This window comes from Phoca vitulina, unplaced genomic scaffold, assembly GCF_004348235.1.
Source record: "Phoca vitulina isolate PV1807 unplaced genomic scaffold, GSC_HSeal_1.0 scaffold52, whole genome shotgun sequence".
NCBI lineage: Eukaryota > Metazoa > Chordata > Mammalia > Carnivora > Phocidae > Phoca > Phoca vitulina.
The window spans coordinates 7,279,074-7,347,414 of record NW_022589755.1 but is presented as its reverse complement, the minus strand read 5'-3'; the positions used below and the strand labels follow the sequence as shown (position 1 = coordinate 7,347,414).

General features: G+C 56.4%; 4 protein-coding genes across 5 annotated transcripts in view; 3 read left to right on the top strand and 1 right to left on the bottom strand.

The window, feature by feature from the left end:
- GRWD1 (glutamate rich WD repeat containing 1) overlaps positions 1-4,551 on the top strand; it is a 6,375-nt gene extending 1,824 nt beyond the window's left edge. Inside the window, exons 4-7 of the mRNA XM_032388645.1 lie at positions 1,292-1,505; positions 1,626-1,768; positions 1,936-2,133; positions 3,533-4,551. Of these exons, the coding sequence (XP_032244536.1) occupies positions 1,292-1,505; positions 1,626-1,768; positions 1,936-2,133; positions 3,533-3,853 (876 nt within the window). The 3' untranslated portion in view covers positions 3,854-4,551. The remainder of the gene's footprint in view (positions 1-1,291; positions 1,506-1,625; positions 1,769-1,935; positions 2,134-3,532) is intronic.
- A 5,118-nt stretch (positions 4,552-9,669) lies between these two features.
- On the top strand, positions 9,670-14,652 carry KCNJ14 (potassium inwardly rectifying channel subfamily J member 14). The gene is made up of 2 exons (XM_032388277.1): positions 9,670-10,952; positions 12,723-14,652. Exons 1-2 carry the CDS (start codon positions 10,251-10,253, stop codon positions 13,317-13,319), a joined length of 1,299 nt encoding a protein of 432 aa, XP_032244168.1. The 5' UTR covers positions 9,670-10,250; the 3' UTR covers positions 13,320-14,652.
- Positions 14,653-16,793: 2,141 nt separating this feature from the next.
- Positions 16,794-25,055, top strand: CYTH2 (cytohesin 2). 2 transcript variants are annotated; one of them, XM_032388686.1, is made up of 12 exons: positions 16,794-16,996; positions 17,834-17,981; positions 18,071-18,137; positions 19,174-19,292; positions 20,306-20,386; positions 20,882-20,994; positions 21,080-21,228; positions 21,713-21,824; positions 23,707-23,783; positions 24,369-24,440; positions 24,540-24,694; positions 24,783-25,055. In XM_032388686.1, the coding sequence occupies exons 1-12, from the start codon at positions 16,978-16,980 to the stop codon at positions 24,868-24,870; spliced, it is 1,200 nt and encodes a 399-aa protein (XP_032244577.1). In that variant the 5' UTR covers positions 16,794-16,977; the 3' UTR covers positions 24,871-25,055. The 2 variants fall into 2 exon arrangements, with proteins under 2 accessions (XP_032244577.1, XP_032244576.1); XM_032388685.1 differs by lacking the exon at positions 16,794-16,996 and adding an exon at positions 17,372-17,533.
- A 4,059-nt stretch (positions 25,056-29,114) lies between these two features.
- On the bottom strand, positions 29,115-48,037 carry LMTK3 (lemur tyrosine kinase 3). The gene is given in 16 exon segments (XM_032388399.1): positions 29,115-29,616; positions 32,389-32,526; positions 32,875-32,980; positions 32,982-33,011; positions 34,223-34,638; positions 37,225-39,684; positions 39,855-40,081; positions 40,250-40,371; positions 40,449-40,533; positions 41,060-41,208; positions 41,549-41,636; positions 45,151-45,269; positions 45,747-45,823; positions 46,345-46,495; positions 46,752-46,885; positions 47,782-48,037. Coding segments are annotated over 16 exon segments (4,395 nt in total). The 5' UTR covers positions 47,858-48,037; the 3' UTR covers positions 29,115-29,599.
- Positions 48,038-68,341: the final 20,304 nt, after the last annotated feature.

The window sequence follows — 68,341 nt, the reverse complement described above, 5'->3', positions numbered from 1 at the left end:
GAAGGGAGCAAGCAGAAACTAAATGCATCCAGAGGTGCCAAATGTTGTGGAGAAGAGGGAAGGGAAGGGAATTAGGATGTTCCTAGAGTGAATTTGCTATTTTAAATAGTGCTGACAGGGAAGTATTTATGATAAGATGCCATTTGAACAGAGACGCACAGGAAGTAAGGGAATAAGCCAAAGATCTCTGTCAGGAAAGGGTTTATAGACAGAGGAAACACAAGTGTAAAGGCCTTGGGACAAATGTGGCATGTTTGAGGAAGTTCAGGGGAAGGCAGGGAGACCAGTGCATCTACTAGAGCAAATGGACGAAGGGGAGAGTGACAGCATTTGGGGGAGGGGGGTGATGGGTTGTGTGGGACTTGTAGGCCCATTTAAGGACTTGGCTTTTACTTGGGGAGTAATTGTGAGCCATTGGAGGGTTTAGAGCAGAGGACAAATGGGATCTGACTTACGGGGTTTGTTTTTTTGTTGTTTTTTTGTTTTTGAGGGAGGCAAAGAGAGAATCTTGAGCAGGCTCCATGCCTAGCTCAGAGCCCAGTGTGGGGCTTGATCCCAACACCCTGAGATCGTGACCTGACTTGTGTTTTAAAGAGATTCCCTCTGACTGCTGTATTGAGAATAGACTGCAGGGAGGCAAGGGGGAAGGACAGTCCTGTGGGGAGGCCATAATTCAAGGGAAAGGATGACAGGGGTAGCAGGAATGGTGACAGAGGTTGTGAGGAGTTGGAAGTGGTGCATTTTGAGTGTAGCTAGCACGCGGTGAGTGTAAGGAGGAAAAGACAAGTCATTGAGTCGCCAGGCGGGGAGCCCCAGAAAGGAGGTGGTTGCTGATGGCAGTTAGGAGCTTGGCTTCGGTTGTGTTTGAACAGTCGGTGTGATAGGAGTCTGGAGTTGAGGAGAGAGGTCAGGTCTAGGGGCTACTGGAAGCTCTTGAGGTCGAATGGGATCTCCTAGCAAGCAGACGTTAGAGGCTTACAGAGACTGGTAGTCTGAACCCCCTTCCGAGGGTTGGTGGAGTTAACAGCCTCCATTCCTGGGGGTGTGGAAGGCATTTTCCAACTCACATCGCTGCCCTACACAATGTGGGAAGTTGTCCCAGGTACCATGCTGGTCTTACAGGCTGTGATTCCGTCCCCACAAAGGCTTCTGGGAGCCGGTGTCCCAGCCCTGGGGCGATGGGAGTTCTGAGGAGCTGCAGTTCTGGTTCTCACGGACGCTGGGAGCTGTGGTCACCACCCTGAGCCTCCTGTCCCTCCCACCTCCCTTTCCCTTCTCCCTGCCCCTGCAGGTATCATGGCTGGGCGAGGAGCCGGTGGCCGGGATATGGTCAGAGAAGGGCCAGGTGGAGGTGTTTGCACTGCGGCGGCTTCTGCAGGTGGTGGATGACCCCCAGGCCTTGGCGACCTTCCTCCGGGACGAGCAGGCCCGTGTGAAGCCCATCTTCGCTTTTGCGGGCCACATGGGCGAGGGCTTTGCACTGGACTGGTCCCCCCGGGTGTCTGGTGAGTCCCTGGGGGGTGAGAGGGAGCAGGGTCTGTAGGAAGAGTGGGGCCTAAGAGTACAGGGAGGAGAGGGAGCTGTGGCCAGCCACGCCCAGGCGGTTTCCTGACTCCTGGTTCTAGGGCGCCTGCTGACTGGTGACTGTCAGAAGAACATCCACCTCTGGACGCCCACGGACGGCGGCTCCTGGCACGTGGACCAGCGGCCATTTGTGGGCCACACACGCTCTGTGGAGGACCTGCAGTGGTCACCAACTGAGGACACAGTGAGGGAGGGCTGGGGGTCTGGACTCCTGGGTCTTGGGAGAGGAGGGGCCCGGGGCTAGGTCCCAGTGAGGGGGACACTGAAAAAGAGGGTAGCCCACCACTCGTCCCTGGTCTCCAGGGTGAGGTGGCAGGCACCCCGGGGTCACTCCGACTCTGCCTGGTCCAGGTGTTCGCCTCGTGCTCCGCTGACGCCTCCATTCGCATCTGGGACATCCGGGCCGCGCCCAGCAAGGCCTGCATGCTCACCGCCGCCGCCGCCCACGGCGGGGATGTCAACGTGATCAGCTGGAGCCGCCGGGAACCCTTCCTGCTCAGCGGCGGGGACGACGGGGCCCTCAAGATCTGGGACCTGCGGCAGTTCAAGGTATTTCCCCAGCTGGACACTTCCCCAGCCCGGGGAACGCCTGCTCCCAGCAGCCGCTAGGATTCGCAGGTTTCCCTCCTTAGGTGCTTGTCTGTACCAGAGCTGGGAAGGCCTGTCGAGTTGGGGTCCAGCCCTTTTGGGGGGCAGATGAGGAATTGGGCTCAGTGGAAGGAAGGCTGTGACTGGTGTAGGGTTGCTCGCTCCCCCAGCTGGAGAGGTGACAGGAGACAGGAAGCTGAGTGGCAGCCTCGATTCCCAACTCCCATCTACCCGCTGGTGAGCCGGGCAGCTGACTTTGCAGCCCGAGGCTTCAGGCGCCTCAGAGTTGTAGACTCTTTGTTAGCGAACTTTGTAGAATCAGCTGAGAATCGGAGGCCACGCCGTTCGTTGCAGGAGAGGAAACAGGTACAGAAGGGACAGGAGCAGAGTGCCATCACCACCAGCCAAGAATTGACTTCATAGAGCCGAGAGGGCTCTGGGCAGGAGGAATTGCAACTCTGGCATCCCTCTGGCCAAAGCCACCATTAGATACGGCTCTGTGCCTTCGCGGGCCCCCCACGATGTAATCTTTTCTCCCCTCTGGTATGATGAGTTCTATAGCGTCAGCCTGAGGAAGCTTCTAGAAACGGGTTCCAGCCCCCAAGGCAGGTGTATGGGCAGCATCCATGACCAAGTTGATTGGCCACTGGAACTTTGGACCCACGTCTCCAATTCAGAGAGACTCCGGTCCCCAGCAGCACCTTTGCTTTAGTAAAAGTGCTGTTTTTCTTTTCCTCGGCTGCCCCTGGAACCTGGGAGCTGTGCTTCTGCCCTCTTTAAGGCCTTCATAGAATCAGCAGGTTTGAGAACTACCCCCCTTCTTTTTTTTTAAGGTTTATTTATTTAGAGAGAGTGCACGCACGAGCGGGGAGAGGGGCAGAAGAAGAGGGAGGGAGAGCAGACTCTCAGCTAAGCGTGGAGAGCAGACTCTCAGCTAAGCGGCGAGCCCAATGTGGCCTCGATCTCAGGACCCTGAGATTATGACCTGAGCTGAAACCAAGAGTCAGCGCTTAACCAACTGAGTCACCCTGGGGCCCCGAGAACCACCCCTTTTTATAGGAAGGGAAACTGAGGCATGCCCAGGGACGACCAGCGGTGGGGATTTTGTGACCTGGAGCTGGAAGGGGCTTCTTTGCAGGTGAAACCACGGTTCCCAGCAGCCCCTAGGATGTTAGGCCCCATATCACCAGTTGTACTTGGCCCTCTGTCCCCTTCAGAGAACCTGGGCCTGGGGGGGGGGGGTCTCAGGGGTGGCGCCCTGGTGGAACCCGACGGCCGGAGAGTGGCAAGGGCTCGGCTTGGGTCACCCGAGGGACTCAGGCTGAGGTGCTCAGAGCCCCGGACTCCCTTCTTCCCGTAGTCTGGCTCCCCGGTGGCCACCTTCAAGCAGCACGTGGCCCCCGTGACCTCGGTCGAGTGGCATCCCCAGGATAGCGGGGTCTTCGCGGCCTCGGGTGCAGACAACCAGATCACACAGTGGGACCTGGCCGTGGAGCGCGACCCCGAGGCAGGCGACGCGGAGACCGCCGACCCCGGGCTGGCGGACCTCCCCCAGCAGCTCCTGTTTGTGCACCAGGGCGAGACAGACCTGAAGGAGCTGCACTGGCACCCACAATGCCCCGGGCTCCTCGTCAGCACCGCGCTGTCGGGCTTCACCGTCTTCCGCACCATCAGCGTCTGACCAGCCCCCCTGGCCTTTCCCCCGGCCACCGAGGTTGGCGTTGGTTCCGCCGGGAGGGGCTCCTTCAGGTCAGCTGGCCAGCCCTCCTCCGATAGAAGGACTTGGCCTGCCAGCCGCCATGACGGATTGTTTGACATTTTGTTCTTTGAAGGGACTTGATTTGGTCCCACGACCCCTCTTGCCAAACGATCTGGTCTGACCCGTGACCGTAGAACTACTGGGTTCGGTCCAGGGAGCCTTCCAACCGCAGGGCTCGGTTTGGCACTGGGGACCCCTCCTGCAGAAAGACTTGGTTTGGCCCAGGCTGCCCCCCCGCCCCCCCACCTGTTTGAGGACCTGCTGGCCTGTTTCCCACGTGGGCCTGGGGTGGCCAGTGTCACTGTGGATGTTTTGTGCGCTCTGGCACCTGGCTTGACCCTTTGACCTCTCCATCCCAGGACCCAGTTGTGGCCTCTGGTCCTCCCCCCCCGCCCCGGGAACTCGAGCACTTTACAGTGGGTGGGCTGAAGTTGAGGGGTGGGCTCCTCCAGCAGAATCTGGTTTTGCCCTTTGTCTTGCTGCCAAACAGGGTTTGGCCCGGACTTCCCAGTGAGGGGCTGTGGGGGTCTTCCTCCCTCCGTCCTGCATCCCAGGCAGGCGCTGTGCAGGGAGGAAGGTCCGGCGCTCCTGAGGCAGTAAAGGACCAGAAGGAGGCCTGATGTGTGTGGGACTCATCTGCTGGCTGCTTCCTTGTGAAGAAACGGGAGGAGGAGGCGGGAACCGGGCCCCCACCCCAGCTGTTCAGGGGCCACCGAGCTGGGAGAGGCCAGTGGGAATCCCTGCTTCATGTGGTCTCTCAGCCCCCATCAGGTGCTGTTCAGATCCACCTGCCCCAAATTTTATTCCATGTGCAACTCAGTCCAGGTCTCTGGAGGGATAGCTCACCTGTGTCCCCCTGACTTTTTAAGGCTTCATCTCAGAAGGAACCAGGGAGGCTCCCCCCATTTCTCTGTCTTTTCACCTCTGTCCCCTTTATCTCTTTGTTCCCTCATCTGTGTCCCCACCTCCCCATGTCTCCCTGCCCCCTCCCCCTTCTGTGTCTGCCACCGCATCTCCTCCAGCCTGCTTGGGCTGCGGCCCAGCCGCCCTGCCTGGCCATCCTCCTTGGCTCCCCCTCTGCGGCTCTGAGCTGGCCCCACCCCCTGCCCCCCCTCGGCCAGGCCTCTGATCCGCCTGTGGACACAGAGGTCGGGCGCCCGGCACAAGGCCCCCGGGGCCCAGGACGCATCACTGCCCCTCAGCACCCACAGAGGCCTCCCCGCGGCCCTAGCAGAGGATCCCCCGGCGGAGGGCATGGGGGTGGGCTGCCCCACCAGGTATGTGCCTCCATACAGAGACCCCGGGGTGGGGGGGCTCCCGCACCTCCCCCCACGCCCCTACCCTGCACCCTCCTTGCTTGGGCTCCTCTGCTCCACATTCCCCATCCTCACTGTTCCCCCCAGGAAGGTCCTTCCTCACCCTCGGTGACCAAGTCCAGCCCCCGAACAACCTCTCCCCCTGGTTGGGTGCCTCCGTCTCTGACCCTCTCTCCATCTGCCTTCTGCTCCCTTGTCCCTGTCATCGTGAGCCTCTCTCGCCCTTCTCTGTCCACAACTCCAGCTCCCTGTCGTCCCATTTCCTGACACATCATCTCCCCTTCCCAACTTTTCCTAGTCAGCCTGGCTCTCCTGTCCCCTCCCGCCCTCTATCCACTCCCACTGTGTCTCTGTCCCCTCTCTCTAGGTCTCTGACACCCCCCCCCCAGGTCTCTATGCATCCCACCACCACCCGGTCTCTGTCCCCCTCCCTCTGGATCCCGGTACCCCGTGCGGGGTCCTTCCCTCTCTCTAGGTTCCCCATCTCAGAACCCTTCCTGTCCACTCTGAGCCTCTGTCCCCTCACACCCTAGCCCCCCACTCTGTCGATCTCTGCCCTTCAACCTGCTGTTCAGACCCTGTTGGTAGATGGGGGAAAAGCAGGGGCAGGGGTGACACCCAGGGTCTCCGGAAGTGTGAAAGTGCTCCTTTTTGAGGGGGAGGGAGGTTGGAGCCTGGGGGTGGAGCTTCTTGGCCTCAGATTAGACAGTGACTTTGACACCAAGTTGATACACCTTAAGCCCCGTGTCTCCTTTATATGGAAACATTAAGCTGCTCTGGCAGGTCAGGGGGAGGACTTGAGACTCTGGATCCTTTTCCCTCCTGTCCTGCCTTCACAGGGGCGGGGCGGGGGGAGGAGGCCTTGAACCCGTGTCCCATCCACCCTCTGTGAGCCGGGCCATGTTGGATGCAGACAGGGCCCTCTGGAGGTGGAGGACCCCATCAACTTTGTGAAATGGACACAGCCATTTCCACCTCACAGGGCTGAGGTGGGGGGATTGATGAGGCAGAAGCCTGCATTGGAAAGGCTCAGGACCCAAACTGGCACCCCAACCTCAGCACTGCGTGGGTCTGGCCAGGTCTCCTACCCTGTTCCCCAACCTGTGAAGTGGGGCAGTGATCTTGACCTCCCAGCGTCCTGGACAGTCGAGGTGAGCAGCGGGGTCTGGCAGAGTCCAGTGGGCGGGCTGCAGGCATCCCCTGAGCCCATACAAGGCCCAGGACTTAGTAGGTGTTCAGGAACCTGATCAGGAACCCTGATAAGGTTGTCCGTGGGTCATCGCCCGGGCTCTGGCACCTGAGAAGCCCGGATGGGTGCCTGAGACAAAGACCTCAGTGCCTCAGTTCACTTTTCTGTGAAAAACAGCCCCCCGCCCCACGCATCCAAGGGTTGTGGTTAGAGATGGGTGAGCGGGTATGGAAGGACCCAGCCTGCAGACCACCTCCCCTCCCCTGTTGGTGGCTCCTGATGGGACCAGCACATAGTGGGGACTTCTGGGGAGGAGAGGGCTGCAAATGCAAATACAGAGCTTGGATTCAAACCTGGGCCCTTCAACCATTAGCCTCAGTTAACCCCTTTCTGGAAGAATGATCTCCCAACTCCCAGGGTTGTTGAGGGTGAGAAGAGTCAGGGTTGGGGCACGGCGTCGATGCTCAGCACGGTCAGGCCCAGTCCACTCTGATCTGAGCTGCAACTTTGCGTCCTTAGAATGCAACATGGCAAAGCTGTCCAGGTGCAGAGCTTAGTGAGGGGGGGAGGGTAATGTGGGGACCCACTGATGTTGAACTTAACGACTAACAGCCCTCTCAGTTTGAGCACCCCTGGCCCTGCCAAGCAGCCCGTGGGGATCCCAGAGCTTGGTGCAGGGGTCACACAGTACAGGGGTGCTTGGTAAATACTGACGGGACTGCCTGCCACGTATCTAAACTCTAGCTGCCTCTGCAGCTGCTGGGGTAGGGGGTTATGGAGTCCCCGGGGCCATGCATGGTGCTTTCCTTCCTCTCTTCTCCACCCTGTTGAGCAGCCGAGATTCTACTTCCCAGAGAAGGGAGCTGAGGTTCAACCAGGGATGGGACTTGCCACCAGTCCTACAGTTAGGAAGTGACAGAGCTCGGGTTCAACCCAGAACTGCCTGATCAAAAACCCAGGCTCTTTCCACAGACGAGGCTCCAGAAAAGGAAGCCAGTGGTCCCAGGGCACATAGTGGGTCAGCCACTGAGCCAGGATTGGGCCCTTGATCTAAATGGGAGACTGCCTGACCTTGAAGAAGTCCAATTTCCCCCCTTTTACAGTTGCAGAAACTACTTAGATTTGCCTAAGATCTGAGGGTCAGGGCTGAGCTTGGGTTTTGTTTTGTTTTGTTTTGTTTTTGGTGGTGGTGGTTGTAACTATTCGTTAAAATAGGAGTTTAAAAAAGGGCGCCTGGCTGGCTCAGTCAGTGGAGCATGCGACTCTTGATCTCGAGGTCATGAGTTCGAGCCCCACGTTGGGTGTAGAGATAACTTAAAATTTGGGGGGAAAAAAATATATATATACACATATATATATTTCAGATAAAATACAACCCACACACTAAAGTATACAATTCAGTGTTTTTTAGTATTTTCATGGAGTTGTGCCACCATCACCACAATCAGTTTTCAAACACTTTCATCACCCCAACAGGAAGACCTGTGTCCTCTGGCTATCACTCCCCAATCCCCCCACCTCCCCAGCCCTAGGTACAACTAGTCTCCTTTCTCAATGTACAGATTTGCCCATCTGGACATATAAATGAAAGTATACAATATGTGGTCCTTTTTTTTTAAAGATTTTTTTTTAAGATTTTATTTATTTATTTGACAGAGAGAGATACAGCGAGAGAGGTAACACAAGCAGGGGGAGAGGGAGAAGCAGGCTTCCTGCCAAGCAGGGAGCCCAATGCGGGGCTCGATCCCAGGACCCTGGGATCATTACCTGAGCCGAAGGCAGACGCTTAATGACTGAGCCACCCAGGTGCCCCAACATTTATTTATTTATTTGAGAGAGGTGGGGGAGAGGGAAAGTCTTAAGTAGATGCCGTCCTCAGTGAGCCCGACCTGGGGCTCACTCTCACGACCCTGAGATCAGACCTGAGCCAAAACCAAGAGTCAGATTCTTAACCAGCTGAGTCACCCAGGTGCCCCAATATGTGGTCTTCTGTATCTGGCTTCCTTCACTTAGCATGATGTTTTCAAAGTTCGTCCATGTTGTAGCGTGTCAGCGCTTTGTTTTCTTGCTGGGTAGCACGTCACTGTGTGGATATATCACATTTAGTTATTCGTTCGTCAACTGATGGCTATTTGGGTTGTTTCCATCTGTTGGCTATCTCTAATAACATGGTCATGAACATTTGTGTACCAGTGGTTTGTGTGGACGTTTGTTTTGTCCTGGGGGGATACCTAGAAGTGGAATTGCTGGGTCATAGGGTAGCTATGTTTAACCATTTAAGGAACTGCCAGACTATTTTTCCCAGCATCTGCACCATTTTACATTCCACCAGTAAGTAGTGTACGATGGTGCCAACTTCTCCACATCCTTGTCAACACAGGGTATCTTTCCGAGTGGATGGAAAACAGCGTCTCGTGGTTTTGATTTGCATTTCCCTGATGGCTAATGACATTGAGCATCTTTTTAGGTGCTTTATGAGCTTATCTTATTGCCTACTTGTATATTTTTCTTAGAGAAGTGTCTCCTCAGATCCTTTGTGTATTTTTTTTTAAGATTGGTTGATTTGAGAGGGAGAGCACAGGAGGGAGGGACAGAGGGAGAGAGAGAGTCTTAAGCAGACTCCACACTGAGTGCGGAGCCTGACGCAAGGCTCAATCTCAAGACCCAAGATCACAACCTGAGCTGAAACCAAGAGTTGGATGCTTAACCAACTGAGCCACCCAGGTGCCCCTCCTTTGCCTATTTTTAAATTGTGGTGTCTTTATTATTGAGTTGTAAGGGGTATTTAGATATTTTATTTTTTTAAGATTTAAAAAAATTTGAGAGAGAGCGAGCGAGCACGAGTGGGGGGCAGAGGCAGAGGGAGAAGCAGACTCCCCACTGAGCAGGGACTCTGATGTGGGCCTCCATCCCGGGACGCCAAGATCATGACCTGAGCTGAAGGCAGACGCTTAACCAACTGAGCCATCCAGGCACCCGTTTTGATATTTTAGATAAAAAACTTCTTACATATATGATTTGCAAACAATTTCTCCCACTGGTGGGTTGTTTTTTCACTTTCTTGATAGTGTCCTTTGAAGCCCAAAAGTTTTTTTCTTTTAAAGATTTTATTTTTAAGCAATCTCTATACCCCATATGCGGCTTGAACTCACAACCCCAAGATGGAGAGTCCCACGCTCCAGGGACTGAGCCAGCCAGGTGCCCTTCAAAAGTCTTTAATTTTGATGAAGTTCAATTCATCCACCATTTTTCCTTTGTTGCTTCTGCTTTCTGAGCCTGTTTTCGAGCCATAGATGGCCTGGGTTCATCTCTCCATGCGGATTCCAAGTTGAGAAACAGTCACCACTCTATGGACTCTGGATTGGTGACACTCAAATCCTAGTTTACTCAACTCTGACCTTGGGCAAGTTAAACGTTTTGTGCCTCCGTTTTCTCATCTATAAGATGGGGATATAATAACGGTGTTGGGCTCCAATATGTAAATCCCTGTAAAGTGCTCAGAACGGTGTCTGGCGCTGGGCAGATGTCTGCTCTAATTACTGCGCTGCTTGCTATAATATTATCACGGCCATGACTTCGTTGCTACCCAAGCATCTCCTATAATGTCATGGTCCTCGATGCTGTACTGTTCCCACTTCCAGGGTGAGTGATATGCCGCCCATTGGCCAGATGAGGCCACCGCGGCCCAGGGAACACGCCTGGCTGAGGAGCCCACCATTCCTGGCACCCCTGACGTTGCTGCCCGTCTCTCGTCTCCGCAGGTTCGGGGCGCCCGCCCCCCCACTAGGCCAAGTGGAGGGGGTGCCCCCGCCCAATGGGCCTGGCCTGGGCCCTGCGCCGCCTTAGCGGCGCCCTGGAGCCAGGGGAGGGCCGCGCCGGCGATGAGGAGGAGGCCGGGCCGGGGCTGTGCCGCAACGGGTGGGCGCCGTCGCCGGCGGGGCGGCGCCGCGGGCGCTTCGTCAAGAAGGACGGGCACTGCAACGTGCGCTTCGTGAACCTGGGCGGCCAGGGCGCGCGCTACCTGAGCGACCTGTTCACCACGTGCGTGGACGTGCGCTGGCGCTGGATGTGCCTGCTCTTCTCCTGCTCCTTCCTCGCCTCCTGGCTGGTCTTCGGCCTGGCCTTCTGGCTCATCGCCTCGCTGCACGGCGACCTGGCCGCCCCGCCGCCGCCCGCGCCCTGCTTCTCGCACGTGGCCAGCTTCCTGGCCGCCTTCCTCTTCGCGCTGGAGACGCAGACGTCCATCGGCTACGGCGTGCGCAGCGTCACCGAGGAGTGCCCGGCCGCCGTGGCCGCCGTGGTGCTGCAGTGCATCGCCGGCTGCGTGCTCGACGCCTTCGTCGTGGGCGCCGTCATGGCCAAGATGGCCAAGCCCAAGAAGCGCAACGAGACGCTCGTGTTCAGCGAGAACGCCGTCGTGGCGCTGCGCGACCGCCGCCTCTGCCTCATGTGGCGCGTCGGGAACCTGCGCCGCAGCCACCTGGTCGAGGCCCACGTGCGGGCCCAGCTGCTGCAGGTGCGGGCCGCCGGGCTGCAAGGGCCAGGCCGGGGCGGGAGGGAGGGACCTGTCGCGGGGGGAATGGTGGGAGATGTAGGCCTGAGGTTGGGGTGTGTGGTTGGCCTGGCAGGTGCGTGGACTACAATTCCCAGCAGTCTCGCGGGCAGGAATCCTGTCGCCCCCCCCCCCCCTTTTGTGGACTGAGGCTCCTTCCTGGATCAGTTGTAGGAGATGGAAACCCGAGAGAGAGGTCTGTGACCAGTGCTAACTGGAGACCTTGGCTTGAAACAGATCTTGAGACATAAAGAGGTTCCTGTGGCTTGAGGATGGGCCCCCAGTGGGGTTGTGGGATATCTAGACCTGAGAAGGCCGCGTCTGTCGTGTAAAGGCTCTAAACTACAATTCCCAGAAGCCTCTGTGGGCAGGGAAAGTATTCCGAAGGGATGGTCTGAGCCGATGATGGAGTTTGTGGGTGGTGTAAACCGTGGCTCGGGTTTTCAGTTACCAGCCCACACAGCGGTACCGAGAGTGGCCTGTGACTTGAGGCCAGGCCCCTATGAGGTTGTGGGAGATGTAGGCCCAAGGATGGGGTGCAGGTCACATCTGCAGAAGAGCTGTGGAACGCAATTCTCCGTGGCCTCTGGGCACGGGGCCCCGCAGCATTTGCGGGAGACTTCATTCCCCGTGTCAGTGGCCCAGTTGGCCCCACCAGCCTCCTGCTCAGGGGAGTACAGGGCTGGAAAACACCCTTGAATTGTGCCTTACCGCCCAAACAAACAAACAAAAACCAAACCAGCTACGACCCCCATTGGCGCCCGGGGTAGCAGCTCCCTCTGGTGCCCTGAGGGAGGCGCCCTAGTATTTCTCTAGAATTGTGCTCAAACTGCCCAAATTCTAGGGCAGTAGTTGTCCTGGCCCAAGTAAAGACACTTAAGAACCCTGGGGTGAGGTTGGACTTTGGTGAGAGGGAGGACGGAATGGTGGTGAGAACTACAACTCCCAGCAGCATCTGGGGGCTCCTGGATTCATGAGTGGGAGAGATACTCTCTCTCCCAGAAGTCTGTGGGGCGCTGACATGGTTGGGAGGTTGGGCATGGAACCAATGGGGGAAGGTGGGGGGAAACTACCAATACCTGGCCTGGGGACTGCATTGTCCCCTCCCACACACACATACACACATACACTCACACATACAGACAAGCTCACACACACACACACACACACACACACACACACACACACACAATGGGACAGAGGGGCTTCTAGTTGGGTTGGGGGATAGATAAGCCAGGGGCTAGCCTGAGGCTGTGGTAGAATACGGAGTGTGGGACCTAGGTTGTCATCCTTATTTATAGCTCAATGGCCATATATTGAAAATTATTTTTCTGTCCCTCTCCTCCTTCTCCAATTGCTGCTTGGACATTACTCCTACCTCTGTTGTCTCTTTAACTTCGTCTCTGCTTTGCTGATTTCTGTGACTCGATACCAATATCATTCTGCCCCTCTGTCCCCTCTCTTTTTCTCTCTTGCGTTTCTATCCCCAAACTCTTTGAGTCTCTGTCCCTCACTCTTTATCTCTGGTTCTGTCCCCCCCTTTCTCTGGACCTCCATGCTCCTCTCTCTGGGCCTCATTCCCCTCTCTCTGGGTCCATATTCTCACCCCACCACCCCTGCCTGTTTCTGCTCTCCCCTTCCTTGGCATCTCCGTTCCTTTATCTCGTCATCTCTGTCTCCATTCATCTCTATGCTCCCTGCCGGCTGTCTTTGGCCCCTCTCCTCTTGCTGCAGCCTCGTGTGACCCCGGAGGGTGAGTACATACCACTGGATCATCAGGATGTGGACGTGGGCTTTGATGGTGGCACCGATCGAATCTTCCTTGTGTCTCCCATCACCATCGTGCACGAGATCGACTCTGCCAGTCCTCTGTATGAACTAGGACGTGCCGAGCTGGCCCGGGCTGACTTTGAGCTGGTGGTCATTCTCGAAGGCATGGTGGAGGCCACGGCCATGACCACACAGTGTCGCTCCTCCTACCTCCCTGGTGAGCTGCTCTGGGGCCATCGTTTTGAGCCGGTCCTCTTCCAGCGTGGCTCCCAGTACGAGGTTGACTATCGCCACTTCCACCGCACTTACGAGGTCCCAGGGACACCGGTCTGCAGCGCCAAGGAGTTGGATGAACAGGCAGAGCGGGCTTCCCACAGCCCCAAATCTAGTTTCCCTGGCTCTCTGGCTGCATTTTGTTATGAGAATGAACTTGCACTGAGCTGCTGCCAGGAGGAAGAGGAGGAAGAGGAGGCCAAGGAGGGGGATGGGGTGGAGGCAGAAGATGGGATTGCCAGCCCCCAAGTACTCACACCAACCCTGGCACTGACCCTGCCCCCGTGATGCCCAGCTGGTGTCTCCCTATTTGTACCCCCTTCCCAGAGATAGCAAGATGGAGAGTTAGGGCCCTCTCCTGGGATGGGGGCAGGTGTTTCCCAAGCCTGACAGACCTGCTGGGTAAATTATTAGCTGGTGAAGTTCTGCCATGCCTAGTGGACCCACCACAGACATACTGGATCTTAATTCCTCTGCGGTCCATGCTCCCTCCCAAGACCCCTTTATCAGCCTGATTCCGGAGTCTCCCCAGAGCTGAGGGATCCAGAATTCTGGACCACCCAAGAGGCAAGGACTGGTGGTTCTAGATTCCTCTAATGTGGCTGGGTTGGTTTGTCGAGCAGGGTCAGGAATCAGTGGTAATATACTGTCTCCAGGGACGGCAACAGAGATTAAGAGTTTGCAGGTCTGGATTGACCTAAGATTCAAGGGACTGTTGCTTCTCGACTCAGCTAACCAAGTAGCAAATCATTTTTTTCTAGACCATGTAAGGAGGGAGGGTTATGGAATGCCCCAAGAATTCAAGACTATCTTTATTAACCAATGACAAAGATTGTTGACTACAGGTCAAGAAAAGACCCTGTGGTTCCAGAAGACTCAAGAGTTAAGATTCTGTGAATCTAGATTGACCACAGAGGCAAGCACTGGTGGTTCTAGAACACGTTGAAGCTAGAATGTTGAGCTACTGAGGAAATGAAATAGTCATGTTTCTAGAATGCACAAAACGAAAGAGTGTCTGAGGGTCTGGAAGGGCGACAGTGACAGCTTGGGAGTTCTTGATATTAGATAACTCCAGACCACTGGCTGTAGAACATCAAACCAAAGGGATAATCAATACTTCCTTATGATCCATGGGGTTTGTTTTTTTTTTTTAAGTGCCATTCTAGAATGTCCAAAGGAATCAGGATTCTGTGGCTCTAGATTGATCACAGAGTCAAGGAAGGAGTGGCGATGCTAGATGGCTGAGATTTGCCGGTTCCAGTTTGCCCAGTGGAGTTGAGAATCTCAATGATTCTTTGTGGTTCTGTAATGCCAAAAGGAATCAAGGCTCCAGGGATCAAGGGTTGTCCATTATTAAAACCTGGAAGGTCTAATCAGCTCCTAGAACTTCGCAGTTCTAGGGAGGTGGACTTGGGACTTGATCGGCAGCATTTCTGGGCTGACCTAGAAAGGGAGGGCCCAGGCAAGACCCTGTGGATAACAGGGCTGGTTGTTGGGCAAGGGAAGAAGAGGCCCAAGGCTGATGAGTCTACGATGCTCTGGAATCCTACACCTAGCAATGTGTGTCTCTTTCTTAAAGATGTTTCACATATGTGTATTATATATATATAATATAAATACAGATATCTATCTATATTTTCCTGTGGTTCATACAAAAGGATTAGAAACTGAGCTTGAGCTAATTGGAATAGAGTCCTTTACGAGGATCCAGGAAGCTTTGCTCTAAATCCCAACTCTGCCGCAATTTACTGCGTGGTTTTGGGCAAATCATTCCCCTCCTTCTTCCCTCAATTTCCCCATCTGTAAAAATGGGGCACTGGAAACTTGAAGTTCTCCAAGGACCTTGCCACTAGGATGATTCCTCACTTCACTGAAGAGGACAGCTGGGGGTGGGGGTGAGGGTCCTATAGATTTCCCAGCTCTCCCTGGTCCTGGAACGCATGGCCTTCCAGGGGCAACTGGGACGGGAGAGACTCTCGGAGGCCAGCTATGAACTTGGATGTGTGAACAACACGGCAGGCAAGGGGTAGTGTGGGCTGTGGCTAAGGGCCAGAATCCCCCCCCACCACCACCACCACTGGTCCAGCTTAGGGGGCAGGGGAAGGAAAACGTAGCTCTGAATGCCAGCTGAAAGTATGTGTTCAGGGGGAGAATTGTGCCCCAGATTAAATCAGTGGGAGCCCTGGGTGATGTGTCTGTGAGTGTGCTTCTGGGGCATGGTTTGTCACGCCTGTCCTCCAACCCCCGCCATACTGCTGTCTAAGTGCCCAGCAGGCTGGGAGCCAACTGCAGAAGGAACCAGTGTCAGGGAGGAGGACACATTCCCACCTGTGTCCCAGGACTGCGGGCAGGCACTGACATTGCCCATTAGCTTGCCCCAGTGCGGCAACAACCCAGGTCCCTGCATCTGGCTTCCCCACCTCCCTTTATCCTTCAAAATCCCGACTTAATAACCGGATGGGATTAATTAGCTAGTTCTCCCAGTGCAGGTGTCTGGGGGTAGGGACGGGGATAATGGAAACACATGGAGAAGGATGTTAAGTTGGGGGTGAAGGGACAGGAAGAGGGTTCTGTTTGGAAGGAAAGAGAGTGGGCCAAAGCTGGTACAGCCTAGCTTCCCACTGGGAAGGACAAGGCCTGGGCCGCTCATAAAGGTCAGGGAGGGGATTAAGAGGCTCCGTGTCTAATCTGTCAGCTTAACCAGGTCCTGGCCCTGAGTCTGTCCCCCACCTGCCTGGCCCAGGGACGGGAAATGAGGACAAGGCCCAGACACCACCTGAGACCCAGTTAGGGACCCGCCCATGACAGGGATGCCCAGGTACTCCATCCGGGCCAGCGGCCGGCACTTGCTTTTTCTGCAAGGAATGGAAATCAGAGGCTGGGGCGGAGCGGGGTGGGGAGACTCCGAGAGGAGGGAGGAGTTTAAGAAGAGCGGGGACCTGAAGTGAGGGGAGTCACAGAGGAGGGAAGGGACTTTGAGAGCGAGGAAGGAAGGAACCAGAGAGGTGGGAGTTGTTATAGGGGGAGGGGCTTGAGGGAGAGGGGGAGGGGCCTGAGAGGCAGAAGGCGCCAGGGAGGCGGAGCCTTCACTATATTTGGCCTTCCCCTAACGTCCCATTCTCCATGACAGACCCCCAATAGCGTAGAAAGAGTAAGTCTTTTGTTTCACCACTCCTTGACTCTCAAGAGGCTGAAGTGGACGGGAAAGTCCTGAGAGGGGTTAAGGAAAGGATCTGGAGATCAGAGGGGCCAGAACCGGAAGGACAGAGGCCAAAAGACGGGCCAAAGCCGTTCCCAGTTGCCTGGCAACCGCTGCGGTCAAAAGCCTGCTTGGCCAGCCAAGGAGGTGTGGCTCCCGGAAACAGCAGACAGTTGTGGCACCGCCCCCTGGCAACGAGACTAACAAAGTACCGCTCCCCAGCAACCTATTACTAGAGGCGGGGCTGGATTGGACTAGCATCCTCCCAGTGCCCTTGCGCAGGCGCAATCCTCTCTGCTCGCGCATTGTCCCACCTCCATGCAACTCCTTTCCGAGCCTTCTCATTGGCGGGCACACCAGCCAAATGTCATCTTTTGTTTCGGAGGCGGGGCCCGGCTCCCTGGCCGCACTCCGATTGGCCCCACAGGCCGTCTAGCTCCGACCGGACAGTGCTACGTCTGCTCCTTGTGTGCCTATTGGCCCTGGAGGACGATCCTTCGGGGTCGGGGGCGGAGCAGACGAGAGGGCCCTCCGTGGATTGGACGGTGTCAGAACGAGGGGCGGTCCCTATTGGCGGGGCGGTTGGGAGGCGAAGGGAGAGTCTTTTCAGCGCTGAGGACTGGCGCTGAGGAGGCGGCGGTGGCTCCCGGGGCGTTTGAGCGGGCTCATCCGAGCCCGCGGGCCAACGCGGATCCAGGCCCGACCGGCGGGACCGCCCCGGACTCCCCGCGGGCCTTCCTAGCCGCCATGGAGGACGGTGTCTATGGTAGGTCAGGGAGGGGCGGGGCCGGCTGGGAGCGGATGGAGCGTTTCGACCCCAACGTTCCGCCGCGAACATCCCTCCCGGCGCGCGCCGCGCGGAGCCTTTCGGCCCCGTCGTCGCCTAGCTTTTGTGGGGCGCGGGACGGGCTTCCGGCGGGGCCCGAGAGCAGGGCGTTCCAGGCCATTGTTTGGGCCGAGCCTGTTTCCGGTGGCGGCGGGAGGGGGCGCGATGGAGCGGTGGAGGCGAGGCCGGGGCGGAACCATTCCCGCTGGAAGGGCCGGGCGAGCCCAGTGCCTGCTGGGAGCCGGGAGGGGGGCTTCTGGGGCGGTTGGGTGGGGAGAAATCTTGGGGGCTGCAGAGATCCCGCTAAGGCGGGGGCGGGGGCCTTCGATGCCCCGCCCCCAACCCCAACTCTTACGAGCTGTCCACAGCTTTCCCAGCCGTAGTTACTTTCCACGGACCCAGGAGTCCCGACACCCAAGCTCCCAGTTACCTCGCCAGGAATGGAGGCAGAAAACCAAGGCCTCAGCCCCCTTCCAAGTAATGGGCCCACCAGTTTGGCCTCCCAGCCCCCTTTTCCCTCAAACTCAGGAGTCCTGACCCCTAGCCTCCCTGTCCGCCCCCAGGACTTAAGTGTCCACATCCGCAGGCCTTCCTCCCCTGGGTTGAGGAATCTAGACCCCCAGCCTCTTCTTCCAGCAGACAGTGGAGGCCCAACCCTCATCCTCATCCTCCCCTGCAATCTAGTCCTGCCCGCCCCAGCCCTGTCCTCCCCCAGATTGCAGGAATCCAGGCTCCCAGTCCCCAGAACTGACCTCCAACCCCTGACCCTACCCTCAGAGCCCCCAGACCTGACTCCGGAGGAGCGGATGGAGCTGGAGAACATCCGGCGGCGGAAGCAAGAGCTGCTGGTGGAGATCCAGCGCCTTCGGGAGGAGCTCAGTGAAGCCATGAGCGAGGTGGAGGGTCTGGAGGCCAATGAGGGCAGGTGAGGGCTGGGGTGGGGAACTTGGGGGTAATGGGACCAGGCCAGGGATGCCCAGGCATTGAGCCTCCATCCCCTGCTCTCTCCTGCAGTAAGACCTTGCAACGGAACCGGAAGATGGCAATGGGCAGGAAGAAGTTCAACATGGATCCCAAGAAGGTGCTTGGGCCATAGGGCTGGGATCCATCAGGCCGATTTTCAGGCCCGGGGGTGGGGGGGGGGGGGTCTGGCACCTTTAGGTTCCAGAAGTGTGCTAGTTAAAGATCTACTTAAGGTGGACAGATGTGGTCCTAATCCCCACATTCAGATATAGGCTGTCCATTTGTTCTCTGAACACTCACCAGGCATTCTGCCTTCCTGACCTTTGCGCGTGCTGTGTCCTCTGACTGGGAGGCTCTCTTCCCCTTTCTGTTCATGTTTCTGGACCCTCTTGTGGGGCCACCTAGGGGCTCAGGAGGAGCTCGAGTCTGGTAGGGAACACGGATGGTGACATGCGCAAAGGAGGTTTGACCAGGGCCACTTCAGAGAGCTGCCAGGGCTGTGGACCCTCACGGTGGGAGCCTTGTAAAGTTAGGGAGGGCTTCCTTGAGGAGAGGACAGTCAGGTCCAGTTTGAAGGACGAGTCCGTGTTCACCAGGTGGAGAAAGATGTTTGTTCATTCGGTCATTCCCATTCTCTGAGGCCCTCTCAGGCTTGCCCCTGTGCTGTAGGCAGCGCTGGAGCCCCAGAGAGGACTTGACCTTACCTTGCCCTCGGCGAGCCCCAAGACGTGGATACCCCACTCCAGAGTCAGATGTAGCTTTCATGGCACAGGGCGAGCCAGAGAACACCCCATCCGGCATGAGGCTTGGCCCTCACAGCCCTCGATGTACTGCTGTCTGCGAACAGTTTCAGATGTTATTCTTCTGGGCCAAAGCAGTTGCAGTTTGTCAGACGTTCAACAAACTCATTGGGCTCCTGTTCCTTGCGGGACCCTGCTCTTGGTGCTTGACTAACCAGGCAAAGGCAGAGGGCACAGTAGGTGCAAAGGCTCTGAGGTGGGAGGGCCGGTATTTAAGGACCTGAGTGAAGCCTGAAAACAAAACCTGGCCAGTTCTGTTGAGGGCGGGGGTGGGTGTGGATGCTGAGGTCCCTGGGGAGGTGGGGGGCAGGGCTTTCTGGCTGTCAGGGCTGAGACCCGGCCCCCACCCACCAGGGGATCCAGTTTTTGGTGGAGAATGAACTTCTGCAGAACACACCCGAGGAGATCGCCCGCTTCCTGTACAAGGGCGAGGGCCTGAACAAGACAGCCATCGGGGACTACCTGGGGGAGAGGTGAGACCCCACCTAGCTCCCATAGTCCCCTGCGCCCAGCTCCTGCCCTTACTGCCAGCTTCCTCTCCCGAGGAGAGGCCCTGATAGACCAGCCTTCTGACTGGATTGTGACGGAAATGGACTGATGGAGGGGTCTGTGGAAGCCTGAACTTGGGGCTGTCTGATCATCGGGGGGGGGCATGGGAATCTGTGGACACCTGGAAAGTCGAGGCCCATCCACTTAGGTGTGAAGACAGCGGAGAACAGCTGTGAGCATTGTGGGGGTGTGAGAATCGTGTAGACAACTGGCATGCATGGGAACTACATAGACAGCTAGGGAGTATGGGGATTGTCAGGGAGCATGGGGACCCATGGACGTCTGGCGCATGAGGATTTTCTGTGGACATTTGGGGTACCTAGGGATTTGTGGACATCGGGGGTGATCTGAACATGTGAGGTGCACAAGACCATTGGGATGTCTGGGTTGCTTAGGGATTGTGTGGACATCTGGGGTGTGTGGGACTTTCTGGACATCTGGCTTGTATCAGGACTATCTGGTCGTCTGGGGATTGTGGGGACATCTGGGGTATGTGGGGGACTGTCTGAACATCGCGGGGAGGTGGTAGCCCTCTGTAGATGTCCAGGGACCATCTGGGGACAGCTGGTGGTGTGGGGATTGTTCTGTGAACAGCTGGGCTGCGGGGGGATTGCCTGGGGTAGATGGGGGCCGTTTCTGGACGTCTGCAGAACTTGGGGGTCAGCAGGGAGGTGATAGCAGGTAGAGCACGTTTGCTGGGTTTCCCTTGACGACAAAGGTTCAGCTAGACCAGGGATGACCTTGCAGCAGATGGTCTTCCCAAGAGCGTGTTCTCAGTCCTCCTGTCCCGGTGCCAGGCCTGTGATGGCGCCAGGCTCAAATTTTCACTGGCTCCAGAGGCAGCCACTCTGCCCCCAGCGTTCCCTTCCTGTCCACTCCCACCCCAGCCTCCCCGGACTCCTTCCTGTGCATGACTCTGTCTCTGTCCACCCTTCAGGGAAGAGCTGAACCTGGCAGTGCTCCATGCCTTTGTGGATCTGCACGAATTTACTGACCTCAATCTGGTGCAGGCCCTCAGGTGAGAGGGATGGGGTTGGAAGGGCAGGGATGTACCTGCCAGGGCTCTCTTTACAACTGCTGAACCCTACTCAGAATAAAAACAGAAAGAAAAACTAGGGACTCGATTGTCTCATGGAACACAGAAGTCCGTGGTAGGGCCTGCTTCAGGCATAGCTGTATCCAGGTGTTCAAATGGTGTCAGAAGGTCAGTTTTCTCTCTCTTTGGGTTGTGCTTGCCACTATGTTGGCATTGCTGTCTCTAGAGCCTCCTTTTGTGTGGCAAAAGAAGCCCCTGGCAGACTTGTTTAGCAAACTTGAAAGAAAGAAAGGTTTTTTTCTGTATAAATTCGCCCCAAGTCCCACGGCCAGTGCTTGTGGGTCAGCTTCGATCCATACCCGAGACAACTGCTGAGGCCACGAGGCTGTTACCGGCTGGCTCCTGACACACGGACCGAGAGCGGGGAGGGGGGTTCTTCCGGTCCTGGCACCCACCCCCAGCTCCTCTCTAACGCAGGCAGTTTCTCTGGAGCTTTCGCCTCCCCGGAGAGGCCCAGAAGATTGACCGGATGATGGAGGCCTTTGCCCAGCGATACTGCCTGTGCAACCCCGGGGTCTTCCAGTCCACAGGTGGGGGCCCGGACTCCTGGGGCCTGGGAAGGAGGGGCCAGGGGCCCACCTCCCTGTGTCGTCACCCCCTGACTGTCTGATGCAGACACGTGCTACGTGCTGTCCTTCGCCGTGATCATGCTGAACACCAGCCTTCACAATCCCAACGTCCGGGACAAGCCGGGGCTGGAGCGCTTCGTGGCCATGAACCGGGGCATCAACGAGGGTGGGGACCTGCCCGAGGAGCTGCTCAGGGTCAGGCCCCCTCTTCCCCTCCGTACAGTCCCCCCCTCACCCCCCGCCCGCCCAGCGCCGTCCCTCCCCGTGCCCTGGGCCCTCCTCCCTGTGTGTCTCCCGCTGCCCGAGCTGGCGAGTGCAGTCATGCTAACCTGTCTGGTTCTTTTCTCTTCCTTCGCTCCCGGGCCTACCTCAGTCTTCATCTCTGTTTCTTTTTTCTGTCTCTCTCTGGCCCTCTGGCTTTTTCGGGATCTCGGTCCATCTGATTCTCCGTCTGTCCATCTCTCTCAAGAACTTTGCAGGCCGCTGCAACTCTGCATCTTTTCTTTCTCTCCTCCTCTCTCTGCTCCCCGGAGCTCCCTCCACCCTTCTGCCTCCTCCCAGGGCCACTCCTCCCGTGGTCCCATTGCCTCCCTGGCTGTTGGAGCCCCCCCACCATGGCCAGGTCACCCCGGGAGGGTCCCTGGGACCTGGAGTTGCTGACTGCACCTTCGCCCCCCAGAACCTCTACGACAGCATCCGAAATGAGCCCTTCAAGATTCCTGAGGATGATGGGAATGACCTGACCCACACCTTCTTCAACCCGGATCGGGAGGGCTGGCTCCTTAAGCTGGGTACGTCCCCTCCTGACCCCGCTGGCTGCCTCTGCAGGGGGAAGTTAGGGGGCCCCGGGCTCTGGACTTGGCTGCCATGCGCACCTGCTGTATGATCTTAGGCAAATGATTTGATCTCTCTGAACCTTAAGTTGCCACATCAGCAAAATGGGGCTGAAAACAAGATTAGGCCTGTGTGCTGGGCCCGAGCACGGGCACAGAGGAGGGGCCCCATAAATACCCGTGGGCATAGGGTAGGCGTTAGGGAGCACTGACTAAATGCCAGGCTCTGTGCTTATGAATTCAGAGTCCCCGGCTGGAATGGAATGGGTGGGGTGGGGCCGATCCACCCGGAAACACGGAGCGCCGGCAGATTCCGGAGAAGTTAACAGGGGTCAAGCAGGTGCCCCTTTCGTGGGGGTGATCTGAGGTTTGGGAGGGGTTCTCATCTCTGGCTTCACGGGAGAGATTCACCGGGGGGCTTTTAAAACCTTGACGGCCAAGCCACAGACTCACAAAGCCAGGATTTCTGGGGCAGGATGGGCTGTCAGTCTTGTTGAAAGCTCCCCGGCCGCCTTCCGGGGCAGAGCCGAGGTTGCAAGCTGCTGGCTGGGGGCCCTGCGCCGTAATGGTAGGTGCTATGGGAGTGCTCGGTGCGGCCTTGGAGCGGAGAGGCAGTGGGTGGCTGGGGGTGGGGGTGGGGACAGATACCTGCATCAGCTCCAAGGGGAGGCAGATGGGTTGGGGGACCCTTAGATTCCATAGAGGCCTCTGGTGCCCCGAGCCGGGAGAGGGCAGGAAAGCGGGCTTGCCGGCAGACCTTTCCATCTGCGGGGATGCTTCCCATTTCCCGGAAGAGGACACTGAGGCTCAGTCACTGTGCAGCAGTCCCCGGGCAGGGGCGGCCTTGGCCCCACATCTCCGACCGAGTGTAGCTTTCCACTCCGTGCGGTCAGAGAGAGGGCCACCTCCTCCTTCAAATGCTGACGCGTAGCAGAGGGTGGTTGGAGGCCGTGGTCGCAGAGATGCTTAATGAAAGCCATTCTTGCTGTCACGGTCTGATCCTTCAGGGACTACGGGGAACCCCAGAGCAGGTCACCTTGAAGCAGGAAGGTGTGGACGCAAGTGGGTTTGAGGACTGGGGTCCAGAGAGGGCAAGAGGTGGTCCTGAGGTCACCCAGCCACTTCGGACCAAACAACCGGGGGTTTTGTCTTCTCCCTTTGGGACGATCTCTTCCCCATGACAGTGGGGGGCCCTCCTGACCGAGGACCTGTCCTGGGGGGCGGGCTGGAGCCGGGCACTGATCTGCGGCCTCCCCAGGAGGGAGAGGGTCATGTCGATGTAACTGGTTTTCTTCCTTCTCTTCCCCCCTCCCTCCCTTCCTCCATCTCTGCGTGTTCCTCTCTGCTGTTTCCGTGTCTGTCCCACCCCCTGTGCTTTCCTGCCCTTGCCCACCCTGTTTCTGTTGCCTGCGGCTTCTGGGGGCACCCCATTCTCCTGCCTTCCCCTCTCCTCGCCTGGTCCTGCCTGCTTTCTCGCTGTCTGCCCCAGGAGGTAGGTACGCTGCCCGTCCTTGCTGCCCGGCCTGACATCAGGGGAGGGGGCTGCCCCGGCCTCGGGCCCACAGGAGGGGGCTGGGGACTTGGACTCTGGGGGGGGCCCCACCGGGCTGACAGACAGACAGGCTTAGAAAGCATGCAACCCCATGCTGGGGGTGGGCGGGCTCCTGGGGCCCAAAAACCTCCTGTCCCTGCTTGTCTCTCTTCCCACACACTGCTTTGTCCTAGGCCCCGCCAGCCCCGCCTTCCCTGCGCTCGCTCTGCCTCTCAGTCCCCTCCCTGTCCTCCCAGAGGCCCTGTCCCCCTGTTGAGCCCAGGCCCCCTCCCACCCCTTCCCTTTCAGGGGGCCGGGTGAAGACGTGGAAGCGGCGCTGGTTTATCCTCACAGACAACTGCCTCTACTATTTTGAGTACACCACGGTGAGGGCAGGGCTGGGCTTCGCTCTGGGGCACTGGGAGGAGGGGCTGGGTGTCAGGTGCCCGGGGTCTGAGGGAGGAGGGCCTGAGGGCCGGGACATCTGGGTCTGAGGGCCTGGGGGCCAGGATATCTGGGTCTGAGGGAGGAGGGGGCTGGGGGCAGAGACTCCCGGGTCTGAGGGAAGAGGGGGCTGGGGCCGGGACGCCGGGGTCTGAGGGAGGAGGTGGCTGGGGGTCTGGACTCCCGGGTCTGAGGGAGGAGGTGGCTGGGGGTCTGGACTCCCGGGTCTGAGGGAGGAGGCGGCTGGGGGGTCAGGACTCCCAGGTCTGAGGGAGGAGGCGGCTGGGGGCCAGGACTCCAGGTCTGAGGGAGGAGGTGGTTGGGGGTCTGGACTCCCAGGTCTGAGGGAGGAGGGGGCTGGGGCCGGGACTCCTGGGTCTGGGGGAGGAGGGCTGCATCAGTGCACTAGGACTGCTGTGACAAAGTACCACGAATCCGTGGCTTGAACCACAGACGTTGCTGGGGTTCTGGAGGAGGGGCTGGGCAAGAACTGGGGAGTCTGAGTCCTGTCCCACTTGTTCCTTAAGGACAAGGAACCCCGCGGAATTATCCCCCTGGAGAATCTGAGCATCCGAGAAGTGGATGACCCCCGAAAACCGGTAAGGCCCTCTCCGTATCCCTGCCTGCCGCGGTGGGGGGCCGCCTCTGGTCCCAGGGCCGCTCCTACCCGCCGTTCCTCTGCTCTCGTGTCTCCCCAGAACTGCTTTGAGCTTTACATCCCCAACAACAAGGGGCAGCTCATCAAGGCCTGTAAAACGGAGGCGGACGGCCGGGTGGTTGAGGGGAACCACATGGTGTACCGGATCTCGGCCCCGACCCAGGAGGAGAAGGAGGAGTGGATCAAGTCCATCCAGTGAGCCCAGGCTCTGGGGTCCTCGGGCAGGGAGGGGGCCGGGGCCTGGGCTCCTTGGCCCTCACCCTGGTACCCTCCCCTTCTGCAGGGCAGCCGTGAGTGTGGACCCCTTCTATGAGATGCTGGCAGCAAGGAAGAAGCGGATTTCTGTCAAGAAGAAGCAGGAGCAGCCCTGACCCCCCGCCCCCCAACCCCATTATTTATTACGGAGCTGCCCCACCCGGGTGGCCGGACCCCTGGGCCCCGGGGCTGCGGATCCTGGTTCTCCAATCCTGGTTCTCTGTTTGGAAAATTCACCACCTCTAGCTCCTCTCTCGTTATTTGTAATTAACACACTGTTGGTAATCTTATTAATTATTTAACCGCTCGCGGCCTGGGACCCCTCCTTTCTCAGGGTTGACAGGGCTGAGGTGCGTGGGGCGTAGCCCCCCGGGCAGCCCACGCATGAGCGGGGCCAGGAGCCACCGGTCTCTGCTGCGGGCTGTCCCCGTGCGTGAGGGACGGATGCTGGCAGAGGCTGCAGCCGAGTGGGGGCTTCCCACGTCCGTCCCTTCGGGTTTCACCCCGAGCCTGCGGGGCTGGAGTAAGGGAGACGTTCAGTGGGGCAGCAGTCAGTGTGGAGTTAGAATTGCATGGCATTGAGCGTGCGGGCAGGCAGAGGTTTTGGGGCGAGGCCTAGCATTCATTCCAGACGCGACTTGACGGCCAGGAGCCGGGCAGGTGCTGGTCCTCCCTCGTTGCTCTCACCGGGCTCGTGGTCCGGGAGGGGCGGCAGATAGTAGCTGATGGGGTTGCGAGCTGGGCCGGCGCGTGAGTGTGAAAACTAGAGAGCTGATCGAGCTGTGGGGGGATCTACTCGGGGAGCACATGGGGCGGATGAGCCCGGAAAAGAGAAGGCGGAAGGCCTTGCCGCTGGGCTGTCCCCGGGGCTTGGCAAGAGGTAGCTGGTGTCAGACGGGGGCTGGATGGGAGCGGTGGGTGGGGGTAGGGGACTGTGGGGCCATCTGGCCCGTTTCTTAGCCACCAGCGGCTGGTCGTCTGGAGGACATTTTACACCAAGCAAGGATAGCTCTGGGAACCCGCGTTATGTCTCCTGTCCTGGGAATCAGCCTCTGAAGTGTGCGGACTCCTTTCCTAGAGGGCGAAGGCTTGAGGGGTGGGGTACCCCTGAGCCCCAGGTCCAGGCCTGTTCCCCTTGGCCCTCCAGCTTGGGATATGCTTGGCGTCCCCAAAGAACAAAGGCACAGAGATCCTGAGGGGGGTGGGTTGGCAGGGTGGGAGACCCCGGGTCACTTATGCCCAAATCTGCAGTGGAGACTTGAGTGTGCGAAACCAGGACTTTGGACAGGTCCCAGGACCAGCCCGGAACTGGAAGCCTGCCCCCGCAGGGGTGCCCAATTGCATTTCCTCCCTCCCACATGCTGTGTCTTCAAAGGGTCGAACCCCTAATTGAGTGCTCCTGGTGGTGTGGGAATCTTGGGCCTTGGGCCTGGCTCTGCCCTGGGCCCCAGGCATTCGCCTGCTCCCAGCACACTGCCCCCTCTCCCAGAGCGCTATGGCAACACTGCTGTCCTCGGAGGTGGCGTTCCTCTCCCCGCACAACCCTTGGACTACGATTCCCAGCAAGCCGTGCAGCTTGCCGGCGCCGTCCGCGGGAGAACCAGTCTCGAGGCCTCCTGGGAGTTGTAGTTTCCCAAGGCTCCAATGCGGGGTTTACTTTAGCCCGGTCTCCTACCCTAGTGTGCAGGTTGGGGAAAGAGGCCCTGGCCACTTTAACCCCCAGGCACTGATGGGAAGTGGAGTTCCCAAATGAGGCAGTGGGATTCTCTATTCCAAACTTTCCAGGGAAATGGGGGTCATCAGCCCAGGGAGAAATGAGGTCTCTGGGTAAATAGAGGGTCCCACCACTCCCTCACCTTATCCTGCCCTCCTCCAGGGAGTGAACCCATAGGTACTGAGTGCCCACTAGCGGGGGAAGTAGTTGGCTCAGCAAAGATGCCCTGGAAGGGCATTGCAGGCACAGGGAACAGCAGGAGCAGAGGCAGGAAAAGGCTTGGTATGTTGGAGTAACGGACGGCAGGCTTGTGTCCTGTACGGTGTGATTGAGGAGGGAAGTTGGTAAGACGTGGGAGTCAGAGGGGATGCATAGGCCTGATCATTTGGAGCCCAATCCGCCATGGTAGGGACTTCGGATGTATTTTTAGTTCATGGAAGCCATCCAAGGGTGCGGAGAAGGCAAATGAAGGCAGATGACGTATTTGGATGGAGGCTGTAGGAGGGGCCTCTGCCTGCTGCAGGAGAATAATTTGGAAAGGAGGGGGTGAGCCGCAGGGAGGGGAGTTAGGTCGCTGTGCAGTTTTACCCTGGGCTGAGCGGGTGGAGAGAAGTGGACCCGTGAAGAGGAGCCAGCGGGATTTACTGAATGCTGGACCAACTCTGGGATTCTGGCTTGAGCAACTGGTGAATGGCAATGCCATTTATCGGGACGGTCAGAGAGGGAATTGTGGGGGTGGGGGTGGGGCTTGGTGGCTCTGGTTTGGCCAACTTAAGCTGGAATTGCCTGTGGGACGTTCAAACCAGGCTCGTCACCTCCAAGTTGTCCTTCAGTTTTGCCCCAAATCCACCTCCTCCCCAAAGTCTGAGAATTCTAGCTCCCACCTCTCCCAGGACCCCAAATCCCCAGCCTCCTTGTTACAGGTTGAATCACATCGGCCTGAAATCAGTATGTTGAAGTGCTAACCCCCGGTACCTCAGAACGTGGTCTTATTTAGAAATCGGATCATTGCGGATAATCAGGTAAGATGAGGTCATTAATGTGGGCACTAATCCAATATGGCTAGTGTCCTTACACAGAGAAATTTTGGACCCACAGACACACACACACGGAGAAAGATTGTGAAGGCAAAGGCAGAGATTGGGGTGATGCTTCTACACACTAAGGAGCACCGAAGATTGCCGGCCGACCACCGGAAGTGGGGCGAGTCCTGTAACAGTCTCCTTCACAGCCTCAGAAGGAACTGATCCTTGATCTTGGATTCTAGCCTCCAGAGCTGAGGTGCTGTCTGTGGCTTAAGCCTCCTGACTTGTGGTACTTTGTTAACAGCAGCCCTAGTGCACTAATAATTCAGCCCTCCTCCCTCAGACCCAGGGGTCCTGCCCCCGGCACCTCCTCTCTCAGACCCAGAAGTCCAGGTCCCCAGTCCCCCCCTCCCTCAGACCCAGGGGTCCTGCCCCAGTCCCCCCCTCCCTCAGACCCAGGGGTCCTGGTCCCCAGCCACCTCCTCCCTCAGACCCAGGGGTCCTGCCCCCAGCGCCTCCTCTCTCAGACCCAGGAGTCCAGGCCCCCAGCCCCTCCTCCCTCAGACCCAGGAGTCCAGGTCCCCAGTTTCCCCCTCCCTCAGACCCAGGGGTCCTGCCCCCAGTGCCTCCTCTCTCAGACCCAGGAGTCCAGGCCCCCAGCCCCTCCTCCCTCAGACCCGGGAGTCCTGGCCCTCACTACCCTGCCAGTCTTGGCTCCATGAGCACCCACCCCGGGCAGGTGTGCCCTAAGATCAGCTCAAGCACCACCCCACCTGCCCACAGTGCCTCTGAGAAGGGGCAGAATCTAATCCTCACTCTCCCTTTCTCCATCCCCCGGACTTAACAAGTGACCCTAATGCCTTCATCACCTCAATTCCTAAGCCAGGAGTCGACAGGATCCCAGCTGGGTCCCCACTCTCAGCCCCTTCCCTCCGCTCTCATCCAAAGTGAGCCCCGCAAACATGCAAACGAATGTGGTACCCAGGGGATGGGGGGACAGGTTGAAGCCAGGAGATCAGACACACAACAGACCCAGTCAGAGGAAAAAGACGGGGAGGCAGAATCAGTCGGGAGCCCCAGAGGAAGGGAGAAAAATCGGGACAGACAGACAAGGCAGAAAGACAGGCATCAGGGAGGCACAGAGATGAAACGTACAGATGGAGAAACACAAAGAAATAGAAGTCGCATTAGGAAGAGCGCCCCAGAACTCAGGCCAGGTGGAGAGATGAGAGTCTCCTGGGAGGTGGGCGCTCACGTGCAGACACAGGTAAACTGAGGCACAGCCACCGTGGGCGCCGGAGGTAGCGGCCGGCCGCCCAGGCACAGGGCAGCACTGCTCTGAGGTGTGGGGGATGTGGCAGAAGCCACGTGGGTGCCGGGAGGTCACCCCGTCCCCAGCCCTGGCCCTCCGACGGCCTCTGGCCACCCCCCGCGGCCTCTTAGCTCAGGTCAGCGCTGCCAGCCGCCGACGGCTCCGGGAGCCAGAGAAGCGAAGCCGCGGCGCTTCCGCCCGCCTGAGCCTCGACGTTCCCATCTGTGAAGTGGGCGGCGGTCCGCGACTTCTTCCGGACCCTGCCCTCTTTGCCCCCGAAACACACACAGGCCCCGCGTTCCTCCAAAAAGTTGTTTTTGTCTTTTTTAAATAATGTGAAAATGCCACGCGAAGGTTTGAACCAGAGGCCCCTCCAGGGGCCGGGCTGGGGCGGGGAGGGGAGACGCGAGATGGGGGGGCCCAGGTCCCCGAAGCCTGCAGCCCCTCTCTGGGGCCAGGAGTGGGCGAGGAGGGGCCTCCGCTGTGCCGAGGGGCTCCAGGCCCGAAAGAGTTCAGTTCAGTTCCAAGAAAGGCGGCTCTCCAGGGAAGGATGAGGGGCTTCCTGCCTCATTTGGCACCGAGGGGGTCGGGGGGCTCAGGGGAGCCGTCCGGGGGGCTAGGGGGTGGGGGGCCGGGGCCTCCCGTTTGGCACATGGTGGGGGAGGGGGAGGGCCCAGCCTCAGGAGCCTCCCCAGAGGCGCTGTCTGTGGTGGTGGCAGCGGCTCCGTCGTCCACAGAGGGCTCTACTCTCAACCCCTCTTCTGGGGGTGCAGGGGGGTGCGGTCGTCGGGGAGTCAGTTCTCCACGGGGCCTGAGGACAGAGGAGGTGAATTACTGGGCAGACAGGCTCATGGCTTCTGTCTCTCTCGGAGCGAAAGCAAAGCCCTCACCCGGGGCCCGCAGGGCCCCACATGATCTACTCTGTCCCAATTCTGTCCTCACCTACCCCCATCCCCCTCACTCACTCCCCCCCAGCCACGCCGGCCTCCTTGCTATTCCTCCTTGGCTCCAAGCACATCCTACCCCAGGGCCTTTGCATGGCTGTTCCAACCACCTGGAAAGCCCTTTCCTTATCCCTTCCCATGTAAGGCAGGCCCCCTCCTCAGAGGCCTTCCCTGGCCCTTCTCGGTCAAGGAGTCGCCCCCTCATGTCCCCACCCCGACCCCAAGTCCTTCTGTCTCATTGCACTATGGCTATTATACTTCATGCTTTTCCCGTGGGACAATCCCAGTCACTGTCAGCCAGCTTCCTGTCTGCTTGCCTCCCTAGAACGTAAGCTCAGGGAGGACAGGACTGTGTCTGGTCACTGCTGCATCCCCAGCGTCCGGCACAGGGCCTGGCCTGGCCCTCCCACCAAACTGTCCCATGACCCCTCGTATCCCAGTGGAAAGAAAGCCGCCGCCCATTCCACAGATCCAGACAACCAAGGTCTGTGGGCTGGACGATCTCACCGCGGGCCACACAGTGGGCGCCCTCACGCTGCCTCCCACAGTTCCTACCTGAGTGGCCTGGGTCAAGTCGTGGCCCTCGCTCCTGTCCTTGAGACTCAGTTTCCCTCTTTTTAAAAGGGGAGCATGCCCCTCGTGTCCTCTTCTAAGGAGTGGAGAGAAGCTGGGGTATGTGGCATCACTCAGCACCCAGTGGACACGGGGTAAGTGGGCAGAGCCACGCCAAGCACAGGAGTCTGTGTGGAAGGGGGCCCGGCCTGCACCCCACGCCAGGGTCGTGGGAGACAGAAAGGCTCAGCGGCTTCCCTGCCCGGCTATAGCAAGAGTATCTGCCGGCAGAGGGAAGGGATTTGGGGTTTCACACGATTGGGCCCTCCCTCTCCTCTCCTAGTGGTTACAGGTGAAGTCACCTTGGCAGGCTAGCTAGTCCCGCCGTCCTCAGCCCTGACTCACCACCTGGCGGTGTCCCCATGCCCTGGAACCCACCCTCCCTGTCCTCATGGGGGCCTCAGAGAAGACCTCTGGGAGGAAGGGACATTTGAGGTGGAATCTGAGGATGGAGCCAAGTGAAGAGTCTGCCCTCGGCCCTGTCCTTCCTGCCCGAACCCCGCCTGTACTCTCCTCTCCTTCCTGGACCCTGGCGCCGGCCTCCTGTCCAGCCTCCCAGCCTCCCGTCGGCCCCCACGTGGCCCCGGAGGGAGAGGCTGCTGCTGCCCTTCCCCTAGTCACAGCTGGCCCATGGCTCCCTAGTGCCCTCAGGACAAAGTCCCTCTCTTCAGCCCACCTCAAGCCCTACATGGTCCGCCCTCCCCCCTTGATCCCCCCCACTCCCTATGTAACCCCCAGACGCACCCGCCTCCCTTCTATTCTCTGAACTGGCCACGTTCTCTCCTGCCTCAGGCCCTTGTGCAAGCTGTTCCATCTGCTAGCGCGCTGCCCCCTTCCCCGTCACCTAGTTCAGAACGGCCAGCCCTTCAAGGACCTGATGAAGGAGCATTGCCAAACAGATGAAGCCCTTTCCCCTTGTCCTCTGCTTCTCCAGCAGCCCTGAGTTTGCACTTATTTACTGCGAGACTGTGGGGTCAGTGTCTGCGGGTGGGGTAGGGTGGAGTGGGGCTCATGGATCTTGCTCAGCACGGAAGCCCCCGTGCCCAGCACAGCACCTGCACTTAGCCAGTGCGCAGTGAGTATCTACTTCATTAGGTGCAGTGAGAGCTACCAGCTAGAGACCACTGCGCATGACCAGGCTGTGCTCTCTGTGTGTGTGTGTGTGTGTGTGTGTGTAGGATGAAACCATTCAATCCCCTCAAGAATCTTATGAGTTAGATCCTGTGATCATCCCCATTCTACAGATGAGGACACTGAGGCACAGAGGGAAAGTGACTTGCTCTAAGTCACAGAGCCGAGGAGGGGCAGGGCCAACAACTGGACTTGGGCACGATTTGGGGGAGCAGGAATGCAACCCTCCCTGAAAGGGGCGGGTTGCCCCTTCCACCTTCTCAGCTCTATCCTCCGGGAACACCTGCGCCCGCCCAGCCCAGCGCAAGCTCTGCATCCAGGGGTATTCTCCGGAGCAGCGGCAGGACGCAGCAGAGAGCCCGAGTCGCGGCAGGATTCTCTGGGTTCAGGTGGGCAAGCACAATGTAGGGCCTCTGTAAGTGCCTGTTACTATTAGTAGTAATGCCGTTGTTGTTATTGCTATGGACTCCCTGACCATGTTCTCTCTGCTCCGCTTCAACTAACCAGCTCTGAGCACACTGCTTTCCTCCCCCCTTGTCGGCCTCCGATCAGCCTGTGCCCCCAAACGGACGTGGGATCAGGATCTGACAAGTGCCAGGCAAGAGACGGGGCAAAGACAGGCAAGACTCTGAGGGGATCCTTACAGAAAGGGAAACTGAGGCTCAGGGAAGGGGCGTGACTGCCCTGGTCTATCAGGACCAGCCTAGTCTGAGCTGGTTCGAATTGGGTGAGGTTTCAATGCTGAGCAGCCAGGGTTGACTTAGAGGGAAGGGGGAGAGACTGAGGAGAGAGAGGCAGGGAAATTCAGGGATGGGGACAAGAAAGTGGGGAGACAGATGGGGACAGAGGAAGACAGGCAGAAGTGGGGGCAGGCCCGAGGGTCTGAAGCACTGTACCTGCGGGCCGGGCGTCGGGGGCCCGGGCGGGGGGCCCCGGGGTCTCCAGCGCAGGCGAGACGGAGAAGCGGGAGAAGCACAGGGGGGGGCCTGGTGGGGGGAGGAGGGGGAAATCCTCCGCCCATTCGAAACTGCCTCCTAACGGCGGGGGCGGGGGTAGTGAGGAAGAAGAGGAGAAGACGCGGTCAGATCCTCCAGACACTTCTGGAGCTGCTCACCTTCTGCTCCAGCCGTCCAACCCCGCCCCTCCGCAGTCACCTGTCTCCAGCTGTCTACACCGTGGGCCCCGCCTCAACTCTGCCCCGCCTCCAGACCCCGCCCCAGCTCCGCCCCGCTTCCAGGCCACGCCCCAGCCCTGCCCCCCTCCGGGCCCGGTCTCCAGACCCCGCCTCACCTCTGTCCCCCTCCAGACCCCGACTAAGTCCTGTCCCTCTCCAGGCCCCGCCCCAGCCCTGCCCCGCCTCCAGGCCCCGCCCAGCCCCTCACCAAAGCCGCTGTCGTTGCTGGGAAACCCATCTCCGGGGGTGGCGGGGTGGGGAGGCGTCGGGGGCGCTGGGGGCGTTGACGGGTCCGTGTCCCCCTCGGGGGGGGCCCTGGACGCTCAGCTCGTTGGTTGGCGTCTCCTGTGGAGGTGGGTTAGGGGGCGAACCGTCACATCCCACCCACTATATTCCCAGCGAGCGACAAAGCCCTCTAACACTTCTGGGGCTTCAGGTATCCCAATTTACAATCGCAGTCTCTGAAGAGGTGGCTGGAGCCCCTGATCGGCCTTCGAAACCTCAGGTCAGCCTTAACCCCACCCCGGCCCGATGCTCCTCCCCCGACCGCGGAGTCCCGCCCACAGCTAAGCCCCGCCCCCCGCAGGAATTCTCTCCTTGCTCCTTAACGCGATGCTTCCGTGGGAGCCCCCTAACCCAATACCGTCTCCGTAAGTCCCGCCTTGTCTCCATGACCCCTAACTCCTTCCGATATCTCGGCCACAGGCGTCCAAGTTCGGGGCTCAGAACTACTTACTCCTCTGGTCCTCCAAACCCCTAGCCCATCCTGCGCACCCCGATCTTCCCCCAAGCTCCTAAGCCCCGTCCTCTGAAGTGGCCCCGCTTCAGCCCTCCAAACCCTGCCTTTGCTTCAGTGGCCCAGGACCCTGTTCATGACTCACATCTCAGGACCTCAGCCCGGTGTGCCCCGCTCCAGATTCATCTAGACCCATCCACACCCATCTAGGCCCCAGTCCAGAAGCATCATCCCGCCCTTCCTTTTTCTTTTCAACACTATCCTCTCAGCCCTAGTTACTCTTAACACGATCCTCCCATCTCTCTAAGCCCCGCCGCAGTTCATTAGCTCTGTCCATCTCTGAACCCGCCCCTGCACTTATTTTAACACTACAAGCCGCATCTCTTAAGCCCTGCCTGCAGCCTCGCCAGGGCCCGCCCCTAGCGGGTAAAATCCGCTTCATCCTGAGCCGGCCCTTAGCCTCTACCACGAGAGCGCTGGTCGACAGACCCCGCCCCGAACTTCACCTGAGCCCCGCCCCCGCTCTCTAGACCACGCCCCAATCTTCTCAGCATTTTCTCCCTAGCCTCTCCGGGCTCCTCCCTGATTACCAGGTATCCCCCCGCCGTCCTTCCAGATCCAGTCTCACCCTGCAGCCCCCCAACCCTTGCCCTCCAGCGCCCTCCCCACAGACCGCACCCTACCCCTCACTCCAGGCCTCGCCCCATTCCCAGACGCCGCCCCGACACTCAAGGCCTCCAAGGCCTGCCCTGTTCCCCGGGCCTCGCTCTCCCCAGCCCCGCCCCCACCTGCTGGCCCCGCCCCACCCCGGGCCGCTCACCTGGTCGAAGAGGTAGACGGTCACGTCCCCGTGGAAGGAGACCATCTTGCGCTTCCTCTCCAGCTCGCTGTCCTCGGGCTCGTCGGCCCCGCGCGGAGACTTGAGCAGCCCCCGCAACGGGCGGGCCGCGTCCGCGTCGGCGCTGCTCACCACGACGGGCACCGGGGCTGCCCGCGCCCTCCCGGGGCCCCGCGGCCCCGCCGCCGCGCCCGCCGCCGCCGCCTCCTCGTCCTCCTCCTCGTCCTCGTCCTCGTCCTCCCCGTCCTCCTCCGGCGGCCCCGGCGCCCCCGCCCCGCCGGCCTCCCCGCCAGCCGCCCCGGCGTCCGCGCCCTCCCACGGGGGTCGCCGCGGGCCCGGCCCCGGGAACGGCGTGAGCGTGAGCGGCGGCAGCGCCAGAGAGAGCCGCGAGAGCTTGGCTGCGAGGGGAGAGACCCGGTGAGCCCCTGCTCCCGGGGAAACTGAGGCATGCCCTCCTGCCCAGCTGTGTGTCCTCAGGTAATCTCGGGCCACAGTATGGGCCTCAGTTTCCCCTCTTGTGAACCAAAGGGCTGCTCTGGGGCCTTTCTCCACGCAGACTAGGAGAGATCTTCCCCCTACTCCAGGGGTTAACGCTCTCCACGACTCCCCAGGGTCCACATCACAGAGCCCCAACTTCTCTCTGCCGCCCCCCACGCCCGAGTGCCCTGGCCCTGCTGACCTCCCCGGGCTCTCTTCCTCACCTCATTCTGACTTGACCTCCAGCCAGCCACTTGGGCCACCCCCCTATTCCTCCCACCTCTGAGCCTTTGCATAGGCTGTTCCTTCTGCCTGGAAGTTCCTTTTCTAATTCGAGTCCTGTTCCTCCCCTAGCTCTGGCCTGGGCTTTAAGCCTTCAGTTCTCCCAGGTCAGGCAGGGCCACCCGCTCTGCACCCCAGAGCACCAAGCACCGCTCCTTCCAAGCAGATGAGCTCAGCAAGTAGCTGTATTTCTGGGGTCATGTGATTCATGTTTGCCTTGCCACGGAACAGACTGGACTTGGGCTCGTTCCGGCTGCATCCCCAAGCACACAGAAGTACTCAGGCAATATTAGTGGGATTAATGAATGAATGTTCCCTGCTATGTGATGTTGACCAAGGTACTTTCCCTCTCTGGCCCTCAATTGCCAGACTAAATTGGGGTGTCTAACCATCTCCAGGTGTTTTTCCCTGCCCTAAGACTCCCTGATCTCAGCCTGCTGGAAGATAAGGACTCCAAGTCCCTGGAGGAGGAAACCTGGCTTCAAATACCAAGCCTACCCTGCTCGCTTGCTGTGTGCCCCAGGGCAAGCAGAGCCACCTCTCTGAGCCTCTGTCTCCTCACTGGGAAATTCACCGAGGCCACTCATTCCTCCATTAGTGCATAAGTAAATGGTGTGATGGGCCCTGTGCGGGGCAATGGTAGGGATGACAGGAGGGTCAGGGCAGAGCAGGGAGAAAGACTGGGTGTGGATCGGGTCACTCTCCTCCCTTCGTTCATTCCATTCCAGCTTCACTGGCCTTTTGCTTTTCCCCAAGCATGCCAAGTTAGTGCCCATCTCAGTGCCCTCCACCCGAAACACCCTTCCCCCAGATGTCCACCCAGCTTACTTCCTTCACATCTGCTCAAAAGTCACCTCCTTGAGGCCTTCCTTGACCATCCATCTCAGGGCGATGGGGTTGGGGGCTGTGAGGGAGCTCTCAAGGAGCTCTCAGGAAGGACAGGGTGATAGCCTTTGGAAATCAGGAAGGCTTCCCAGGGAAGGGGAAATTTGAGTGGGGTCTTGAAGGATGAGTAGGAGTTCATGCACTTTTTTTTTTTTAAGCAGGCTATTCCCAGCATCTTCCCACCCAGCAACACCCTCCCCACACCACCCCCCCTCCATCCTCTGAGGCATCTTAGCTGCTCATCCCTGACATTTTCATGCTGTCTGGGGCCTTTCCTGACACAGCTGGTTGCAAATTCCCCACAACAATCTCAAAGAAGTGATAGTGTACTAATACCATGGGCTCGAAGGAAGGAAAGTTCTGTGCCCAGCCCCCTTCCTGACCTTTCCCTCCTGAGCTGCAGTCTCCTCTGGCAAACAGATCTGATACCCTTTCCCTCAAGGGGGGCTGTGAGATTGCCAATATAAACCAGCGCCCATTTAGAACTTCCATACCACTGTTTAAGGAAATCAGGCCTCTGGGTGATTCGGGTGGAACCACAGTCCCTATGTCCACCTCTAACCAGGGGCCACTTATCTTTCTCTTAAATCAATCCCCCTCTGCGACAAAACACTTTATGTTCCTACCAAAACTGTTTCCAGAAAAGGCATTTCTAGTTTTCAGGTCACCAATAGCATGGGGGGGGGGGGTTGCAGGGCAGAGTCTGAAGCTCCCTGGGTCCCAACTTTGGGCAGCTCGAGCCCAGCACACAGAGAAGGTTCGCGTGAATTGGCTTCAACCATTAAAACACGCAGAACTCTGGTTTAAAAGGGAAAAGCAGCACGTTTGGCAATGCCAGGTGGGCATTCCTAACCGGAGCTGAAAAAAGTGGCCGCATTTCCTTTCCTGACCCCCGCCCCTCAACCTCTCCCAGGCGACTTCCTTCATCTCCCAATACTGTCTGGCCCCCAGGGAGCGTCCGAGTTTGAGACCCTGGGTCTAACGGAATTGCAATAAAAGCAGGAGCTTGGGCGTGCCAGGCTGGGCTAGAGTCTTCAGAAGTCTTAACATTTTGAAGCCTCTCAGCCCTGTTAGGTAGGTTAGCTGTCCTCATCATCCACTTTTGGCGGGAAACTGAGGCCCAGAGAAGTAAGGTCATTTGTCCAGGGCCACAGAGCTCGAGTGGCGGGCAGAGCCCGGATCTGAGCCCAGGCGGTGCGGCTCCAGGGTCTGCTCTCGTTACGGCCGGCCTGACCTGTGTGCTCCCCGGGAGCCCGGGATTCTCAGCTCAGCTGTGCACCTGGGAAGCAGCCGGGCCTCGGCCCCCAACCTCGCCCCCCTGCTCCCAGCGGCCTCCTCACCTTTGATCTGCTCGCTGTTCCCCTGAGGAGGTCCCAAGTCCAAGAACAGTCGTGGCATCTCGGGGCCCTTCCTCTCGGGCTTGGGGGGGTCCCCGTCTGTGCTGGGTGCCGTGTCTCCGCCGGCCCTGCTGTCTGGGGCCCCGGGCTCTCCCTCGGAGGAGGCCACCTCCGGCCTGGCTCTCTGCGGCGCTGGCTCCGGCCACCTCGGCTGTGCTTCCGACAGCGGCGGCGGGGGCGGGGGCGGCTGTGGCCTCGTGCTGTCTACCCATCCGGCCTTTGCGTCCACGCCGCTTCCTAGGTCGCCGCCGGGGGCCATCCCCATGCCCACTGGGGCTCGGGCCCCACTCCCGAGGTCCAGCCTCCCAACCCCGGGGGCTCTCGGTGCCCCCCCAGTCTCGGGGGCTCTCCTCTCGGTCCCGGGTTCCAGCACCCCGCTCCTGGGGGCTGGGCCAGTGGGGCCAGGGGCTGTCTCCCCGCCGTTCCGGGACAAGGCCACTGCGCCGGGCTCGGGGGCTCTCTCCAGCGAGGTCTCTGGGGCTGGCACCCCACTCTCGGGCGCCTTCTCCCAGGGCCCTGGGGCTCTCCGAGGCCCAGTCTCTGGCAGCCTCCCCGTGTTCCTGGGGAGTCTCAGGCCCCCATTCTCTGACACCTTCTCCTCGATCTTTGAGGGTGTCAGCCCCCCATTCGCCAGCACATTCCCTTCTCTCTCGGGGGACCTCAGCTCCCCATTCTCCAACACTTTCTCCTCCCTCCTTGGGGGTGTCACCTCCCCATTCTCCAGCACTTTCTCCAGTACTTGCTCTTCTCTCTCTGGGGTCCCTGGGCCCCCATTCTCCGCCACCTTCTCCTCGATGCCCAGGGCTCTCTGTCCCCCGTTCTCCAACACTGTCACCCCGTTCATGGGGAGGCTCGGGTCCTTGTTCGGGCTTGGGGCTTTCTTCCCGCTGCCCAGGACTGTGGGGTCCCTGCTCGGGCCCTGGGCTTTCTCTCTGTTCCCGAGGCCTCTCCCCATCTTCCTGGGTCCCGTCTCTCGGGGGTTTGCCCCCTTCTCCCCCAGGAGGTTCCTTGTCACGTCCTCCCGCAGGGACATCAGCAGCTGCTCGGTGCTCACTTGAACTACGAAGGTCGGCTTCTCCCGGGTCCCCGGCAGTGGGTGGGGACCCGGGTCTGGGGGTGGCCGGGGCGCTCCCGGGTCGGGGGGCTCGGGGGGAGCCCGCGGTCGAGGGACCCCTTCCTCCTCGGCTGCCCCCCCGCCTGGGAAGGCTCCCTCGGGGGAAAAAGGGGTCTCGGTCTCGTAGCCGCTGTCCCCCGGCTTGGGGCCCGGAGACGACAGGCCTGAGCCGGGACTGGCCACGGCCGAGGGAGGGTCGGGGGACACGGCTGGGTCCGCGGCGGCCCGGGGAGGTGGCGGCGGGGGGGGGGGAGCGGGAGGTGGCCCCCGCCCGGGGTACTGGGGCGCCGCCGCCCCCATGAGGGGGTCCAGAAACTCGGGGGGGGCCGAGGAGGGGGGGGCCAAGGGCAGGTCGGCTAGGGAGCCCCTCTCTGCCCGCAGGGACGAGTCGTCCTCTGGGGGATGGGGGCAGCCAAGAGCAGGGTGGCCCCCCCAGCCAGCAACGGCGTCCCCCCGCTCCAGGGGCAGGCAGGAGCAGGCTCCCTCTCGGCTGCACAGGGGACAGGGCAGGGGGCCTCGGCGGCTGGGGCCACCCCCAAGGCTGCTGCTGTCTTCCCCCGGGGAGCTGCCCTCCTCCTCCTCCTCCTCCTCTTCTGCCCACGGGGCGGTACCCCGCTCCCCCAGCACCTCGGCAGGGTCTCCCGCCAGGGTCTCCCCGGCACCTCGGCCCTCGGGGTCCCAGCCGCTCAGGAGGAAGCTGCCTGATGCCGAGGACTGGGCTGGGAAGGGCCGAGCTGCAGGGAAGAGGGGGGAGGCCCAGGTCTCGGACACCAGCTGGGGGACCTCGGAAGGGGCCTGGGAGGCCTGGGGGGCAGGCACTCCTGGGTCCAGGGGGTCCCAGTCATTGGGGAAGAGGGGCTCAGGCGGGGAGCCGTGCTCCTCCAGGCGGATGTAGTACTCGCTGCTCACCGAGGGGCTGCGGGCGCTGATGACCGGCAGCACGCTGGGCGTGGACAGCGCCTCATAGAAAGGGTTGGAGGGGTTGGCATGGGGGGCCGGGGGCGCGGACGCCGGCTGCCAAGGGGGCGCCCCCCCACCGCGGCCGGCCCCCCGCCGCGCCTTCTCCCACAGGCACTCAAGGTTGAGGCCACGGCTGCTCTCAGTGACCGTGAGCACATCGTCGGGGTCAGCCCCAGGGAAGCCATCCAGAAGGGGGAATGGTGAGGAGAGGGTCCCTGGGCGGGGCACGCTGTGCTGCGGGGGCCAGGGCCAGGGGAAGGGACCGTCTCGGGGTGGGGGAGGCGGGGGCGGGGGCCGGGGGGGTGGCCTACCTGGCTGGGCTGTGAGTTCTGGAATCAGAGACAAGCAAGCAGCAGGGGTCTTTTACGAGTGGAGAAACTCAGGTTCAAGTACCAGGTCTGCCACTCCCCGCCTAAGTGTCACCCCTTCCCAAGCAGCAGATGCTTCCAACAGCAAAAGGTGTGGGGTGTAGCGAGTGCTGAGACTGTGGGTGGGGTGCGAAGAGGTGAGGGGCTCTGGGACATCCTGGGGGGGGGATGGGAGGGCCAGGGCTCGGAAGTCAGGCCCTGCCCTCACCAGTAGTCCGCGTAGGGCAGCTTGAGCCTCGGCCGGGCCAGCTTGACGTGCTGCTGACGGACCACGAAGGCGAGGACCTCCTCGTCGGACAGATGGCGGTAGGGCTGTGCCCCAAACTCAAAGAGCTCCCACAGGGTCACCCCCAGGGACCTGTGGGGAGCAGAGGGCGGAGAGGGGTCAGAGCCCTGCCCTGCCCCGCCTGGGGGCCTACCCCCCCGCCCCCCGGCCTCCATTTCCACAGCCACAGGACCTGTGACCCTTCCACCTTCCTTGCCGCCCTCGACTCCGCGCGGCCCCGGGGTGGGGGGACCCCCTCACCAGATGTTGCTCTCGCGGCTCTGGTCCACCACCATGAAGGTCCCATGCAGCTCCCCAAGGAGCTCGGGCGCCGCCCAGCGCAGCGGGATCCACAGGCGCTCCGGGGTCAGGTAGTAGTCCTCCTGGGGGGCGGGCCGGAGCGGGGTCAGGCGGGTCGGGGCCCTCCCCCGCCCCCCGCCCTGATGGAGGGCAGCCCCACCTTGTAGTTGCTGTGGGCTAGCCCATAGTCTCCGATGCGCACGGTGAGGTCGGAGGTCAGCAGGCAGTTGCGCAGGGCCAAGTCGCTGGGGGCGGGCAAGGATGTGAGGCGAGAAGGGGACACAGCCTTGGACGGACTGCCCGCCTCGCCTACACTCCGCCCACCTTGCAGGCTCCGCCCCTTCTCCCTTCCTTGCTCTGCTCCTCTTCCCCTGCCCCGCCTCCCCATGCCACCTCCTCTCCTGACTCCTCCCTCTCCCCTTGTGACCCCTCCCCGGCAGGGCTCCTCCCCCTTTTCTCTATGACTCCTCCCCTCTCGATTCCGCCCCTTCTAACTCCTCCCTCTCCCCCTCCTGACCCCTCCCCTCCAGGGCTCCTCCCCCTCCCCTCTATGACTCCTCCTCTCCCGATTCCGCCCCCCTCTCCTGACTCCTCCCTATCCTCTTCTGACTCCTCCCCTCCAGGACTCCTCCCCTCCTGACTCTGCCACTCTGGCTTTCTCTCCTCGTTGAGCCCCTTCCTTGCGGCCCTACCTCCCACCCCCCATAGCCTCGCCTCCTTCCCCTACGTAGTACCCCCCCCCACTCTTCCCCGTGGCCCCCCGGCAGCCACCTGTGCACGTAGTTGTGGGAGTGGAGATGTGCCAGCCCGCGGGCGATCTCCAGGCCCATCCTCTGCAGCGTCCGCAGGTCTCGAGGGGGCAGCTCGGGGGACAGGCCCTCAGGGGGCCGCTGGGCCCGGAGGTAACGTTTCAGGTCCCCCTGGGAGGGAGGGGAGGGTGGGGTCAGTACCATCCCCCCTTCCAGGGACCCACACATCCAGCCTATCCGAGGCAAGGATGGGGGAGCAGCCTCTGCACTCAGCGGGCAGCCCCTCTGAGTCTCAGTTTCCCCTGCTGCTTAGAAGGGCATAACAACATAACCCACCTCGCATGCTAGTTCACTGCCCGCCCTCTGAGCAAAAGCTCATCTCCAGTAAGCGCTCCAGAGACCTTAGCGCACGTCGCACGTGTTATTGCCAAAGATTCCCAGGACCCCAGGCTTGCTGGCAGCCCCCAGCGCGTCCAGCCCGCCGCCCTGCCCGCCCTTCGCAGACCCTCACCAGTTGACAGAACTCCATAATCAGCAGAAAGGGCAGTGTCTCCACACAGACGCCCAGGCACTGGAGGACGTTGGGGTGCTGCAGGCTCCTGGGGGGGGGGCGGGGAGCGGCAGGGTCAGGAAACAGCCTTGTCCATCCCACCGCAGACCCCTGTCCCGCCCCAGCATCCCCGCGACACTAAAATCTCTCTTCCACCTCCCGACTCCCGGCCACACCCCCACACTCTTTCCCCCCCTCAATGCACACCCTCCTTCCCCTGGTCCCCATCTCAGGACCGCCCCACTTCCCCCCCACTCCCCGGCCCCCCCCCCCGGCCCCCCCTGCCCCCCCCCCCTCCCCCCCTCCCCCCCCCCCAGCCCCTTCCCTCCCCACAGCCTGGCTGGAGCCTCCTCCTCACCTCCTGGACTCTCTTCTCAGCCTCCTCCCGGCCTCCCTGCCTCCGGTCTCTCCCTTGCAGTCAGCCTGTGACACGCCACTCGCCTGCTCACAGCCCTCCGTGGCTCCCCCGGCAGCCAGGGACAGAGCAAGGCTCGCTCCTGGGTCTTTCCTGCCCTTCCTCAGCATCGCTTCTCCCCGCCCCGCCCTGCGCATCTCCCCAAACACACAGGCACCCGCTGAGGCTCCAGGCCTTTGCACTTACACTTCCCTCGGTAACGAGCCCTCCACTCAGCAGAGTCCTCCTCATCCCTCATCCCTCAGGCCTCAGCTTCAACATTTCCCCAAGAAACCTCACTGCCCTCAAGCCCCCTCCTTTATCCTCACACTGTGGGTAAGAGTCAGGCTGGGGGGCCGGGGGAGGGTTGAATCCTGAGTCCACCTTTTTTTTTTTTTTTTTTTTAAAGTTATCTCTACCCCCAACGTAGGGCTCGAACTCACGGCCCCGAGATCAAGAGTCGCATGCTCTGGGGCATCTGGGTGGCTCAGTGGGTTAAGCGACCGACTCTCGGTTTCAGCTCAGGTGGAGATCTCAGGGTTGTGGGATGGAGCTCCGCATCCGGGCTCCGTGCTGGGCGTGGAGGCTGCTTGGGATTCTCTCTCTCCCTCTCCCTCTGCCCCTCTCTGCTCATATGCTCTCTCTCTCTCTCTCTAATAAATAAATCTTAAGAAAAAAAAAAGAGTCACATGCTCCACCCACTGAGCCAGCCGGGCGCCCCCTGAGTCCACCTTTGGCAGGTGTGTAACCCCAGAGAAATCACTTCACCTCTTCCTGCCTCGATTTTCCTCAGCTGTAAAATGGGCACAGTCATAGCAACTCCCCCAGACGGTTGTAGAGAGGAATTTAATGAGACCAGAGAGGAGCCGCCACACAGTGGAAGATCCTCGCTATTATTACTGCTTTTCCGTTCCCATGTCAACACATTGATTTTCACATGGCCCCACATTTTCCTGCCTTCCCACCTTTGCAGCTGCTCTTCCCTCTGCCTGGAACATGCTTCCCACCACGCCTGCGCGACTGATCCCTCCCGGCCAACCCCACCTCCCCCAGGATCCTCCAGAGCTCCCCTCTGTCACGTGCTGCCTTATTTTCTCCTGGCACTCGTCAGTCTCTGACATTTTCTTCTTAAAATTTCCTCCTTCGTTTGTTTATTGCGTATCTCCTCCACTAGGGGGCCCCACTAGGACAAGAATTTGGGGCTTTCCGTTCAGGTGGCCGCATCCCCAGTGCCTGGACAGGGGCGCAATAAAAATGGGCACACTGCAGGATTTTGCCCTGATACCCGGCCTGGGGGTCTGTAGGAAGGTGAAAACATGCCAGGCTTGGCCCCAGGTACAGTGAGTGATTGTCCCACTCGGGTCTGGCCGGGGGCAGGGGCCGGGGGCCAGGGCTCACTGCGTGTTCCAACCTTCTCCACCTGGGAGAACTGTGCCTCGCACCCCTGCCTGGTCCAAGAATCATGAGACCAACTAGTCATAAAGCACCCGGCGTGTCCTGGGGACTTGACATACAGCTGGAGCTCTGAAGGTGGGATTTAGGTTGGCGGATGTGGAAGAATGCTTGGATGCACTGCACGCCTACTAATCTGAGCCAAGGCCGGCTGCTTCTGCTATCAAATCCTCCCCGGCCACCGTGCGGGGCAGGATGCCTTTTCCCTTTGAATCCAGAGGAAATAGAGGCTCAGAGAGGTAAAGCGATTCGCCCAGGGTCCCACAGCTGGTAACAGTGGTGGCGTGGGGACTTGATCCCAGGTTGCTGGCTCGCTCAGCAAACGTCTACAAAGGGAGGACGGACACCCCCCTCTCCTCCCCCCACCCCCACCCCGAGCTGCCAGTGTCATCCTGCGCTCTCCAACAGAATCTTCTGTGAAGGTGGAAATGTTCTAGATCTGAGCTGTCTCACATGGGAGCCACTGGCCATATGTGGCTACTGAGCACTTGAAATGCGCTGCGTGTAGCTGAAGAAATGAATTTTTCATTCGATTTCGTGTTATTTAACATAAATTTAAATAGCCATATGTGGCTAGCGGATGCCAGCAGGGGTCTAGGGAGAGGCAGGCAAACAAGCAAGTAAGCCTATGAAATATACGTGTTATGAAGAAAACGCACGAATTGGTGGGCTGGAGCACCCCAGGGCCCTCCTTGTGTGTGTGTGTGTGTGTGTGTGTTTGTGTAAGGGCGGGCCTTTCTGACCACAGACCTAAGGAGGGGAAGGGAGCCCACTATCTGGAGCTGGGGCTGAGTAGCCAGGAATGATATTCTAGACAGAGGGAACAGCAAGGACAAAGGTCCTGAGGCAGGAAAGAGACTGTTATGGGAAAGGATCAGTGAAGAGGCCAGGATGGCTGGGCCAAGGGGCTCAGTGGCGGGAAGGGAACAGGGGCAGGCCCTGCGGGGTGTGTGGGCTGCACAGAGGCGTGGGACTTTGTCCTGCAGGCAATAGGGAGCCATGGGAGGTTGTAAAGCATGAGAGATAAAGTCCAGTGTCTGTATCCCTCAGGGTAGGTTCCACTTTTATAAATGTTTGAAAAAGGTTCTCTGTATACATATCCTTTCGATGACGGGGCAATTACTACCTCGTGAGGCATTGAGGTGGCAAATGTTTATCTAGTTCTTGTCTAGAAGCCCTTAGAGGGGAGGGGAGACCAAGCAGGGGCGGGACAGGGTCTTGCCTTCCCAGACCTAACAATCCAGTAGAGGTGGGAGGTGAGGTGACAAAGCTCCTGGGGGCCATTTTGGGTGTCTGCTCAGGGCCCCGGTCCGTGATGCCTTCCTCACCCACAAGCAAGGGCCTGAGGAAGGGAACAAGCCCTATGTACCCAGTGCTTAACACAAAACCTCACATCCTCTCAGCTGTCTTCTACGTGAGGATGTTTGGGCTTCCCGGACTCACTTCCTAGATGAAGAGTCTGAGGTTCAGAGTGGAGAGGGGCGGGCCTCTAGCTCAGCTTCTGTGTCCTCCCCTCCCCCTCGTCATCCGGCCCCTGGCTCTGCACCAAGAAGGAACCTGACCGTCAAGTCGCACAGCCAGGAAGAAGTAGATCCAGGATTCAAACCAGGGTTGACCCCACACTAGACTCCTCCCACTCCCAAATGTCACCTCCCTGAGGTGCAAACCCGTATCTTGGGGCCTCCAGGGCCCACATCCGTTGAAAAGTCCCCAATACCTGTAGGGCTGTGCTTCCGAGATGAACTTGCGCTGCTCCAGGGGGCCTGCGCTGGCTCGGAGCTCCTTCACCACCACCTGGGCTGGGGTGTAGTCGGAGAAAATCTCTCCCAGGATCACCTGGTCGGGGGGACCGGGGAGTCAGTGCCTGCGGTCTCCCCAGCCCCAGCCCCAGGACCACCGCCACCCCACTGCATGGCTCCAGCCTCCCTCTTCTTTCCAGCCTCTCTTTTCAGATCCCACCACCCTTGTCTGCCCCCCGCCACCCCGCCGCCAAACAGATGCAGGGTGAGAGACTCACGGGCCCAGAGTCCGATGGATGCAGAGACGGATGGAAGGATGGACAGACGGACGCGTGGAGAGCCAGGTGGCGAGGCAGAGTGGTCAATGGAGTGAGGAGGGAGGCGCTGACTGACAGATGTGGGGGGATGGGGTAGGTGGGAGCAGGTGAGAGGTGGACAGAGGCGAGGGCGCTGGGTGGGCTGGGGGACAGATGAGAAGTGGTGGGAGCGGGGTGGGGGTGGGGGATGGACACAGAACAGGAGCACAGCCCTGGATTGTACGGACCCCCTCCCTCCCACCCCCAGCCCCACTCACCTTCCCAAACCAGCCACTCCCAATCTCTTGTAAGTAGCTGAGGTGCTGACGGCTAAGGCCCAGGGGGGTGGTCATGTCTGGGGAGGGGGGGCGGGGGGGCAAAAAGGGGAGGCCCCTTAGCCTCTCTCCCCTTCCAAGTGCCACTTACAACCCCCACCCTCCAACTCAGTGGGGACTGGGGTCAAAGCGGATACCAATCTCTTTTCATTGGCCGCCCCAACATTCCCTGATGGATCTCAGCCTCCTCATTGGCTGCCCACAAGTTCCCAGCATCCAATCCGTCCTTCCCTTTGGCGTTTCGCGATCCTGTGACTTGACTTCCGCCTGCCATTGGCTGCCTCTGGGATTGAGATCTAGGCTGACCTCACCACTGATTGCCCCACAAGAATCCCCCAATCTGGTTTTGGATTAAGCGATGGCTTCCATCAAGATGATCTCTGCTCCCTATAGGCCGCTTCCAAGATTCTGCGGCTCCCACCTCTGCCTTTCCCCTTGGCTGCGGGGGGACCTCAGCTCCCTGGCCCCTGAGGCAAGACTCTCAGGGCTTGCCACTCTGTCCCGTGGGACCGTGGGATCCTAGTCAAGGTGTGGAGAGTACCTGAGTGGGAGGGCTGCGGGGCGGGCATCGGCAGGGAGACCTCAGCCAGCGGGAGAATGTAGACATCAGGCAGCGACTGTGAGGAGGAGGTCTCCTCGGCCGGGGGAGTGTACTCCCCGGAGCAATCCTCCCCTTCAGGGTTCTCAAACTCCTGGGGCCGGGAGAGGTGAGGGTGGGAGAACACAGGGCTGAGACACACCGTCACCCTTCTCGTCAGTGTGTCTCCCCGTCTTTCTTATAACTGTCCCCCGATTTTCATCCCCAGACTCCGGATCTTGCCAGAACTTCAGGCCAGAAGGTGCTCTCAGACTTACTGCCCCCCTCCCCCCCCCACCAACTACCTGGGTTGGGGGGCAAAGGCCTTGCTGGAGTCTTCCTCCCCACTTGAATCCCCGCGTGCACCTCACCTTGAAGCCGACATCACCCCGTTTGCAACACAGACAGGTGAGGAGGAGAAAGATGAAGGCCAGCAGGCCGGAGCAGGAAATGAGGACCACGGCGTAGGGAGGAGCCAGAGGGGCCCGGCCCAGGGCGAATCCATCTGCGGGCACAGGGCTGGGCTGGGGTCCCGGCTTCAAGCCCCAAGCTCCCAGACTCCATGCCCCTCCCATCCTGGCCAGGATTGACTACAACTCCCATAATGCTCTGCAACCAGGGGCTCCTTGGCAGCGGAGCCGGATGGCCTAGGGCATTGTGGGAGTTGTAGTTTGAGGCCTTCTCAGGTGGTTGGGTTGGGGGTGGGGTCCCTCCTCTCTCCCCAATCTGGGACCCCCCCCCCATCACCGCACCGCAGGCTTGGATGAATTCCAGTGAGGATTGAAGGAAGGAGGTGTAATAGTGGAGGCTGGAGCTCTCAGAATTTAAAATACGCTCCAACGGACAGTCTCATTACCCCCTATTTGGGCAAGAGGATGAGCCCCCTAACTGCAGGCGGGGAGAAGATTCTTGCCCCGCGCTGGAACCCCCTAGTTACGGGGGTTGAGGCCTGGCTCTTTTAGGGACTCGTGGAGCACACTCATGTCCTCTGTCCCCAGCCCAAGCCCCTGAGAAGGGAACTCCGCAAGCCCTGGGTCTCCCCCAAAGCTAGAGGCAGCCTCCTCTGCTGTGTCCCCCTTAGAAATAGTATTCCTCCCCTCTGCCCCCAATTCTCCCAGAGGCCCCGTCCTTCCCGGCTCCCTGCACACACCTGCACACACACATGCGTGTGCACACACACATGTTGCCCAAACGGACCCCCTCCCCACCCAGCCCCCAGCCTTCCTCCCTCCCACAGGCCCTGCTGACAGAGGCCCCGTCCCCGCGGCTCCCCAGGCCCCGGCTCGGCTGCGGGGAGACGCGCACGCAGGTGATGGAGCCGGAGCGCCGCGGACCGACCCCCGGGCAGGCCCGGGGTGGGGGTGGGGGCCGCCGGACAGCCGGATGGCCGGACACACTCACCGGGGTGGGCCGGGGACGCCAGGCAGCCGGAGGCGGAGACGGCCGCGAGGAGGATGAGGGCGCCGGGGGCAGGCATCTTGTCGAGGATGGAAGGGAGGTGGAGGTGGTGGCGGCTGGGGAGGAGGGGGGGGCGGGCCCTCAGCCCCCAGCCATGGGGACCCGCGCGACCCTGGCCTCCCCCCGGCCCAGGAGAGGGGCAGGAGACGCAGGACAGGGGGAGGGAGGGGCTGCTTACTGTCTCAGGTACCCCCCTCCCCCTCTTTGAAGGGACAGACAGATGAAGGGATGGAGAGGCGGACAGAGGAGAGGAGCTGGGGAGCCGGGGTGGCTGGGGGGGGGGGGGGGGGGGGAGGGGGGGGGGGGGAGAATGAGGGCCCCGCCCCCGAGGGCAGCCAGGATTGGGGGAGCAGAGAGCCTGTCAGAGGAAGGGTGGGAGGAGGGAGGATGGAGGGAGGATGGCGCGTCGTCATGGCAACTGGCTCCCCAGTAGCATTGGCTGCCAGGAGGGAGGGGAGGAGGAGGGACAGACAGGGACCAGCAGACCCTTGTGGGGGGGCGCAGGGCCCACAGTGCCTGGCCCCGGACACTGCTGTGACACGCCACCAGCATGGACACGTGTGCTCCACGCCGAGATGCAGATGTCAGGCAGGCACACGCAGCCTGCACACGCCTGACACACGTCGCAGAGACCCTCATAGACAAGCACATCTCATACAAAGGTGGACAGCCATCGGCAGACGGGGACACGTACACGTCACACACAAAGACGCAGGGACGACGGGCTGCACTGGGCACGCACAGGCAGGCCGGCCCCCGGCACAGATGCACCCCGTCACACGGGAACGGCAAAGCTTCACAAAGACCCACACCTGCCACAAAGTAAAGCCCCGAATACACAGACACCCAGACCACAGACAAAGATCCACGCGGACACCACGGTGACATGCCGAGGCACACAGTCACAACACACAGACATTCCACGAATGGGCAACAAAGAACACCCATTGATAGCAGCATCACATACACGGATATGCACTCACATCACACACATACCCACAGACACCCCTTTCACAGACACACACACACACGACACGCGCTCCCATACATACACGTGTCACATGCACGAATATACACACAGCAGATGCATGGAGAGACGTGTATGTCACTAACACACACAACACACACATATTCACAGGCACACGAGAGATACACATCTCTCCCACAGACCCACACTGGACTCACCTGAAGGCCCAGACACATGTCACATACGCAGTCACACATCGACAGTCACAACTCATACATGGTCATAGACACAACGCATTCAAAGAATTACACGTGCATACAAAGCTATACAAAAACACACACAAATACATCGCACACCGACCCGTACAGAACATACCTCTTATACATCTACTCAGTCATACGCTTTATACATAAACACACACACACACACACATATCGGATACATGGACACAACGATACGTCACATACCTAAACACATGGACAGACACGTTACAAATATGCACACGTTTCATACAAGGTCACAAGGACACATCAGCTATCATTTCCACACATCACATCCATAAACACACGCAGGGACACATGCCACATACCAAGAGGCAGGCAGGCGCTACGCTTACAAAAACGCACACATCACAAATGCCCACGCTCCCTACGAGGTTACACAGCCATGACACAGCCGGAGACGCTGGCTTCATACAAAAGATACACAGTCATAGTTTATTTTATTTATTTATTCTTCTGAGCAATTACTCCGCGCCGGGCAGTGTTCCCAGCGCTTTACACAACAGCCCTCTGAGACAGGGACTTTTATCAGCCCCATCGTACAGATGAGGAAACTGAGTCAGGGCGAGGTGAGGTCACCCGCCCCAAGGCACACAGCCCGGCAGTGGCAGAGTTGGGGACTGGAACTCGGTCCGACAGGGACACAGACGAAGACAGACAAGGACGCACACGTCACGCGCCAGGCCGCCGCCGTCGGGGGGTTCACACCCCGACCCCACAGCACCCCGAGCTGCAGACACACCGGAAGCACGGACCCCCACCCCGCGCGCGGACGTCCCCGCCGTCCGGGTGCACCTGCGCTGCGTCCCTCCCGCGTGGGGCCGGGCCGGAGCTGCGCCGCCCAGACGCAGCCTCCTAGCGCACGGCGGCGGCGACCCAGGCCCCCCCCTCCCCTGCGCGCCCGCCCCGCCCCCCCCGGGGGGGGCCCCAAGCCCCCCCCCCCCGCCCCCGCCGCCCCTAGGGGCGCAGCACTGACGCGCGGCTCACGCACCCCGCGGCGCACGGCCCTCCCCATCGTGGCGGGGGGGGGGGCCGGAGAAGGGGAGGGGCCGCCTCTCGGGGGTCTCACTTGGGGAAACTGAGGCAGGTTCATCGCGCGAGGAGGGGTGAGGGTTGGAGGGCGCCGGGACGAAGGCTGGAAGGTGAAATGACTAGGAGGCGGGTAGAGAGAACGAAACTGGGGGCTGGGGAGGGAACTCTGAAGATGCAATTAACTGCCCCGGTGGCTGAAGGGCACAGAACCTGGCGAAGGCAGAGGCTTATGGGAAGTGTAGTCCCAGCCCTGAGACTTGTGGGAAGTGTAGTTCTGGTTCAGCCAGAAGGGCGGCTCGGGTTCATCGCCTCCCGGAGAAGCAGCAGTAGCAGGTGCCTGGGTCTTTGGAAAACAATGTGGACAGAATTTTTGAGTCCTAGAGAACGGCACAGACGGGGTTGCAGTCCTAGCCCTGTCCCTGGCTCACTCTTCATTTATTCACTCCACAAACATTTGTTCAATGCCTACTATGTGCTGAGCCAGGCCCTATGCCAGAATTTGGGCTTGCAGCAACGAACGAGTCAGACCCGTTCCCTGCCGTTCAGAGGCAGGGTCGTCACAGGGGCTTACGGAAAGGTCCTCCGCTAGAGTTTTTCACACTGTGAGCTGTGAGCCATTACTGAGCTGTGACATCAAACTTGTGGCTTGTGACCAGAGTTTTCTTGGGAAATAAAATAGAATAAGCTAGAACATAGCGGAGTGCCCGACCGTGTGGGGGAAATATCCATGAGTGTACACTGGGGTTTTAGAAGCCACACGGGGTGCACTATCGTGAGTAAACACAAGCAGGTACAAGAAGCAAATCTTCCCGTTGAGCCAGACATTACAAATGTAGCTGTAAAATGGTAAAAACAATGCCACTCTTCTCACTAATTTTTATTATTTTTTTAAAAAAAGACTTTATTTATGTATTTGGAAAGAGAGAGGGAGAACACAGAAGGAGAGTGAGAGGGAGAAGCAGACTCCCCGCGGAGCAGAGACCCCTATGTGGGGCTCCATCCCAGGACCCTGAGATCATGACCTGAGCCGAAGGCAGATGCTCAACTGACTGAGCCACCCAGGCACCCAATTTTTTTGATTATTTTTAAAAATTATTTATTTATTTATTTAAGTAATCTCTACCCCCAATGTGGGGCTCGAACTCACGACCCTGAGATCAAGAGTCTCATGCTCTTCCGGCTGAGTCAGCCAGGTGCCCCATCACTCATTTGTTTGTTTGTTTGTTTGTTTGGAAAATTTACTGTTTGTATTAACATAGGTTTATATGTTAACTGCAATGGGTTTATTATTGTTATTTTATCTATTAGCAGTAGGAGTTTTTTTTTTTTAAGATTTTATTTATTTTTTCTTCATGAGAGACAGAGAGAGAGAGAGGCAGAGGCAGAAGGAGAAGCAGGCTCCCTGCAGAACAGGGAGCCTGACGCGGGACTCGATCCCAGGATCCCGAGATCATGACCTGAGCACATGCTTAACCAACTGAGCCACCCAGGCACCCCTATTATTGTTATTTTATTTTATTTTTTAAAACATTTTATTTATTTATCCAACAGAGAGAGACACAGCAAGAGAGGGAACACAAGCAGGAGGACTGGGAGAGGGAGAAGCAGGCCTCCCGCTGAGCAGGGAGCCCGATGCGGGGCTCGATCCCAGGACCCTGGGATCATGACCCGAGCCGAAGGCAGATGCTTAACAACTGAGCCACCCAGGCACCCAATTTTTTTTTATTACTTAAAAAAATTATTTATTTATTTATTTATTTATTTATTTATTTAAGTAATCTCTACCCCCAATGTGTGGCTCAAACTCACGACCCTGAGATCAAGAGTCTCATGCTCTTCTGACTGAGTCAGCCAGGCGCCCCATCACTCATTTGTTTGTTTGTTTGTTTGGAAAACTTACTGTTTGTATTAACATAGGTTTATATGTTAACTGCAATGGGTTTATTATTGTTATTTTATTTATTTATTAGCAGTAGGAGGGTTTTTTTTAAGATTTTTTTTTAAAGATTTTATTTATTTATTTGACAGAGAGAGACACAACGAGAGAGGGAGCACAAGCAGGGGGAGTGGGAGAGGGAGAAGCAGGCTTCCCGCGGAGCAGGGAGCCCAATACAGGGCTCGATCCCAGGACCCTGGGATCATGACCCGAGCCAAGGCAGATGCTTAACCGACTGAGCCACCCAGGCGCCCCTTTTTTAAAGATTTTATTTGTTTTTTCTTCATGAGAGACAGAGAGAGAGAGGCAGAGGCAGAAGGAGAAGCAGGCTCCCTGCAGAACAGGGAGCCTGACGCGGGACTCGATCCCAGGATCCCGAGATCATGACCTGAGCACATGCTTAACCAACTGAGCCACCCAGGCACCCCTATTATTGTTATTTTTAAAATGCAATAATAAACATTGTGAACATTTATCAGTTTTAACTTCTAACATGGTAAATATCGATAGACATAACCCCCATAAATAATAGCCCTTTGGGGTCCTTCATAATTTAAAGAGTGTTAAGGTTTGAGAACTGCTGCCCTGTGTCTATATGTATGTCCCGATCACAAGAAAATCATTCATTCATTCATTCATTCATTCATTCCCTGTGTCACAGTAAAAACTGAAATATTGTCAAGAGAAAAGTGACATGAACCTGAGGCCCCCTGGGAGTCAGCTAGAGAAAAGGAGAAGGAACAGTGTGTTTGGACAGAGGTAACTGCATATGCAAAGAGGAAGGTAGGAGGTGGTTGTTGAGGAGGGTGAAGTGAGAACGAATAGTTTAGTTTGCTTTCTTCGTGGGCCAGGCACTGATGCTCGCCCATGTTCATGGAAACCCGCCTAGGGTGGAGGTAGCCACTGGGCAAACGGTCACACAGACATGCAACTTTAAACTCTGCCAAATGCATTGAGGGGGAGGATGGGGGGTGTGACTTACGCTTCAGAGGAGTCAGAGGAGGCTTTTCTAGAAAGGTGACAGTAAAGCCCGGTTCTGAGAGGGGAAGGAAAGAGTTGGGAAGAGAGGGGTGCCTGGGTGGCTCAGTTGGTTAAGCGGTTAAGAGTATGCCTTCGGCTCAGGTCATGATCTCAGGATTCTGAGATCGAACCCCGCGACGGGCTCCCTGCTCAGCGGGGAATCTGCTTCTTCCTCTCCCTCTACCCCTCCCCACGGCTCATGCTCTCTCTCTTTCAAATAAATAAATAAAATCTTAAAAAAAAAAAAAAAGAGTTGGGAAGAGAGCAGGGCAAAGAGTACTGGGGCAGAGGGAATAGCACGGGGTGGCGGGAAGGGGGGGTGTTGACGGTGAGGCTGGACAGTCCTTGGGGCATCAAGAAGTGAATAGGGGGCTGGTGCGGCTGGGTCTGAATTGGTTGGGAAGTAGGGACAGGAGTAATGTCAGAGAGGTGAGCAGGAACCGGCTCACTGGGCCAGAGGGTGAGGACTTGGGGTTTATTCTCAGCCAATGAGGAGTTAGGGAAGAATCTTGAGCTGAGCCCCAGGGATCTGACCTCGGGGCTAACAGGCTCCCTCTGCCGATGGTGTGAGGAAAGGCAGGGTGGAAACCAGGAGCCCAGGGATGGGGCCACTTCCAGCTGCAGGTGAGAGACGGTGGCAGCCCCAGGACGCTACTGGAGGTGGGAGTGGAGAGGAGCAAGGTGGCTTCAGGACAAACACAGGCGTCAAGGAGGATGTGGAGAAATCAGAGCCCTCACACACGCCTGGTGGAAACCGTGCAGTCGCTTTAGAAGATGGTCTGACGGCGCCTCGGACGTTAAACACAGGATTCCTCGGCGGTCCAGCAGCCCCCCTGCGAGGTATCTACCCACGAGCAGTGACACGAACACCTGTGCGTGCGTGTTCCCAGCAGCATGATCCGGAGCAGCCCCGGTGCCCGTCAGATGGGCAGCGGGCAGACGGAGCGTGGTGGATCCGGACAATGGAGCATCATTCAGCCAGCGAAGGGAGTGAATTCGGGATGGGCGCTGCAACATGAATGAACATCGACCCCTCTGTGCTGAGTGAAAGAAGCCAGGCACGAGTGGCCACATCTTGTAGGATTCCATTTGTAGGAAATGTCCAGAATAGGCAAATCAGATAGAAAGCAAGTTAGTGGTTGCCTTGGGAAGGGAGGAGCTAAGGGATTTCTCACTGGGGACGGCGAACACGTGCTAAAGTGAATGGTGGGGATGGTTGCACAACTTGGTGAATATACTAAAGACCACTGAATTGTACAGCTTAAGGGGGCCAGTTGCGTGGTGTGTGAATTCTAAGCTGTTGAAAACTGTTTGGACAGGAGGCTGGACCAATCTTGGTGATGGTTTGGGCACGGGGCCTAAGGGAGAAAGAAGTGTCTAGATTGCTCACCAGGGTGGCTTAGACAACTAGATAGACAGAGGGGCCTTCTGCCAACATCATTTGTACAAAGCACTTCACACATTTCCTGGTTAACAGGAAGTGCTCGACAAATGTCAATTATTCTTGCTGCAACTATGGTGATCCTGTTGAAACTTGAATCCGATCCCGTCCCTCCTCTGCTCAGAACCCTTCCGTGGCTCCCACTTATTCAGAGTACAAGCAATCTTTACAGTGGCCCTCAAGGCCCTGAAGATTGTCCCGACTCCCTCCATTCCCTCTGAACCTCAGCTCCGACTCTCTCTGCCCCCCTCCTCAAGTGCTCTGGCCGGATGAACTTCCAGGTTCCTCCCATATTCTAAGCTCAGTCCTACCACAGGGCTTTTGCACTTGCTGTTTTCTCTTCCTCGATATCCACTTGTCTCCTTCTTTACCTCCTTTCAGTTTATGCTCAAATGTTACCTTCTCAGTGAAGCCCTCCCTGATCACCTTATTAATAACTGCATCCTCCCCCTCATCTCACGTATGGAATCCCTCTTTTTTCTCCCTCACGATGTGACATGCTAGATCTTCACTTCTTTGCTTTGGTTATTGTTGTCTCTCCCAGTAGAGCCCCCTGAGGGCAGGGGACTTGTCTCTCTTGTTCCCTGCTGTTTTCCCAGTGCCTGTGAGAGTTTCTGCCATAGTAAATATCTGCTGAATGAAGAAAAGAATTCGAGGTCATTTCCTGTTGACGCATTTGCTGCTGGATTAAAGCCATGGCCCCTGCCCAGTCACTCGAGAGTCACCCATTCATCACTGAGCCAGGGTCACTGAAAGAGAAGCTTCAGGAAAGGATGGTATTTGGGTTCAGCTATAACAGGAGCAGGGGCGAGGCTGAGGACGGGGGTGGGAAGTGGAGAAGGGAGGACATTCCAGGCCAGGGGGATGGAGTGCACAAAGGTCTGGAGGTGTGAGACAGCTTGGAACATTTAGGAGACTTCCACCCGCCCCACCCACTGCCTCCCCCAGTTCAGTGGCTCGCACCCAAAACCTCACAGTCATTGTCAAATCCTGCCTTTTTCTCACACCCCCACACCCAATCCGTCAGCTGGCTCTGCTTTCAAAATATTCCCAGAGCCTGACCACCTCTCACCACCTCTGCTCCCACCATCACAGTTTGCTCGGACTATTGCAGTACCCTCCCCAGGGGCCTTCCTCCTTTGGCCCCACACACATATACCCACAGTCTCTTCTTGCCATGGCAGCCAGGAAAACCTGCTAACACCTAAGTCAGCTCACACCCCCCTCTGCTCCCAACTCCCCTGCAGCTCCCATCCCACTCAGAGTAAAAGCCCTTTGGCTCCTTACCCATGGCCCATGAGGCCTTAAATGGTTTTCCCCTCAATATTTCTCTGCCCTCATGTCTGGTCCTCTTCCCCTCCCTCACCCACCTCCGGCCACATAGGCCTCATTCCTGTTCCTTGAATCACACAGTGTAAATAGGAAACTGCCCCCAGGGCCTTTGCACTGGCTCTTTTTCTCTAGGGAATGCCCTTTCCTTAGATCTCCACCTGGCTGGCCTCCTTGCTTCAATCAGGGCTCTCTGCCCACATGTGACCTTCCCAGAGGGGCCATCTCTGGCCACCAAAGCTGCAGCCCCAATTCTGGCCTTCTCCAGGTCCTCAGCCCGGTTTTTCACTGTGTTTAGCTCTGCCTGCACGTTTGTTTATGGAGCCCATTAGGGCAGGATCGTTGCTTATCTTGTTTCCAGCTCTCTCCCTGGTGCCTGTGCACAGGAGGCGCTCGGGAATTGTGTCTAGTGATCGGAGGGGTGAGCCTGGGGTGACGGGAGAAGAGCCCAAGCAGGGGGCAGGGGTGAGGTTGCCAGAAGGTCTTGTCTGCTGAGCCAAGTTGTTGAGCATCTACAGGGCTGGGAGGGGCCCTTGCCCAGGGTGACCAGGATCGGGGCGTACAGCCACCTCCTCCATTTTAGAATCAGAGGGCCACAGGGGTGTGAGGGGCTCGGCAAGGGATATTCCACGAGCCACTATGTTGCCTCAAACCTAATTTACTCTCCCTCCTTCTCCTTCCCTCATTCATTCACTCATTTGACAACTACAAGCCTCCATCCCAGTGAGACAGTTGACGGGGACACAAGGAAAGAAGCAGCAAGGAAAGCAGTATTAATGCCACTATGTTACTTCATTTTTTTAAAAGAAGAGTTTGTTTATTTGAGAGAGAGAGAGAGCAGGCGGAGGGGCAGAGGGAGAGGGAGAAGCAGGCTTCCCGTGGAGCAGGGAGCCCGATGTGGGGCTCGATCCCAGGACCCTGGAAGCATGACCTGAGCCGAAGGCAGATGCTCAACCAGCGCCCCCTTTACTTCATTTTTATCGAGGTGTAATTTACATACAGTCACACTCACAGATCTTACGAGTGCAGTTGGCTGGGTCTTAACAAATGCATACATTTATGCAAGCACCACCCCAAAGAAGATATAGAACATTCCAGAAAGTCTCCTTGCAGTGCAGAAGTCAGAAAATCTCCTTGCACCCCTTCCCAATCAGCCCCCTAACCCCCCGGTGACCATCAGTCTGCCTGTCTTCACCGGGCATCAATTTCACTTATGGCAGAACCTCACACGAGTGGTCATACAGTTCGTATCTTTAGAGTCTGCCTCCATTTGCACAGAACAACTATTTGGGAATGCATCCCTGTTGTTGGATGTGTCAAGACTTTGTTCCTTTTTTATTGCTGAGGTGTATCCATCTTCTATTGGGTCTTTTTGTTTGGGGCAATGATGAACAAAGCTCTGTACAGGTCTCGACATGGATCTATGTTGTCATGACTCGGGTAAATACCTAGGGGCGGGATGGCTGGGTCGGGGGGTGGGGGTATGTTTAGCTTGATAAGAAAAGTAGCAGCTGGAGTGTTTATACCACTCTGAACATTCACCAGGCTTCTGATGTCATCCTAATAGGCCTCAGAGGTAGATTTTTTTATCAGCCCATTTTACAGAAGAGAAAATAGAGGCTCAGAGAGCTCAAGACGCTGGCCCATGGCCATACACACTTAGGAAGAGACAAAGCTGGGGCTTGACCTTAAGCCTGAAGGCGGTGTGCCCAAAGGCTACGCCACAAATTCAGATTGGCCTGCTGGATTTTATCTAGCGAGGGAGAGAGACATTTGTGTGGGTTTGTCTATAGAATCTGAAGCAACACCTCCATTGTGCAGGCCCTCTCTGTCTGCTATTTATTTGTCTTTGATCATCATTAATGTAAAAGCCACAAAAATTGGAAGCTACCTCAATGCTCATTGGTAGGGAGTGGCTTCATAAAAGGGGGTGCATCCATCCTATGAAATATTATTCAACTGTTTAAAATATGAGAAGGAAGGGCCCCTGGGTGGCTCAGTAGGTTGGGCATCCGACTCTTGGTTTCAACTCAGGTCATGATCTCATGGGTCATGGGATCGAGCCCTGTGTCATCGGGTTCCGTGCTCAGCGGGGAGTCTGCTTAAAGATTCTTTCCCTCTGCCCCTCCCCCTACTCTCACATGCACGCTCTCTCTAAAATAAATGAATAAACCTTTAAAAAATTAAAAATGAGAAGGAGTCATGGACTGACAGAGAAAGAGTTCTAAGATGTATTGTCAACTGAAAAACCCAAGTTACAGAACATTTAGTGCAGTGTGATACTTATTACAAAAGAAAAAAAGCAGAAAGTAACAATAATCCAAAGTTACTTTTTGAGGCACATACATATACATGCGCAGAAAAGAAGTATTCAAGGATACAAAACAAACTTATAAAACACATTTGGGGGTGGTCATGGAATGGGCAGTCTGTAGCATTTGAATTTTGTCCTGTTCTGGTGCAAGTAACCCACTTAAGTTTTCTCCAGCTTTATTGAGGTGTAACTGATATATAAAAACTTCACATAATGTGTACAATTTGGTGAGTTTAAACATATGTATACACTCGTGTTACCATCACCACAATCCAGGTAATAATACCATCACCTCCAAGAGTTTTCTTGTGTCCCTTTGTGTGTATGGTTTGTCTTTGTTTGTTTTTGTTTTTATTTTTGTTTTTGTTTTTGTGGTAAGGATACTTAACAAAAGATCTACAATTTTATCAAAGTTTTAAGTACACAATGCCATATTGTTAACTGTGGGCACTATGTTGTGCAATAGACCTCTGGAACCTTTTAAAGAAGAAAGTGGCTCAGTCGGTTAAGCATCTGCCTTTGGCTCAGGTCATGATCTCAGGGTCCTGGGATCGAGCCCCGCATCGGGCTCCCTGCTCAGTGGGGAGCCTACTTCTCCCTCTCCCTCTGCTGCTCCTTCTGCTTGTACTTGACCTCTTCTTTCTCTCTCTCTCTCTCTGTCAAATAAATAAATAAAATCTTAAAAAAGAAGAAGAAGAAGAAGAAGAAAGTGTTCATAAACACTGTGTTTCTCTATATTTTTTATCGTCAATTTAAAAACTTAGATAATGCTAAGGATGCAAATAAATATTTGCGCCAGTGTTGTGGGCAAACAGAGGTGGGAGCAGATGTTTCTACCAGGGCAGGATTTGTGCATCATTAAGGAAAACAAAGGAGATGACACTTGGGCTGCCAGCTGTCATCATCCTTCTTAAGGAGCTTTCCTAGAAGTTCCACCCTACAACTTTCACTTAATTCTCATTGCCCACCAGTTGCAAGAGAGGTGCGTAATTCATATTTCTGCCTCAAATAAAACTGGGGTTCTATGACTAAGGAAGGAGAGAATTGACACTGGTAACAATATAAAATGTCTGCATTTTAAGTGAGGCCGAAAATGAGAGATCTTGAATGCCAGGTGCAATTGCTTGGACTCTATTCTCTGGGCAGAAGGGAGCCATGGGAGGGTTTGGAGCAAGGTAGGATATCCAGACCCCAGGTCAGCCATCCTTGACCCCACAATCTAGGTTATTTCCTTTGTTATATACTCTCATACAAGCTGGCTCCTTTCTTTCAAAGCATCTTGCCTTGGTTTGTAATTATACTAACTAGTGTGAGTATAAATATCTCCCATCTCCAACCACTGTACGCACCAGGCAAGCAAAGGCTGCATTCGTCTTGATTGTAGTCGTATCCCCAGAAGCTAGCTCAATAAATATTTTTTGAACAAATGAATGACATACCTTAGAGCTGTTGTTTATAAGATAACGCCTCATCCACCCTCCTAGAAGTTTTCATGCGTGAACTCACCTACCTCTAGCTCAAGGGTTCTTAGTGTGGGGTCCAGGGACCCATAAGAGGTTTGTAGATCGAATTCACGGAGTCCATGAGCTTGGACAAAAAGAATCACATCCTTCTCCTCAGTAACCTCCCGCTGGAATCTAGCATTTTGCCCATTGTTGTGGCAGATTGTATTTCCCAAAGATGACCTCAATGGTACTTCCCATTTCACATACTCTTCCAGACCTTTCTGCTTCCCCATTGGGAGATGAGCTCTGTGTCCTACCCCTTGAACCTGGGTGAGTCCCTCAGACAACAGGGCTCGAAGGAAGCGACGCCATGCGATTTCTGAGGCTAGATGATAAAGGTGCGGTGCACTCCACCTTGCCTCTTGGGATAGACTCTCTTAGAATTTAGCCTCTGTGTTGTGAGGAAGCCCAGGGGTCCATGGGGAAGCTCACACAGAAACGACCTGAGGACTCCCAACCCCCACCCCCAGCTGAGCTGCTAGTCAACAGCCAGCCCTGCGAGCGAGCCATCTTGAAAGTGGGTCCCCCGCGGGGCACCTGGGTGGCTCAGTCGTTAAGCGTCTGCCTTCGGCTCAGGTCATGATCCCAGAGTCCTGGGATCGAGCCCCGCATCGGGCTCCCTGCTCAGCAGGAAGCCTGCTTCTCCCTCTCCCACTCCCCCTGCTTGTGTTCCTTCTCTCGCTGTGTCTCTCTCTGTCAAATAAATAAAATCTTTAAAAAAAAAAAAAGAAAAGAAAGTGGGTCCCCCCAGTTCCCAGAGGAGTTGCCATGTGGTTCAATGATGAGCTAGCTCCGCTGAGCCCCGCCCAAATTGCAGGTTCCAGAGCAAAGTAAATTATCGCTATTGTTTGTTTTTTGATCGCTACTGTTTTAAGCCATTGAGTTTTGCAGGGGCTTGTTACACAGCAGTGGATAACTCATACAATTACGAATGTAAGTAACAAACCTCAGTAGCACTAGCAATACCTGGGACTTTGTTTTTTCTGGAATCTATTATTCTAGCAAGAGAAATCACAGATATTTCCAAATCACAGCACAGCTGTCCCAGATATTTGGGATATTCTTTACCGTCCTCACCACTTTGAAATTACAGTTATTACTAGACTTGCTGCCAGTTCTCGTTATTTCTTATGTTAGTAGAGAAGCATGTGTGTTATAGCAAAAATGCATCTTTTGAATATTTTGATAACTGTGCTTTAGTTGGTTTATTTTTTTTTTAAAGATTTATTTATTTATTTGACACAGAGAGAGCAAGAGAGAGAGATAGAGAGCAAGCACAAGCAGGGGGAATGGCAGGTAGGGGAGAAGCAGGGTCCCTGCTGAGCAGGGAGCCCGATGTGGGGCTCGATCCCAGGACCCTGGGATCATGACCTGAGCGGAAGGCAGACGCTTAACGACTGAGCCACCCAGGCGCCCCAGTTGGTTTCTTTTGTAATCCTATGCATTTTCTTTCTTTCTTTTTTTTTTTTTTAAGATTTATTTTGGAGAGAGAGAGAGCAGGGGGGAGGGGCAGAGGGAAGGGGAGAGAGGGTCTCAAGCAGACTCTAAGCTAAGCACGGACCCCAACGTGGAGCTCAATCCCATAACCCTGAGATTATGACCTGAGCTGAAACCAAGAGTCAGTCACTTAACTGACTGAGCCACTCAGGCAGCCACTACACATTTTCTTTCTATACTTTTAAACATTATTTCAGGGTCACCTGTCTGGCTCAGTCTGTAGAACATGTGACTCTCGGGGTCATGAGTTCAAGCCTTTCTTAAAAAAAAAAAAAAGCCACATTATTTCAGAAGGTATTGTCCAAGTGTAGTTTTCAAAAAAAAAAACGGTTAAACACCCGATTCAAACAAATACGTAGTAAGCATATTCCAAAGATCTATGTTAAAGGGAGAACCAGAAGAATGACAGACTTGTTCGAGGGAGAATATGAGAGACTAATGTATATACAGTCAGTGAAAGACTGAGTTCCAGAAGGAGATGATGAAATTTTAGGGACAGAAACAGTCAACCACCTTCAGGGCAATAACTTTTGGGATTGTCTTTCTACTTGAAACATAGTCGTTTCAACGTATTGATTTAAAACAACTTGACATCTAACTTTACAGAGTGGGGACACTTCATCAATAATAAATAGTCATGGGACGCCTGGGTGGCTCAGTCGGTTAAGCGTCTGCCTTCGGCTCAGGTCATCAGCCCAGGGTCCTGGGATCGAGCCCCGCATTGGGCTCCCTGCTCCGTGGGAAGTCTGCTTCTCCCTCTCCCACTCCCCCTGCTTGTGTTCCCTCTCTCGCTGTCTCTCTCTGTCAAATAAATAAATAAAATCTTTAAAAATAATAATAAGAGAGGAGAAAAGGAATATTCTTGTAGAGTAGGGGTTGGCAAATTTGGCTCACTGGCCAAACCCGGCCCGCTGCCTGCTATTATAAATAAAGATTTATTGGAACACAGCCATGCCCATTTCTGTATGCATTGTCTATGGCTCTTTTTGCACTAAACAGCAGAGGTGAGTAGTTGTGACAGAGATCATATGATCGCAAGATCTCAAATATTCAACTGGCCCTTTACAGTAAAAGAGTTGGCTTGCCCACACCTAGAGTGTCAGGCGACCCTTAGTGGGCTTGTTGGTGCCCTCGAACCGCCACCAGTTACTTAGTTGTTTAAATTTAACGCAGTTTCGAATGCGAGGCGTTGGAGGTTATCAGGAGTGTCTCAGAGGTTGCCTGTTGCGATCTGGGACCCACATCACATGGGGTTAAAATCACCGAATATCATCCAGCCCCGTTTGTCTGGGACACTCGCCTTAGCTTCCAAAGCTGTGGCTGAGATGGTCCCCACTGGCCGATGACGTCCCCGACAGCCTTTGGGGGACCATGCTTCTCTGCTCCCCATAATCTTGCTACCATTATACCTCCATCCAGTTGTCCCCAGGTCCCCTTCTGGCTTCATGCTCATGCGTGTTTGCACATCTGCTATTAATTTGAATGAGACCAAGAGTCTAGGGTCTGAACGCAAGAATGGAAAGGTGTGGGTTTTATCACACATTTAGCGTAAAGGGAGAAGAGCAGGATCAGTGTGGATGGTCCTCCCCTGGTTTGACAAAGCATCTCGTAGGTATGCCTTTTAGTAATTCAGAGCTGGCAATTAAAATATGATTACCAGATATGAGGAGTCATGGGGAGCCAGGATTTTTTTAATCAGGGTGCTGGATAATTGGTATGTCCACTTAGAATTAATTTGCCCTGCTGTCCACGACTGAACTGCGTCCTTTTATATGTACGTTGTAGCCTAATTAAAAAACTTTAAAAAAATGTTATTGTTGCCAGGGAAGCAAATTATCAAATAATATCAAATATCAAATATCAAAGATCAAATAAGTGTCTCAGGCTTTTTGGAAACAGAATTGCCCGGTGAGGAGGAGCCCGGTCTGTCGCATTGGAACCTCAGCTGTGCCACCCAAGCTGTGTGGCTTTGGGAGAGTTGCTTAACCTCTCTGGACCCTCAAATTCTACCTGTGAAGTGAAGGAAACACAGACGTCCCTGGCAAAATTGCCTGAGATAAAGAGGGTAAGACGTTTAGTAGAATCTTTGTCACAGGGCAGATGTTCAATGCAAGATACTACCATTGTTTCTGCCATAGATGGGATAAAGTGTAAAGAAATAGAAAATGCTGAGCATGGGGGGAGGGAGGGAAAGAAAGGAATAGAAGATGCAGAATCGCTATGCTGATAAAATGGGCAAAGGGCGGGAACAGGTAAGTCACAGGCAGAACTATGATTACAAACTCATGAGAACACACTTACTTTCATTATGAGCTCTCTTAATGGTACGTATCGCTCTCTGAGATGACCCAGTCCAGTTATTTATTAATTTGTTGGCTGCCCATCACCTCTCCCCACACCCCCTAGAACGTGAGTCTATTTTGTACCCCTGTGCCTTGAGCCACCCTAGCCATGTAGCAAGTGCTCAAAAACTATTTTTTGATTCATTGAATATATAATATATATTTTTATATATATAAATGAAAACGAGATTCAACTGTGCATTCAAATTATGTATTAGCAAAGCACTAATAAAATGATAACATTAAATGATAGCAAAAATACAAAGGCACAAATCCTGCTAGGCTGTGCTTATTGCGAACGAGTGGAGAAATTTTAACCTTTCTAGAAACTGACTTGGCACTCTTTCCTGGTATTCCATTCCTGGGACTCTGTTCTAGGAAAATAACATAAGATCTGCACAAAAGTTCATGCACGATGATTTCCCCTATTGCATTATTTGTAAAGGTTTTGCTTTTTCTTTTAAACCCACGAATTGGATATAGCAAATATTTATAATAATAAACTTTATAGGGGCGCCTGGGTGGCTCAGTCGGTTAAGCATCTGCCTTTGGGTCAGGTCATGATCCCGGGGTCCTGGGATCGAGTCCCACATCGGGCTCCCTGCTCGGCAGGAAGCCTGCTTCTCCCTCTCCCACTCCCCCGCTTGTGTTCCCTCTCTCGCTGTGTCTCTCTCTGTCAAATAAATAAATCTTTAAAAAAAAATAAACTTTATAGGTTCTGTAGCATTATGAAATATCATGCAATCATTGTAAAGGAAATGGGAAAAAGTTTTTATAGTGTATTAAGTAAAAATAAGCAGGATGCGGAAGTCTGTGTACTGTGCTCTCAGCAACAAACAGAAGGAAAATTATTCATAATTTTTAAATTACTGGAAAAGTCTATAGCAAATAATGGTGGCAGAATCGCCAATGGTTTCTGTTTTTGTCTTTTGCTTATCTGTATTTCCAAACTCTTTACACAAACGTGGATGCAATCGTTTTGGGTTTTTTGGTTTTGTTTTGTTTTGTTTTGTTTTGTTTTTTTGTGAGCACAAAGAAAGAGAACTATCTTCAGAACGAGTGTTTACTTCCTCTGGGCTGTCAGGGATTCGGTCTGGAGATGGGTGAAACTAATCCAAAATGCAGAAACAGTGCTGGGCACAGACATGATGATCCCAGTGAAAACCTCAGAATGAACCAGAGGGCCAAAAACAGGGAATTGGGAAGTAAATTATAAGCTACCCCTAGACTCTGAAGGAGGCATTAAAAGTCATGTTTATGAAGAGCTTGAAGCCGAACAGCAAATGCTTATTATGTTTAAACTAATGTGTAAAACAGTAAGATATTGAACAACATAGGCAGTATCATCCTCTCCTAGAGAGGATTACATATATGTATATATATATAGATAATATATATGTGTATATATAGGGGCGCCTGGGTGGCTCAGTTGGTTAGGCGACTGCCTTCGGCTCAGGTCATGATCCTGGAGTCCCGGGATTGAGTCCCGCATCGGGCTCCCTGCTCGGCAGGGAGTCTGCTTCTCCCTCTGACCCTCCCTCCTCTCATGCTCTCTCTCTCTATTTCATTCTCTCTCTCAAATAAATAAAATCTTTAAAAAAAAAAAAGAAAAAAAGGAAAAAATATATATGTGTATATATAGTATATCTGTATATTTATTGTATATATAATATATATACACATGCAACATAGAGGGGATTATATATATAGTGTGGATTATATATGTATATATAAAAATATAAATTTTATCTATATATATGAAATTAGAGACAAAGAGAGGGTGCTAACAACACAGTTTTACAAGGATAAAACCTGGAACTTAATGTGTCTCAGTGTTACTCCTCATTATTTCTTTTTTTCCTTTTTTTAAAGATTTTATTTATTTATTTATTTATTTGAGAGTGAGAGATAGAGCAGAGCAGGAGGGAGGGGCAGAGAGAGAAGCAGACTCCCCACTGAGCAGGGAGCCTGATGCAGGGACTCGATCCCAGGACCCTGGGATCATGACCTGAGCCAAAGGCAGACAATTAACCGACTGAGCCACCCGGGCGCCCCACTCCTTGTTATTACTTGATGGAGGACCAGACCCCTGGGGGTTCATCTTGCCCCTTCGACTTTGCAGAGGAAGTGCCTTTGGCCACTCCACGCCTTTCCTAGGGACCCGCTGTTGTCTGTTGGATGTGTCCCCTTGCAGGTTTTATCCCCATATATTTCCCACGTATTTAAACCTTTATAAGTATGTACTTCTGCAGCTTTTTTTTTTTCACCTAAGCCTTGCATATCATACTGTATGAATTGTACCGTAACTTTCCTTCGTCAGTTAACACGCCTCTGAGGGCTGATTCTGTCCCTAGCACCTGCTTGTAATTTGAAGCACTTGGGCACACCACACTGACAAAGTCCTGGCTTATTTAATTATTGTCATACTGATAGCATCTGGGTCACTTCCAATCCTGTTACCATGATAAAAACACGGTGATGAGCATCCTTGCAAGTCGGGCCTTGGGTTCAGGTTCCTGTGCTTCTCTAGGGAGATCCAGAGAAGTAGACGTTCTGAAGGAGGAGGGCGCACATTTAATGTTAATAGACACCCCCCACCACCACCATGTGGCCCTCCATAAAGACTGCACTCTCTTCCTCCTTTTCCTCCTTCATAATTGTCAGGTGTTCTAACCTGAGCCTGAGTGTTTTCATGAACATGAAAATAAGGGGTGATTTCTAAGAATGCCACCTGCACCCCAGTTTCTGAAAATCAAGTTGGGACACCCCTGGTCTGATGGACTAAATGCCTATATCCCCCTCTGGGTAGCCCCCCTCCGGGGATGTTAAGGGTGACCTGGTCTTATCTCAGGATTCCCATCTCCAGGCCTGAGGAGGGGGATACAGGTCCTCCCATCCTGCCAGTGACTCTGTTCTGTAAGAGACTCGGCGCAGAGTCTCGGAATCTGAGATAAGACTGGGGTTGTGTCTCTTTAGGTTCCAGGACCAGAGTCCCTTGACCTTAGTGCTGAGAGAGGAGCAGTAGGGGAGGGGACAGGGCCCCTGAAGCCAGAGGCTGGGAGCATCACAGTTAACCCTGGTCTGCTCCGTCCCAGGCATGTTCCCATTGCTGGCTCCCTACTTCTCGTTCAACTCTGAAACAGACCAACTATATTAGTTTCCTACAGCTTCTACAACACTTTGCCCAAACTAAGTGACTTCAAACAACACACATTTATTCTCTTAGAGTTCTGGAGGCCGGAAGTCTGAAATGAGTCTTCCGGTATTAAATCGAGGTGGGCTGGTTCCCACTGGAACCTCCAGGGGAGAATCCATTATTTCCTTGCCTCTTGCAGCTTCTAGGGTAATCTCTGCCTCTGTCTTCAAAACACCACCTCCTTCTCTTCTGTGTGTGTGTCAAACCTCCCTGCGCCCCCCTCTTACAGGGACCCCTGTGATCATGTTGGACCCCCCCTGGATAATCCAGGATCATCTCTCCATCTCAAGATCCTTAATTTAATCACACCTGCAGAGTCCCTTTTGCCACATGAGATCACGCATTTACAAGCATATTAATCACTTAAACATTTTTCTGTATCTTATGTTGACATTTGGGGGTGCCTTACAGATCCAGGGAAAACAACCCCCCCCACCTGGGCTCGCTGACTCTTAAAGATAACAATGCGCCTGCTAGCACACCTTTCCGATGCAAACTGACCCATCCTGAACCCATAGCCCCCAAAACACTCTCTTTAGCCAACCCTCACGCTGACCCACTATTTCCCCTGCCTTAAATCACCCAGGACCACGTACCAGGCGACCAGAGACCACCCCATATCCCAAAGCCCACCAGAATTATAAGCACTAGCTAATCCCAAACTACTCAGCCCACCCTGCCTTGCTTTCCCGGCATAAACCCCAGTAAAGGCTTTGGCTTAGTCTTCCCACTGCACCTGCTTCTGTCTCCTGACCAAACCCCGTGTTTCCCCCACGTGTTGCTTAGAATCCTATCCTGAAGTGTACCGTGTACATACCCCCTCCCTGGGCACTACCACCTCCCCCAAATTAACCATGGTAAAAAATGGCCATGACTGGAGCCATTTAAAAATAGAGCCTGGGGCGCCTGGGGCACCTGGATGGTTCAGTCAGTTAAGCATCCGGTTTGTGCTCAGGGCATGATCCCAGGGTGGTGGGATCGAGCCCCGCTGTCGGGCTCACATGCTGGGAGTAGAGTCTGCTTAAGGGTCTGTCTCTCCCTCTCCCCAACCACCCCCCAAAAAAGAGTGGGCTGGGCCACTGCAGAGAAACTGCTTTACCACCTTTGTTTGAACGGGGCCCAAACCTTGGGACAGGGCAAAACGTCTTCCAAACAATTGTTTGTGAAGTCAACAAGATGTGGGCATCTTGGTCATCAGAATGTTGGCTGTGGATCTTTTGAAGGCAGAATAGTTACTGAGTGCATACTAGGAGTAGTTTCGTTTATTGATACAAAAAAGCGGCTCAGTCTGTTAGTACCAATTGAAATTTTTCTTTTTTAAGATTTTAACTATTTATTTGAGAGAGCAAGAGAGCACAAGCAGGGGGAGAGACAGAGGCAGAGGGAGAAGCAGGCTCCTGCTGAGCGGGGAGCCTGATGCAGGGACTCAATCCATGACTGGAGTCAAAGGCAGACGCTTAACCGACTGAGCCACCCAGGCGGCCCCTAAAAGACAATTCTTTGATCCCAAAGAAACACTCTATTTGCCTCTCACTGTGGCTATTGATTTTCAGGTCCAACACCTCCAACCTGACTTCCAGTACCGTTGAGTCGGTTTTGTTCCTTCTAGAACTTTCTATACATGGAATCATACTGTGTGTGCT

Coding starts and splice junctions, on each gene's coding strand:
- KCNJ14 (XM_032388277.1), top strand. CDS start 10,251: ATGGGCCTGGCCTGGGCCCTGCGCCGCCTTAGCGGCGCCCTGGAGCCA. Junction 10,953..12,722: donor TGCGGGCCCAGCTGCTGCAG/GTGCGGGCCGCC, acceptor CTCTTGCTGCAG/CCTCGTGTGACCCCGGAGGG.
- CYTH2 (XM_032388685.1), top strand. CDS start 17,497: ATGGAGGCAGAAAACCAAGGCCTCAGCCCCCTTCCAA. Junction 20,387..20,881: donor AATCTGGTGCAGGCCCTCAG/GTGAGAGGGATG, acceptor TCTCTAACGCAG/GCAGTTTCTCTGGAGCTTTC. Junction 21,825..23,706: donor GGGCTGGCTCCTTAAGCTGG/GTACGTCCCCTC, acceptor CTTCCCTTTCAG/GGGGCCGGGTGAAGACGTGG.